Raw genomic sequence first — 72,089 nt, 5'->3', positions numbered from 1 at the left:
TGATAGAGCATATGTGTGAAGGCTTGATATAAACTTTATTTGTGAGAAATACAGTACTATATAGACTCATTGGGTTTAAGAAAGGGATACATGAAAATGTAAAGGAATAGTGGGGAGTTGAATGAGGAGAAGATGAACAGGGAGGAATTAGAGAGAATGGGATGAACTTGATTAAGACATATAATGTGTATGTGGGAAATTCTTAAACAAGGAAAAATAAATCTGTGAATTGTCAAGCATTAAACAATGAATTTAATTTCTTTACTATATAGATTTAGAATTATTCCTATTTTCTAAATCTTATGTCACTCTTAATAAAAATATGAGGGAATTTGTCCATCTATACATTTCTTTCATTTAAGCCATTAGCATTGGTAAGTTCATTAAATATGTTATGAATGTCTTCAAATTTCCTCAATTCATTTTATAGACTTCCTCATATTATTTATGTGTTCCCAGAGAGTAACAATTGTGAGCAGTAATACTCATGCTGACACTAGCCATCTGATCTGAGTAATAGGAACAACTGTATGGTTACCTATATCGGCAGAGAACAACGATACTTGGTTTAAGGGAAGGAGGAATTATTTATCAAGACCCTCTAAGGATACAGAATCTGAAAACCCAAGTCCAGGCTTTATTCTGAGTCTTCATCCTTTGATCCCTACTTTTCACTGAACATTTCAAAGTTCTGTCTCCAGCCCTGTGGACACACTTTCAGTTCAGCCAAGCCACTCACAAGAGTTCTTTCATGTTTCATGCAGATGTTGGGTTTCCCAACCCATGGCACTTTCTTTTCCTAGCTATCCTCTCCTTCAAGTTTTATTGGATGTTCCAAAGCTTATTTGCCAACAGCCTGAGCCAAAATCTCATGACTACCCGAGGACCAGCCCTACTGCCCTGAAGTAGAAAAGTTCTTCAAATGTGGCTTTTGCCTATGTGGTTCTGCATTTTCAAAAATCTGATCTTTCTGCCATCTGTTTGCTGTCGTTTGTTCTAGCAGTAATATAAAATTTAAATTCTAATATTCTAAATCTTCTAGCCTCATTTATTTGATGTTCAAATGAATTTTATCTCTTTACATATTTGAGTATCAGTTTGAGTGCTAGTTGCAAGACATAGGTCATATGAATTGTGAAAAAATGGAAAGTCTCATAAAATGATGATCTGTCCATATATTTATGGGGAATTTTATTTAATATTTTAAAACTACATATTTCAACTTTCAAAAGTTACATGACTGCCACTGTGGTACTTAAAATAGAGCTTCAAAATTCAAAATGCACATGTAAAGTACATTATTAGCAAAAACAAACAAGCATACAAAACAGCTGTGTGAATAAGTCAGAATTTGTTTACTTTTAAGTAAGATGGTTAAATATTTAACCTTAAAGAAAAATTTAATAAAAAGTTAAAAATTCTCAAGTGTTTTAGTAAGCTTTATCCTATAAATACATTATCTATTTACCACATGCAATGGCACTATCTTTTGTCTGAAACATACTTTCTTTGTTTTTATAAGTAAAAATTTATAATTTATATTTTCCACATAAGGATATGGAGGAAAGTTTTTTATTACTAATGTATTTTCATATCATGTCCCTACCTTCAGAAGAAGGAAACAAAGACTTCAGAAACATATGTAAAAAGATAAATCCAACAAGCCCATTGCTATATTGCTATATGTTATTATTTCAAAGAGACTGTTACCAAAGCCACAATTTTATTTTCAAGAATATAAGAATCTACTGAGTAATCTACTTGACCTACATTCCCAGACCTTTTCTGTATGCCTGCCCTAGAAATATTTTGTTCTTAGGTCTCAGCTATGGATTATAAAGGAAGGAATCACTCACTTGAGCATGCACATACTCTCCCAGCAGAGCCTATTTGCATGAATGCATACATATCAATTGTGAGTAGTACATGAGCTGACAAATGGGGATGAGAAAATTACTACTGAATTTGAGCAAGGAGGAAGACCACTTGGACCACAGTGAAGGCACAGAACAGTTCTTGGTGCAAGAATCACATAGGCTATGGTGAGGACATTGAGTAAAATTAGAAGTAGAAAAAGAACTCTGTATTTAAAGAAAGTAACAGGAGAATGTACTGCTTGATGGCTGCAAAAGGGCTTGTGGAGGGGAGTGGAAGAAGGTAGTATTACAAAACTGAACATGCACGGTAGATGTTGCTTATATAGCTTACAAATGAAAAAGAAAGGAAGGAGGAAAGAAGGAAGAAGACATAAATGGAAGGAACTCTTTACTCCCACATTTAGTGCATTAAAAGTTTCTATTTCTGAAAACTTTAAAATTTAGAATTAATTCTGTTGGAAAATGGTTTGGTGACTAAGCTACTCTCTTGGGTAACTGTGTGTGGGTTTCTGCATTGATTGCCATCTCTACCTGAGTCAGTTATGGAACATTAAGATATTTTTCACAGCAAAGAGCACACAGGATGCTGCACAATTGTACTCAAATTGATCAGAATCTCCAAGATGAATCATAGCATAAGTAAGCCACAGGCAGGAAAGGCTTTCCTGATAGCCAGTCTTTTCCGTATCTCAAGAGAATGTGAGTTGAATGAGTAAAATAATGAATGACTCAAAGGAAATCGAAGGCCAACACTTTGCGCATAAGATAAATCAAATTCTGTAGCCACAAACACACAAATGAGAAGATAAATAACTTATATTAAAAATCAATATGTGAAAGTTAATTAAAAATTGACTAAATAAACATATTAAGTATATATATATATATATATATATATATATATATTTATATATGATAATAAGCCATTGTTATTTGTCCTGTGAAAAGCATGAGCAACATATGGTTTCTGTTCTCAGAATTACTTAGAATGTAATTCCTGAGATTGTAGGACTTCTTGTCATGCAGGTAGAAGGTAACAGGTGTCTAGGAAGACAATGTCTGTGGAAACACAATCAAAGAGATAGAGAAGAAGGAGAGCTTTGGAGAAAAATTCCACTTGTACTGGGGCAGGGTCTGTGCAAAACACAGTATATGAATTATCTCATTTGATCTATTATTAATTTTATGCTATATGTATTATTTTTTGACATGTTTTAAAATTAAGGAACTGGGACACTAGGGGATTAACTATTAGACTCAAATCAGAATTAAAATACTCAAATATTTTCCTGAATCTATCCTTTTAGATACTGCACTGTACTTACTGTCTCCTAAGAAAAGATTGTATGAAAAATGCGTAACTACAACCACACCAAAATTGGGGGACAATGACATACTGGCCTTCTCCACAGCAACCAATATGGGAGAGGTCAATATTTATCCAGAAGATATTAATGTCTTGGACTCAGAGTGTATAATATATAACATTTGGCAAAATTTATGTTTTAGATAAAGTCTAAGTCCAGACTGCCAAGAGTTCAAGTCTCAAGGATGAAGGTTGCTGTCATCCTTGTTCAGCTAACATTTGGGTGGTCATTCTGGTGAAAATTTATGCGTGTAGCCTCTGATATTACTAGAAAACACAATATTATACCAACATCTCTGACCTTCTGGCTCTTACAGTCTTTCTGCCCCATCTTCACAGTGTTCGCTGAACCTTAGGTGTGGGTGTGTTTTGTAGATGTATCCACTGGGACTGAGTTCCACAACTCTGCATTTCAATTGGTTGTGGTTTTCTGTAGTGGTCTTTGTCTGATGCAAAGAGGAGTTTTCTTGATGAGGGATGAAAACTGCACTTACCTGTGTGTATAAGAACAAATGTTATAGATTGTTGTTAGAGACTACAGTAATTTAGTAAATCAGGGCTTGTAGATGCTTCACCAATAATCATGTCCCACTGGCATTAAGTAATTAGTGAGGTTTCCAGTACCAACTATGGTCTCTGTCTTGTTGACTGGGGTCTTAAGACAAATTAGAGAGCTGTTGGTTACCACTAAGGTATGTATGCAACAACTGCACCTACAGGGTTATTGTGCAATGCTGGCAATTGAAGTGTTTCATAGGTGTCACACCAACGAGCATGCCAAACTGGATGGAGAAAAACCCATGCGACCTCAACCCTACACAAAGAACTATAGGCAAATGAAGAAATCTGGGGCAGAAGAGGTGGTCTTTCCCAGGGAAGAGCACACAACTTTGTTGTACAGTGCCAAACAGTCAGCCTTGAAAATGTGTTTACAAATAGCATTATATAGACTTAATAAGATATACTTAGAAATATACATGTGTATACATACATGCGTGCATGCAATAACAGTAAGTAAAAAAAAAGGAAGTCATGAATTTGAAGAAGAGCAGGAGTGGTGGTATATGGGAGAGTTTGGAGGGAAGTAAAGAAAGCTAGAAATGTTGTAAATAAATTATAATCTCAAAAAGGAAAGAAAGAATGGAAGGAAGGGAGAAAAAAGGAAGAGAGAGGCAGGAAGGAAGAGAGAAAGAAAGAAAGAAAGAAAGAGAGAGAGAGAGAGAGAGAGAGAGAGAGAGAGAGAGAGAAAGAAAGAAAGAAAGAAAGAAAGAAAGAAAGAAAGACAGACATATAGATTGGTCCTGTTTTCATGTGCACTGAGATACCTTTCATGTGGAAATGACAGTAATGGGATTACTTTCTGTGATTATTTTAAGTTAACACATTGCCCATTTTCTAGCATCCTTGATTATTTTTTAATAATTACAGTATTTCAGAACATCTTAAGGAAACCAGTTTCAAACATATCCAAAATATGTTTCACAGGGACAGTGAAATAAATGTAATAAAGAGGTTTCCAAAGTATTGAAGTCCTGAGTCACCGGAACCATAGCAAATGAGGGGGATAGAGAGATGCGAATAATCAGAGGTTGGGGAGGACTGGAGTGAAACTGTTATGGACATTACAGGACCACTGCCCTCCTATTCTCGTAGCAACCGTGGTTAACTGCATCTGATCAAGTGGGTAAACATTACAATACATCACAAGGAGGGAGGAACCCCATGCGCATCTAAAGAACTATTGGGAGTTGATGACTGCTGGGGGTGAGAAAGTCAGTTTTTTTTAAGGGGATGGCCCTCAGGTAGGTGGAGGGCTCCTATCCATGAGCATGTGCATAGCACCAATTGCATGAGGTAGGTTTTAGCAAGAGGAAAAAGAGAAATTTGGAAACAATTTGAGGTAGAATTTTCCTGGAAGAGTTAGGAGAAATGGGAGGTAAATATGATCAAAACATATTGTATGCACATGTGAAATTCAGAAAGAATTAATAATAATAATAATAATAATAATAATAATAATAATAATATGAAGAAGAAAGAGGAAGAAGAAGAGGATGAGAATTAAGATGAGGGGGAGCAGGAGGAAGAGCAGGAGGAGGAGGAAGAGGAAGAAGGAGAAGGAGGAGAAGAGAAGGAGAAGGAGAAAAGGAGGAGGAGGAGGAGAAGGCGAAGACGAAGACGAAGACAAAGACGAAGAAGAAGAAGAAGAAGAAGAAGAAGAAGAAGAAGAAGAAGAAGAAGAAGAAGAAGAAGAAGAAGAAGAAGAAGCAGGAGGAGGAGGAAGGAGGGAGAAGGGAGAAGGAAAAGAAGAAGAAGAAGGAGGAGGAGGAGGAGGAGGAAGGAGGGAGAAGGAAAAGAAGAAGAAGAAGGAGAAGGGGAAGGAGAAGAAGAAGAAGGAGAAGAAGAAGAAGGAGGAGGAGGAGGAGGAGGAGGAGGAGGAAGGAGGGAGAAGGGAGAAGGAAAAGAAGAAGAAGGAGAAGGAGAAGGGGAAGGAGAAAAAAGAAGAAGAAAGAATCCTGATTCAGTAATTTATTTGTGATCTCTTGGACCTTACTCACGCTACAGTCATCTTTCTTACAAGGTGCTTTAAAAGACTGTTCCAATGTCATTCACAACAGCACAGTTCATCTTCTGCTCTTGCAAATGTACAATTGATATCCTTTCTCAGGGGTAAAAAAATGTGTTCCTCCTGCTAGGTAGGGGTGAATGACTACATCAATCATTAAGTACTTTCTTTATTTTCTACATGTGAATTTTTATAGTTCTGAGGAAATTTTATCAGCATCAGGTAATCTACAAGATGCTAGAGAAATAACTAAATGAACTTTGTAATCTTCAATATTGAGTATTTCCTAATCTGTGGGGAATAATAAAGTGTAATTGAAATGCCAAAATGCACTACAATTTAAGCACAAAAAGTTCTTTCCTATTGCCTGGATTGTAGCCTTTCCAAAAGGGATGCAGCAACCTGTACCTATCCTGACTTACAGATTACTACCAATGTTCCACTGGGAAGGTCTTTTCCCTATTATCTGTCTGAAAGGATTATTGATTCTAGAGGCTGATGAGGTTGCTCAGAGGTTAAGAGAGCTAGTTGCTCCCGCTGAAGATATGAGTTCAGTTCCCTGTACCCCCAACAAGCACCTCACTAGTGCCTGTAACTCCAGCTCCAGAGAGACAGAAATCTGGGACCCTTGAGTACTTGCACTCATGCATGCACACAGCATGATACACACATCTACAAATCATAAAAAATAAAAATAAATTTAAAAATAAATACTGATTCTAAACTATATAAGGAGGTGGGAGAACTCATCCAGGTCAAATGCTATCATGTCAGAGATGACCAGCCAGCTACCAAAAATACAATACTATTGAACATAACCTCTAAGCTAATGAAACTGAACTTGAATTCAGGCTCCTACCTCTGTATACTACATCCTATTTTTACTCTTAAAGTTTAGGTTGTATTTTCATTATCAGAACTTCCTTATGTCAAATATTGATTAGGTATATGGATTAAGAAATAACAGTGGAACCCATTTCTCAAAAAAGCCTTTATTTTAAAATCTCCAAGCATATTATAAGAAATCTATATATGCATATACCTTTCAATGGGCATAATAAGTTCTGATATTCATCTTTGTCTCTCTCTCTCACCCACTTCCTCCCCTCCCCCAGCCATACCTTCTTGTATCTGGTTCAGCTTCACTTTGGAAGCATTAGACACTTTGTGATGGATAGATAGATGGTTTGAACAATCTAAGTAATCTGGACTATCTGATTGTTTCCTATGGCTATAATTAGGCTAAATAGTCTTAGCAGAAAGACAACTTAAAGTAGTATTGTGTCCAATTCAGTGCATGGATAAAATAAGCACATGATGCCAACTTACCACTTTTTGGTGGCATTGAGTTAATCATAATGTGGTGTCTAAACAATAAAAGGATTTCATATTGTGAAATATCTGGATTCCTATCTAACTTGATGCATACTAACTACCACTTCAGATTATTGAATACACTTTAATTTTTATATTACATATTTTTTATTTTCTTTATTATTATTATATTTGTGTTTTAATTTTACACATCAGCCATGGGTTCCCCTGTCCTCCCCCCTCCTGTCCCCACCCCCACCTTCCACTCCTCCCCTCCCCTCCATTTCCATCTCCTCCAGGGCCAAGACTCCACTAGGGATTCATTTAAACCTGATGGATTCAGTACAGGCAGGTCCAGTCCCCTCATTCCAGGCTGAGCAGTGTCCCTGTGTAAGTCCCAGGTTCGAAACAGCCAGCTCATGCACTAAGGACAGGTCTCAGTCCCACAGTCTGGATGCCTCCCAAATAGTTCAAGCTATTCAATTGTCTCACTTTTCCAGAGGGCCTGATCCAGCTGGGGGCTCCACAGCCTTTGGTTCATAATTCATGTGCTTCCATTAGTTTGGCTATTTGTCCCTGTGCTTTTCCAATCTTGGTCTCAACAATTCATACTCTTACAGTCCCTCCTCTTTCTTGACAATTGGACGCATGGAGCTCCACCTGGGGACTGGCTGAGGATCTCTGCATCCACTTCCATCAGTTATAGGATGAGAGTTCCAGCACAACTGTTAGGGTGCTTGGCCATCTGATCAGGCTTTCTCTTGACCATTGCCAGCCATCTACAGAGGATATATCATTGTGGATTTCTGGGGACCTCTCCAGCACTCTGCCAATTCCTGTTCTCATGTGGTCTTCATTTATCATGGTTTGTTATTCCTTGTTCTCCCTTTCTATTCTTGATCCAGCTGGGATCTCCTGCTCCCCTAAGCTTTCTTTCCCTCAAATCTTGCCCTTCATTACTCCCACTGTCCTCCAGGTTGTTCATGTAGATCTCATCCATTTCTCTGTCATTGGGTGATCCCTGTGTCTTTCCTAGGGTTCCGTTTTCTAGGTAGCCTCCCTGGAGTTGTGTAGCAGTCTAGTCATCTTTGTTTTACATCTAGTATCCTCCTATGAGTGAGTACATACCATGTTTGTCCTTCTCAGCCTGGTTTACCTCACTCGGGATGATTTTTTCTAGATCCATGCATTTGCCTGCAAACCTCATGATGTCACTGTTTTTCTCTGCTGAGTAGTACTCCATTGTGCATATGTACCATACTTTCTTTATCCATTCTTCAGTTGAAGAGCATCTAGGTTGTTTCCAGGTTCTGGCGATTACAAACAATGCTTATATGAACATAGCTGAACAAATGCCCTTGTGATATGATTGAGCATTCCTTGGGTATATGCCCAAGAGTGGTCCAGCTGGGTCTTGGGGGAGATTGATTCCCAATTTTCTAAGGAAGCACCATATTGATTTCCAAAGTGGCTGTACAAGCTTGCATTCCCACCAGCAGTGGAGGAGAATTCCCCTTGCTTCTCATCCTCTCCAGCATAAACTGTCTTCTGTGTTTTTGATCTTAGCCATTCTGACAGGTGTAAGGTGGTATCTCAGAGTCGTTTTGATTTGCATTTCCCAGATAATTAGGGATGTTGAGCAATTACTTAAATGTCTTTCAGCCATTTGAACTTCATCTGTTGAGAATTCTCAACTTCATATAGAAAAAAAAAAAAAAACCCAGGATAGCCAAAAGAATCCTGTACAATAAAACAACCTGTGGAGGCATCATGATCCCCGACCTCAAGCTCTACTATAGAGCTACCGTAATAAAAACAGCTTGGTACTAGCATAAAAACCGACATGTGGACCAATGGAATCGAATTGAAGACCCTGACATTAATCCACACACCTATGAACATATAATTTTTGACAAAGAAGCCAAAAATGTACAATGGAAAAAAGAAAGCATCTTCAACAAATGGTAGTGTTGGTGAAGACCTTTTCCCATTCTGTAGGCTATCAGGGTAAATGCTGAAAGATCAGAGAAGTAAAGATGCTAGCCACTAGTGAGACTTCTTATCTCTAGGAATCCTCAGACTGAAAATAGTCAAAGCCCTGTCTCCACCTGGTCTTATCACTTCCTCCTTCTGTCCAGCAATATCACTTTCTGTTTCCTCCTCCCTTGCTGGGTTCAAAGGCATGAGATCCCAAGTATTGGGATTAAAGGTGTGTGCCACCACTGCCCAGACTCTACTGGACAGCTCTGCACTCTGGCACTCTAATCTCCAGGCAAGTTTTATTTGCTAGAGCACAAACAAAATATCACCATAATTGTTAAAATATTAAAATAATTCAACTTTAGAACTCGATACTCACTTTCAAGCTTCATCTGAATTCTCTGGGATACATTTTAAAGAAGTCTAAATTTTAGAATTCACTTTCTTTTTCTGCTTTCTGAGAAGACTATTTTGAAGCTTTAGTTCCTTGACATTACAATAGAAAGTGTCCAGGTAAGGTTTTGAGAACCATTATTGTTCTGTTAATCAAAAAAAGGAAACATCATTAAGCAACTAATGTTTTCAATCATGGCTACAGTGAAAACCATAGCACAGGAGGCTTTTCAACCCATTACTAATGTATTCTATTAATTTAACATCAGTATGTGCACAATGAAGTGAGTTGTCTTTTGTTAATGTTGTATAAATATTGAGCAATTAATTAATAGCAAGATATTAAACTGTGTGATTCCAATTAAGATAGACTATGAAGCCACAGGAAATGAGGACTTCATTTTAGAATACAAATGCAAGGACTTTGACACCTTCTGAAGTGTTCGTCGAGGGGAATTAATTATCTCTCAGTGTTATATTCTGACTAGGACTTAGTCTCACTGAATTATGTTTACTTGAATCTGATAACATGTTGCTTTAATAAAAGATAGCCCTGTACTATTACTGGTAGTCTCATTTCGGCATAATTTTGCCTTAAATAGATTTGTTTTCTGGTATCTAATTAGGTCTATCCAGTGCCATTTTAAAAATATGGGATTTATTCTAAAAAAAGAAAACATCAATGTTCATCTCACATCAAAATAATTCTCTTGCCAAGATGGTTTTCTTCACTGTAGGGTGACTAACAGTGGACATTCCCTGTGCTTCCCTGAATCTAGCTCTTCCACACTGACACAGTTTTTCTAGATTTCAGCGACTGACCAAAGACCACAGATTAAAAAAATGAACATTTTTCTCAGACCCACATATTTCATTTTCAATAAAAGCAGGAATTCTAAAGATTACTAAACTGTCAGTAAAATATAGTCAAATTTAAACTGTCACAAAAATCCAATATCATAACTGAAGTGTTTTGCTCCCCCTATGGTTTCTTAGTTAAATCAGAAAGAAATTAAAGAACTTCACTAACAGTCCAAAACGTTCATTCTTTTTTTCCCTTCTCCCTCATTCTCACTCTCCATTTCTCCTTTCCTTTTTCCTCTCCCTCTTTCCTGCCTTTCTTCCTTCTTTTATTTTTCTTGCCTGTTATCTATTTATTAATATCATCACATAGTAAATGTTAAAAGAGAACCATTCGCAGGAGCTGCATAACACTGCCCACTCATTGAAATGCATGCAAATATCTTCAGCTGATTGCTGCCATCCCTAGCAGGCAAGTCCAGTTGACATAAATTTTCTTGCCTATTAACTGTTATAGCAAATGTTTATTCCTAACAACTCTGTCAGCTCCTAACAAACTATTTCTAAATCATAATGTTCCTGTGTGGTGAAATGTGATAGTCGAATCTAAAACAGGTTTAGAGAAACTGAATCTCATAATTTGGAGAAGTTATTTAGTCCAATGTTTCTTAACCTGGAAGATAATCAAAGTTGTCTGGGAAACCCTTTTTCAAATAGAGATTATTCAACTACAGACCTACTGAATCAAAATCTCAGGAAATCTGTGTTTAATTTGTAGAATTTGTTCAGCCTTCTAAGTCAGTCAGGGATGACATAAGATCTAGCTTGATGCTTTACATGTTTTGTTTTGTTTTTTTCCAAATTGTACCTCACAGAGAAAATGATTGTGTTGCCATGGTATTCCCAAAGAAAGGGTCCTGCTTCCTGCTGTAGTTGTAACCCTTTGTTCCGTACTAGGCTTCAGTATGTGAAGTGGTTCCAGCTCTAACTAGTTAGCAAATGTAGAATGACAGCAGATACGTAGGGTAAAACAGCACGTGAACTTAGTATGAGGTAGGAAAAGATTTCTCATCACTTAACATCAGCTTAAGCAAAATCATCTAAACAATGAGATATGTGTGATATTTCAGTCTCTGCCTTCTATGTGGGAGGGAATCCCACAGCACTGTGAACTAGGGAGCTCATTTCTCTCAGAGACAAGATGCTACTAATACTCAATAAACTTCAAGATATTCTTCAGATTTCATCAAATCCAGAGTACAGTTGTGAAGATCTGAACACTACCTTAACACCCTAACACCCTTGTCTATGTTCATTGGCTGGAAAACCACTCACTAAAGTTACTCTGGGGCAATGTAGCAATCACAAATTAAGATGGCTACAGTCATGCCAAATTGAATTCATAAAGCACTATTCAGTGAGGCCATATATCATTATTTTTTTTTTTGTTTTGGGCCCTTAGCTATATTTTGTCGTGTTTTAGAGAATTTAACCCATTATGGTTTAAGGATTATTGGTATATGAAGACTTATTACTGACATTTTGTTTGTTGTTTTCTGGTTGCTTCACAGATCTTGGCTGCTCCCTTATGCCTCATTTTGTGATTATTTCAAATTGATAGCTACTTAATTCTGATGTCATCCAGAAACTCTATTTGCATGTTTTTTGCCCCTCTCATAATTTTATGGTTTTGATTTGCAATTTACATTTTATAGTATATACTCCTGAAAATTATTGTAGTGATCATTATTTTAATAATTTTGAGAGCTAACATTTATATTTAAATGTCCATGGTTTTTACACTACCATTGTAGTATTCTGAATTTGATTATTATCTTTCCCATGGTATCCATGCTTTCATGTTGATAATTATTTATAATTTCCTTTCAGTGTGAAGAGCTCACTTCTCTATTTTCTATAATAATTCACTCAGCCTCTGCTTATCTGAGAAATAACCCTCTCTTCATATCTGAAGGGAAATTGTGACAAATAAAGTGTTCTTATATGATTGTTTTATCCTTTGTGGTAGTTTGAATGTAACTGACACCGATAAGCTTATAGAGAATGGCACTATTGAGAGGTATGGCTTTGTTGGAGGAAGTGTGGCAATGTGGAGACAGGCTCGAGGTACAATATGCTCAAGCCATGCCCAGTATTACATACCACTTCCTGTTGCCTTTGCAAGATGTAGAACTCTCAGCAGTTACCTCTCCTGCATCATGTCTGCCATACATGCTGTCATGTCCTGCCATGATGATAATGGACTAAACCTCTGAACTGTAAGCCACCCAATTAATTAATTATAAGAATTGCCATGGTCATGATGTCTTGTCACAGCAACAGAAATCTTCACTAAGACATTCCCTCAGGACTTAGAATTTACAAAGCTGTCTTTTCCTGGTCTGTGAGAGTTCTGTAAGGGAGTCTACTCATAGTCTTCATGTGATTACCTTTTATGATTTATGGCACTGGTCTGCACAATGATTTTTGAAAATAACAACAAGAAACACAAAGAAAAATAGGTGAATAAGATTATATCAATTTGGAAAGTCTTTGTACATCAAGGGAAATAGCCAGCACAGTAGAGTAACAACCCCTGGGATTACTGAAAATGTTTTCAAAGAATACATTAGAAAAGGGTGAGGTTGAAGTGATAACTCATTGGTTAAGAGCACTGGCTACTCTTCCAGGGGTCCTGAGTTCAATTTTCAGCAACCACATAGTGGTTCACAACCATCTATAATGATATCTGGTGCCCTCTTCTGGCCTGCAGGCAAAACACTGTGTGCACAATAAATAAACAGAAATCTTTTAAAAACAGAATTTGAGTAAAGTAAATTTAAAAAAAGAAAAGGGCTAATGTCAAAAATGTGTAAGGAACTCACACAACTGAATAGTAAGGAAAAAAATAACTGATAAAAACTGAACATCGGATCTCAGTAGATACTTCTTAAATAATGCATACAATATGAAACTATTAAAAACATTCAGATTTATCAAAATCAGTGAAATTCAAATTATAACAACAATGAAATGCACTCCCACAGCTATTAGAATAGTGACTATCCTAAAGGAATAACTGTGGATGAGAGTATGAGTGGGAGAGAGTCATTGCATACTGTTTGTATGCATATAAACTAGTCCAGCCACTATGGAAAATAGTACGGGAGTTCTAAGAAAATTACAAAGAGAACTACCATATGGCCTGATAATCTCACCCCTAAAAATATCAAAAGGAAATGAAATCAGTATGTGAAAAATTTCTCTGCCCTCCTATTTAACTCAACATTGTTAAGAATATCACAATATAAAATCAACTACGTTTCCATCGACAGATAAATGAATAAACAAAGAAGGGGTACTATAGAGAAACATTGGGATATTATCCATTGTTAAAACTAAGAAAAATTCTTTCTTTTGATGCAACATGGCTAAGCTTGAAAGATAACTTGAGGGAGATAAACTATGCATAGATAGGCAAATATTATGATCTAACTTACATAGGAAAGCTAGAAAAGATAAGCTCATAGGAGAATAGAATGGGGTGTTACCAGAGGTTGTAGGCTTGGGGAGGCTGAAGAAATGTTGATTGTAGTATATAAAATTTTAGTTGTGTACAGCAATCAATTCAAGAGATTTATTATATTAACATGGAGACTGTAGTTGATAGCAATGTATTGTGACCTAAAAATTTCTCACAGAATAGATTTCAAGTTTTCTCATCAAAAATGATAATTCTGTTAGATGACATACTAATTAGCTTATGTTAGCTCTTCTCCAATGCAAACGCAAATAAAAATGTTCTACATGATAAATATAAACATCACCAATTAAAATGTAATAAAGGGGCCGGAAAGATGACTCAGAAGTTAAGAGTACTCAGCAGTCTTGCAGAGGAACTGGAACTGGGCTGTGTTATTACTCACATCTCACAACTGCCTGCAACTCCAGTTCTAGGAGCTCCTGTCCTCTTCTGGCTTCTGCAGATGCTGCATGCATATGATATGCATAAACAACATGCAGGCATGCACATTTATATGTGAATAAAGCAGTTTCATAAAGGTAGCCTTAAAAAGTTGGTTGGTATAACAGTTTTTAGTGTGTGAATTATTTAATATTAAATTCCAGAGAGATGCCTTGCTTGAAGCAGCAGTTTGCTGTCTCTGATTCACCTATATCCACCCTTCATATAATCTTGTCTTCATTTATTAGTATTATTTTCAGATTTCTCTTTCTTTTCATAGACCCTAAACACAGGCATTCCTTAGCTAGTCAGACTGTCATTTTCTTTCTTTTTTCTCTGTGTATTCTGTGGATGCATTCCTCTGTAATGGTTTTAATAAGCATTTCAGCATCCCATTTACTTCTGATATAGTCCTAACTCTTTTCAGAGTTGACAAGACCCTGAAAAGTGATATGAGCAGTGAGACCATGTTCCCTCTCTCATTACCTTCTGAATATAATCTATAATAAATGCTTGTTTCATCAGTTCTAAAGCATATAGTGTATCTTTCATCATTGGATACTTATAAGTTATTCTTCTGTATAGAATAAATTTCAACAGTGAGCCATAGAAGACTAGCCTTCTGTTAGAGTGCTGGTTACACTACACACTTGCTGATTTTCTGGCCTGCAGTTTCTAATGAAGGAGCTTCTTCCCAGGAGAGCTGCTTCACAGAGCTCCTTAGATTCATATCCTAATGCCTCTTAGATTTTCAGATATGTTGGATATCCTGGACACATAGAAGACTACTCACTGTAGCACATAGAAGGAATCCTGCACGCCTAGTACTTTCCATGGCACCCTATCACAGTTTTAACATCATGTGCAGTGCTGAATACATTGTTTCCTTTCTATGTTTCCTGCCATGTAACTCCATTACCAAAAGCAACTTAGGGAGGAGGGGGCTTATTTAAGCTTACTGTTGTAGTCCAGTATCCAGCGAAGTCAGGGAAGGAATTCATGGCAGGAACCTGGGGCCAGAAATTGAGACAGAATCCATGGAGCATAGCTGCTTACTGACTTGTGTCCCATGGTTTGCTCAGTCTGCTTTTTTAATGCCATCCAGGACTGCCTTCCAAGATGTGCCTGTACAGTGAGCAGGGACCTCCTACATCAGTCAGTTCCCACAGACTTGCTGATAGGCAATCCTATGGAGACATTTTATCAGTTGGGTTTTTTCATTTCCATAGAACCCTAGTGTGCATTAAGTTGACCTAAAAGCTTCTCAGAGTGCCTAAACTAATACAAAGAACTATAGGCAACTGAAGAAAGCTAAGAGGCAAAGGGAAGAGCACACCAATTGGTTGCCTATGGCCAAAATTCTCCCCTGAAAACATACAAACCAGTAGCATTGGATGAACTGAAAACACTGTATTTAGGAATATATATGTGTACACATACATATATGTATATATATACACATATATGTATACAATAACAATAATAACAATTAACGAAAGAAGAGGCCATGAATTTGAAGGAAAGCAGTGAAGGTTTGGAGGAAGGAAAGGGAACAGGAAAATGTAATTACATTATAATCTCAAAAATGAGATAGCAAAAAGAAAAAATCAACTTACCAACACATACATGGTTATGGAATGAGTGGTGACTAGAATTTCCTGGAGTTCAACTGCAATTTAAATAATGTATATACTTTCCTTTCCATGATTTTCATTTACTAATTTAAGATATCATTGTTTCTTTCTTTACCTACCCACTTCAAATTCGGCCAGCTGAATGTCTCCTTTACTTTCTCTGTGACCACAGAGCACATAGGCTGCACCTTCTCATTTCAAAATCCGTGATTCAAAGGCTAGCTTGCCTTCTCCCTCAGGATCTTCCTTCTTCATCCATATTCAGCATAGCTTGTCCAGGCTCTTCCTTCTAATTTATTTCATGCACTCCTACTAATATCTCAATAGCCCCATCAATTTTGTTAGTTAGGAAATAAAAGCTTGGATCAGTCTGAAGTTGAGAAAAAAGATCCTATGAATTTGTAGCTTTTCTTTTCAGTATTGATTTTTTTTTTAAGCTTAAAAGTTTATTTTCTAAAGATGTAAAGTTTTACCAGTTTATCGTGACTATTAGGTAAGCCTCTGTCAGTTTTCTCAGTAGTCTTTCAGATGAAAGAAATAGAAAAAAAAATAAAGCCCTTTCAAGTTCCATGTCTCTTTTTCATTGTTTTATTTTTTATTTTTATATTCCCCATCTTTCTAGAGCATCCATGGAAAATATTGTTTATCAAGACTGGATTACATGAAAATTCTAGAGAGAAATTTACTAACAAACTCTGTGTCTTAGATCTGCTTTTTAAGAATGAGGATGAAAACAAAGATGATGAAGAGGGTGATGATGACATTAATGAGATGACTATGATAGTGGGGATGGTGATGATGATGATGATGATTAGCACTGAATTGTTCCCTATGCAGTGTTGTGTAGTTTTGTAGTATTGGCTAAACAAATCACCACATATTAAAACAAAAAATAGATAATAAATGTTTTCATGCATTCCATGTGAAACACTGAAATTCTCTATAAAATGCAGAACTCCACTTCAAGCAAACTGTTCTCTTCTATGTGGCTGTGTAAATGATTCTTCATTTTGGCAGTCATTACTGAAAATTTAGACATTTGCTTTGCAGTTTATACAAGGAAGTAGAAGCATGAAACCTTCCCAAGTACCTTCTTCTGTTATTGTTGGCAGGGAAACAAATCCATCAAGATGCTTTGTTTACAACCGAGAGCTTTGAAAACAAAGGCAGGGACATCCACGTTCTGAGTAATCCCCAGGGTAACCAAGGAGAAATTGAATATACAGACATCCACACAGTTGCTAGGTGTATTTGGTGGAACAAGTATCATCCTCTTGTTTCCATGGCAATCTTAAATAGATGCAACTCCTCTGGACTCAGCACATCAGCTACACATACAGGTATGTTGGGCAGGCTGGTGAGTTTTGGCATGCACCAATAGCATGATTGTGCTTGTTTACAATAGCAGAGGGAGTGGTCAAATGATGTCTGTTCCTTGTGTCAACTCCCAAAGCTTCACTTCATTTTGACCTTGCTGATGTTTAATGGGAATTTAGACAGAGGAGTAACAAGGTTAAATTTCCTAGTGGAGAGACTAGCTCAATAATGTCTTCACTTACCAATGTAAGGAAGAGAAAGAAAGTCTTTGGGAGAAAATAAAAGCGTTATTTCAGCACTCATTTTATTAAGTAACCACAAACCAGTTGTTTACAATTATTTTGCCATCATTATTGCAGTATTTTAAAAGTATATGATAACATTATGGTATTATGCAGCTAATATTTCAGTTCGCCTTTACAACCACTCTTCAAATTAGGTTCCTAGGTCATTATTATTAGCTCATCTCACAGAGAATAGTCTAGAGTTATTAAATAATTCATTTCAAGTCATACAGCACTAAGAAAATCAAGAACTTAAACCCAAGTATGCTTTTACTATTTCAGGTGGAGATGTGTTTTTCCACTTGATTCAGGAGAAGGCAAGTCTTGAAATGAAATTATTGTTTCTTTAAACATAATCAAGAGAGATAGAGAATGCACACTAATACTCAAGCTTATTGAAGATTTTAGAAATAATGAGCTGAAAGCCTATGTTAACTCATATCAAATGGTCACTTTCTTCTAATCATCAGAGTGTCTATAAGATGACAAAAGAAAGGTGAAAACAGTAAATGGATATACATTTTAAAAGCAGAATTAACTCAGTACAGAATCCACCAGGTTTAAATGAATCCCCAGGGGACTCTTGGCCCTGGAGGAGATGGGAATGGAGGGGAGAGGCAGGGGGGAAGGTGGGGGCAGGAGGGGGGAGGACAGGGGAACCCATGGCTGATGTGTAAAATTAAAACACAAATATAATAAAAAAGCCATATAAAGATGGATATTACAAAAAAAGCAGAATTAACTCTTAAATTTGAAATTACAAAAACATTACTCAATAAGAAAAGTATGTGTTAGAGCTATACCATCTTTTTTTTTATTTGTCATATTAGTAAGAAAAATCTTAAAATATGGATTGGAAAAGTAAATGAATAAAATTATTCATATATTGTTTGGAATTGTACATTCTGTGGGAGATAGCATGGTGATGATTATACAAATTACTAATACTCTCTCATTTTGTCCTGATAATTTTCCCCTGAAACTGTCACACTGACTTACCCATTTGATATGGAGTATACACACAAGGTTTTCACTGTAGTAACAGAAGCATTTAATGCCCATTGCTGTGAAGTGCTCTGTGGGTATTGGGGGTTGAACTTGATAAAGTCTTTGATAGAGCAACCAGTACTCCTAACCATTGAGACACCCCTCTAGCTCCATTTCATTGGTTTTAATATATGCTATAGTTCGGGTGTACAGCTACCTGTAGCTTCAATTCCACATGGCAGCTCACAGCCTTCTGCCCCTCCAGTTCTGGTGAGATCTAATGAGTTCTCACACAGTAGGTGCATGCTTCATGCACAGACATACATGCAGGAAAAACACCCACACATATAAAACAAAAATGAAAATAAACTGTAAAATTAAACAGAATAAGAACCACACTAAATAGCTGGTATCAGTACAATCTCTGAGAAGCTCATCAAAGCTAAGAATTTCTTAATAATAAGACACTATGATTTTCTGTTACATTGAAATTTCATTTTCACCTTTATGAATTCCTGTGATATGTTTTATTTTGAGTAAGTCGGAAATGCAGGTGACACAGTGATGAGAGACGAGATATCAAGAAGCATTTTTGATTCCTGGTGATTCAACTAGACATAGAAGTGGATTCAAGGACTGAAAACATACTCTGATTATTGTAGTGATACTATTTCCTCTGGGCAGAAAATGACCATCAGCCATCTTGGAGTAGAGATTGCTGTGGTGATCTACAGAATACCTCGAACTTGTCATCATAGTAATCTACAGTAATTGTAATGAGACTATTAATATTTCCATCCAACACATTTTCACTTATAATTCCAGCCACCAATCTTTCTTTCCACTCAGCTATACCTGGTCTTGAAGGTTCCAGAGTACACAAGGAATACAATGCTGACTGGGAGTTGGGACTTTAGTTACAGTGTTGAGGAGGGATTTTTTTTTTATGAATACAGCTGCTTTTGAGTCACCCATATTCCTGCATGCAGTCCCTCACTCATAACTTGTAGATTCACCATGCTGAAAAAATAAACAAACAAACAAATAAGTAAGTAAATAAAATGTTTGTTTCTACAATTTGGTTGTAGCTTTGGTGGCTTTCTCTACAATTTCTGTAGTTGTAGCCTTGGTACTGGGTGTGGTAATAGAAGAGATGGTAGACTTTTTTGTTGTTTTTGTTTTTTGTTTTTGTTTTTTTGAACTGAGGATAGAACCCAGGGCCTTGCACTTGGTAGACAAGCGCTCTACCACTGAGCTAAATCCCCAACCTGAAATGGTAGACTTTTAATAAGTGGGATCTCCTCAAGTTTCAGGGACACATGCCCTGAAAGATAAGCAGGACTCTAGCCTTGCCATCTTTCTGCTTTCTGGTACATTCTTTGCCACACACATTTTTTTGCCAAAGTGCCTGTGAGTCCTTGTTGGAACTGAAATGGTGGGGCCTCCTGATTGTAAGCATTTAGTTTCCAAATCTTCTCTTCATAAAACTAACCGGCTCTTATAGTTTCCCTATAAAAACACAAAATAGAGTAACCAGTAACAGAGGGATCAGAATGGGCATTTCAATAATGAACACAGAAAGACCATACACCTGGTACATTTTAATCCTTAATAAATCTCTACTTCATACATGGGCTGGGAATGCAGAACTGGGTATTGATGACATCATTCTGTTGTCTCCTCATGGGCCACATACTTTTCGGCTGTCTTGTATTTATTTTCCTGGTAAGATTTATCCTTTCTACCTTGAAAACTACGTCCATAGTTCTGAAGAAAAATGTGTCATCAACTTATATGGTGTTCCACCTGCTAATTGGTTGATAAGACTTTGAGTTCCTTAGGACATTGAGAAATCACTCTAAATCTCAAAACACTCCACCTTTGTTATTTTCCTGCATGGTTATTCTTCCTATTTGTTATTGGGTAGTAGAGTTTTTCTGTGAGAGGAATATGTCCATTCTATTTACATGTACTAAATGCTGATTGATTGTACATCCACGTATTCCTCAAGCATTTAAGACTGGGGTGACAAAATGATAACATAGGAGCTCTTTTCTCAGTGAGCTAACTGTTCAGCTGACACAATGATGGTGTAGCACATGCTTGAATAGTAAAAGGAGTCTAATTCAACTTAGCAGGTGGAATATGAACTACTAACAGCTCCAGGAGAAAATGAAAATTGCACAAGGATTGTGACTGAAAATGAAAAAGGACACGAGTTGCCTTTCTAAAGTTCTTTTGTGTAAATCACTGAACACCAAGGTGAAGGGCAGGAAAATGTACTTGATACTGAAAGTTCACTGGGGATGTGACTTAATCATTTTATCTGCTTAGTTATATTTGGTCTTCAAGAACATCAACATGTAGCAAAATGAAGACTTTGTTTCTCTTTGGTTGGAGTATAATACAGCATTTGTTGTTTTTGTGTCTGTTTTTTTTTAAATGAAGACAAAGATGAATAAGTTCTCTCACCAAAGCTACATCATCAATTTTACATAGAAATGTAATTACTGAAGATGGATTCTAGCCAGGCCACCTGAATTAATAACCAGCCTGAATCCCCTGATGCTGGGAGAGCTGGGAACAGGACTGTCTGCTGACCGCAAATGGCCATGACCTTTGTTATCTTCTGTGTTCAAAAATACCACAGGAGGAAGTCAGCTAGAATGGTATGACATCGAAATGAAGTAACCTATTATAGACAGTTGATGAGAACACTGTCATGTTTCTTAATTTGTACTGTTTACATAGGCCATGAATAAAAATCTCAATTTAATATTTCCAAAATTAATACACATTTTTGTCTTTTTGTTAAATTATTGTAAATAATAATCATTTTATCTCTGAAGAACATCAATCTCTTCATTGTTTGTTTGACTTTTTTGACTGCTAGAATGAAAACAGAAATACCTAAATTCTCACTCTGAAATCTTATATGGCATTTATTTATTCTAAGCTGAAAAAATGCATTCTCTTAAAGAACATTCAGCTAATGACTTAGTTATTATTCATAACTTGGAGTGCTGTAAAATATTCACCAGAGAAGACATAGGTTTATGCAAACAGAAAGTCTTTATTAGCTGGCTGCAATGGCATTGGGTGTTTAGGACCCCAGTACAGATAGCCCTGAACCTTTCTCAGGGTGGGCTTTTGAAGCACAAAAACATAGCTTGTGTTGACACACCTCAGAAGCAGAACGACATAAGCTAAAAAGCCAGGTTATTACTTTTATTGACTTTCCCACAATTATGGGCCCTGATGGATTAGGTCTTTGTCCTCCTTTTGGCAGATATTGCTGCCTACATGCTGGGTGTCAAGGCCTAAATGATACTTGCATCATGGTGTCAGTTGTGCTAAGATCTAGGGCCCATTGCGGTCTAGGGGCCCTGTTACAAAGTTATATTTGTTATGGCTAAAGCCAAAACATCCAAGATAAATACCATGCAGAACTTAATTGTAAATTCTACATTGAGTCCCACAATAAAAACTTAATTTTTTTGTTGTTGTTGTTTTGTTTTTTTGAGACAGGGTTTCTCTGTGTAGTTTTGCACCTTTCCTGGAACTCACTTGGTAGCCCAGGCTGGCCTCGAACTCACAGAGATCCACCTGGCTTTGCCTCCCAAATGCTGGGATTAAAGGCATGCACCACCACCACCCAGCATAAATAAAAGTTTCGAGTAATTAATAGAGTAATTCTTATTTATTTGCAAGAACTGGGAGAAGTTGATTGTAGGGAAACAGAAATAAGGTACTTAATGGTATTAGCACTTACCTGGTTTCTTTATTTCCACTCTCCTATTTAGTTTTGGCATTTTTTCTGAGGTCTCTTTGTGACTAAAAATCAGGTCACAGTTAGGAATAATGCCCCAACTTCATTTGGTAGCATCTCAGTAAAGCCTTGCTAACCCAGATTAGATCATAGACAGCCAAATACTTAGTCAGAAAGAGATGGGGTGGGGCTGTAATTCCTGGAGAAAAATAATTTCCAGACAAAAGAGACTACAAAATTCCTCATGGGATAAAATCACCAAGAGCTCTGTGTATCTACACTGTAGCATTGCATCCATCCAAACACTAGCAGTTCTCAGAATAGTTTCATCTCTCCACAGTTACAGAAGTATGCCTGCTTAAGGATGGGCTTGTTGGCAGCAAAAACTCTCTTAACCTTCATCTATTAAGGAACAGGAACTTCCTTGCAAAGCATAGCACTGCCTGTTTGCTTGAATATCAAAACATTTAATATTGTAAATTTATTTTCAAATTTTCCATTACATTAGGAAAACAATCCAAAACAAATGAAGAGCAGAGAATAAAATTGCCACAGGACAGGTTAGTTTATAAAATAAAACTCATTAAAATATAAAATAATCTTTTGCAAAGACCATTACTACAAAAAAGTCTTGGAATCACATAGACTGATGTTTTATTTCCTTAAAAATATCAACATTCCCTCATTTGTAATTGAACTAGAATTTACTGAAAAGTTTATTAGTAGAATGCGACTATGTTAGGGAAGAGCTGACATTCTTTTTTTTGTGTGTTCGAGACAGGGTTTCTCTGTGTAGCTTTGCATCTTTCCTGGAACTCACTCTGTAGCTCAGGCTGACATTCTTTTTTTTTTTTTTTTCTTTTTTGAGACAGGGTTTCTCTGTAGCTTTGGAGCCTGTGTGGACTAGCTCTGTAGCCCAGGCTGGCCTCAAACTCACAGAGATCCACCTGTCAGGCTGACATTCTTAAATATTTCAAAGTAACTTCTGTCTGTGAGGTGATACAGCAAGTCAGACTCTTACAAAGAAACTGGATTTTTAAAAGCATATATTTTTAAAAGAAGGCCATAAAGTGACATGTGCAAATGGGGCTGAAAAGAGAAGGAAGCACACAGACAGAAGGACTCTTGCAAAGGAAGAACATCAACATTGAGCCCATGGTTGTTATTATCATTACAATCTTCTTACATTAACTTTGAAGGAGTGATACATTAAAATAGAAGTCAAAACTGAAAGCTTAAGTATTTCACTTAAACCATTCTTGCCATCCCAGTGGCTCATTTCATTGTCTTCCCTTCTTAAAACAAAAAACAAAAACAAAAACTGTCTTCATACTAAGTCACACATGTACGTAGATTGCATCATCGTTCATTTATTAAGATTATTATTACCAAAGTATGAACTTTATTTATTCTTTCAACAGATACTTAATGGAGATAGCAGCACTCTGGCAAGTAAAAATGTTTCTGCTTATAAATGAATCAGTCTTCTCAATTAAACAATAACTGATTATTCTATAGAAGATAAAGTATTAAGCAAACAAATACAATTTAATAAATAAGTAAATAAATATAAATTGAGATGGTTAATAGTCATTTGAAGACAATACAATGCAGAGGAAGGGTGAAGTGAATGGACAAGGACAGGGCATGTAAATAATAAGTCTTAGTGAAGAATGCCTCACCTACCATGTGCAGTATATAGCCTTGAACATGCCAAACTAGATTTAGAAGCAGAATTGTACATTTAAGTGGAGAAATAGGCCACAAGCATTGTAAATTCATGTGTAACATTTTAGTGCAATGGCTCTCAACCTGTGCCTTACAACTTTTTTGGGGGTCAAATGACCCCTTCACAGGGGTCACCTATGACCATCCTGCATATCAGATTTTTTACATTACAATTCATAACAGTAGCAAAATTACAGTTATGAAATAGAAACAAAAATAATTTAATGGTTGAGGGTCACCACAACATGAGGAACTATATTAAAGTTTAACAGAATTAGGATGGTTGAATACCACTATTCCAGTGAGTTCTTTGACCTGGCTGGATTATCATAGTGTCAGAATTACACTATGGCTGTGAAAGGCTGTGAAACTTGAAAGTTAATTATTTCACAAGCATTCTTTGTTCAAAATGAATTAATAATGTCTGCAATTTACAGACACTTGATTTGCAATTTACAACTCACCCAGGATTCCCCTGAATGTTACTCTAGCAATGTTGCTTTCATTCAAATCACAGAACATACAATGCCAAATCTAACCACAGAACTTTACCCAGCTGTATTTTCTATCTAGACTTTTTTTTCTCTTGTGTATCTGCTATTTCTGTCTCTCTGGTTGAATGTCACTAATGCATGCATATTTAATATTTCTGACTATTTGCTTTCCCTTGGGAAGTCATCTTTGACTCTAAGGATTATGGAGTACTGTTCATCCATTCTGCTTTGTTTGTCCCTGTATTGCAAAGTAGAATCAAAGGACATAGGCTAGGTTTTCCTGGCAACAACATGAAGTTTCTAATACTGCCTATTTATTGATTACTTAAACTGCCAGTACCTTGAATCTCTATTTGACTTTTACATTCTAGGTACTAAAAGGCACAAGTTTGGTATAATCAACAGTCAAGTTTTCAAAAAACCTTTGGGCTACTTAGTGAAAGTGACTAAGAGTTATAAATAGAACAAGAATTTTAAAAAATTAGTAACTTCTTATACCACAGTTAACCAGTGAACAAGACATGTTGTACCTCCAATATATTTTCATTTGCCTGAGGAAAATTTAGTAAGATATCAAATTCCTAGAGCAGGTGGTATTTAGATTCAAATACATGATTCCCTTTTTGCTAAAATGAGTCTACATAAGTATATCTGGACGACTAGACCCAAATAGTTATACTTTATATTTTACTTTTTGTCTGTGAAGATAAATCATGCCTTTTTCTGCCAAAGATATGTCAGTCAACTTTAATCTTCTCAGAAGCTGGAATAGGTTGTAGACATGCTGCATGATTATGGGATTCAATATGCAGAACTGATTCCCAGAACTCCAGATAGTTTCAATTTCAAGACTCCCAGCTCCAGACCCTTTACTCCTTCTCAGGGCTTCAGCTATAGTTTTGGATCTAATCCCTTCTGAGACCATGGGACTTGAAGGAACTATATTCATACAGACTTTATTTCCCCCAAAGTCAAGTATACCAATTACTCCAAAGTAATTTTAAATACAAAATTAATGTGTTTTCTAATAGTACTTTCTAAAAACTCATATTTGCCATAGATGGAAGTTCTAGAAATTCTTCTATGAACAAAATTCTTGCCAAGGACTATTTTTCAGAGACATCTTAAAGTAAAGAGGAAAATGTGCCTCCTTATGAGATGCAAGAAAAATAAACAGATGAAAAACATGTTAACTAAATTGGCCAAGAAATTCCTGATTCTACAAGAGTATTTTTAATCAAGTGTGGTGTTTTTCCTTTGACAGATACATATATTCTTATCTCACAAAGGGTTTACATATATTTATTTGCATTCTAGATACCTGTTGATGACAATCATAACTCAATGATTTATAATGACAAGTTTAAATTCCTCATTAATCTCTAATTGAGATATCAGAAGGGGCTTATATTTGCACCATGTGGCATCAAGCTTGGGTGGACTGATATGAGACTAGAATATATATCTCCACAATGATTTATTCACAGGCTACTTGATTCACAGACATCATCCAAAGCTATCAAATGAGGCCTTGGTTCATCTCCTTGTGCACTTTCTTTGGGCTTCCTCTCATTACAGAGTTTGAATTCCAAGAACAAGGATCTTAAGAGAGCAAGTCAAAAGTACTTGACTCCTTCATAACCCAGCACCAAATATTGCATAAGTCAATTGTGTTATATTCTATTGGATAATAATGAGGTCCCATATGACTCCAAGTGCTAATGGTATATCCAATCATTCAATGTAATAATACCAACATACAATTGTAAGAAGAGTACCTGGGATTGCACAGAACATTTTACAGTCTTCGAATCTTCATTCCGCTTCCATGCATTCTATAGCCATTCATTTCTCAAGATGCAGATTCACTCCATCAGAAAATCAGCTAAAAGTGTGTTTTCATCACATGAATCTGGCCTGCTGACAATTGAGAGTGCTTTCATGTAGTTCCTACATACATTGTCCTTAAGCCAAAGAACACAACCTACAAAAAAGAGATATTTGCCTATCACACATTCACCATCATATGATGTAAAAATAGTCAAAAAACTTTTAGTGTTATATTTGTTGTTACTAGGGTAAAACTGAAAGTTAGAAGGTGGTCCCAACATATCAAAAGTCTAGCTATAAGTACACTGTTACCTTCTTGACCATGACTCCATCATACCAAGTCATATGGTGGAGTTTGCTCTTCAAGCCCCTTTTCCCTGTCCCCTGGATCCTGTACCTGTCTTCTCATTCACTCTTTTCATCCTAAAACAGCTAATTTTTATAGGTTACTTTCTCACAATATTTCTTTCTCCAAGATCTCTGGAATTCAAGTATTCACTTTTTTCACGTTGTATTACATTATGCTAAACAGAATAATCTTCTTAATAGCATGTTTTCTATTTATTCGCATTTCACTTTATAAGGAAATCACATACACACAACTTTTTCATTCCTTGAGTTCCCAGTGAACTTATTGCCTAACAGCACTCCAGAATTGTTTAAAGTTTCATTGTTAAATATAGAGAATCTGAGTCATAACTGAGCTCCTTAAAGGGGCTCTTACAGGCTTGCAAGTTTCAATGAGGTATATCCTAGAAACATCTGATGTTTTGACAAAGGAGCTCAAAGTTCAAACTCAGATTTAACCTATGTTCTGAATCTATTGAAAATAAATTATTACACCATGATTGAGGATAATAATAAGCAGCTTTATCTTTGAACTCTGAAACATCAGGTCTCTCTGTAGTTAACAATCTATTACTCACTGTCCTGTTATATTTCAATCCTAAGTATCAACAAGCTGCAAACCAGCACTCTCAATATCTTTCTGGGAATTTCCATCAGCTACATCACTGAGTTGAATGGAAATGTTTTCTTCTTCCCGTCCTTACTGCAGAAAGCAAACCAGACAAATCTCCACTTCCACATATTGTCACCCTTTCCCATCAGTACTAAGAACTTTTCTCCTGTTTTCCATTCTGTTAAGGCTTTCTTCTTCTTCTTCTTCTTCTTCTTCTTCTTCTTCTTCTTCTTCTTCTTCTTCTTCTTCTTCTTCTTCTTCTTCTTCTTCTTCTTCTTCTTCTTCTTCTTCTCCTTCTCCTCCTCCTCCTCCTCCTCCTCCTCCTCCTCCTCCTCCTCCTCCTCCTCTTCCTCCTCCTCCTCCTCCTCTTCCTCCTCCTCCTCCTCCTCTTCCTCCTCCTCCTTCTTTTCTTGGTTTTTTGAGACAGGGTTTCTCTATAGATTTGCACCTTTTCCTGGAACTCACTTGGTAGCCCAGGCTGGCCTCCAACTCACTGCCTTCCCAGTGCTGGGATTAAAGGCGTGCGCCACTACCGCCTGGCCTTGTTAAGGCTTTCTTAACAGTATATTCATAATCTGGCCTCCCAAGCCATCTAACTGTAGTGCCGAAACTACCAATTGAGTTTCTCCATGGAAAAATAACTCTTCTCTTTACACAATATGCTTTTGGGAACAAAGCCACTACATACAGCCTACACTAGAAACATGAGTATTTGTCCTCTACCTCCATAAGGGTACATTGTCTATATACTTTTGGAATGTTTATTCATATCTGAGTTCTCTCTTCTATATTTTTTTAAACATGTTTATATTAATATGTATTTGTGAGTATTTATCTCATAGATTGGGTTGTAATTCAATGGTATCTTCTAATTATTGTTCACTTGTTCTTGATCATCCCAGTTTTCACTATTACTAGCTCTTTCATTTGGAATTTGTGTCTCTTTGCATGATTATTTTGTATAGTTCCTGCTCCAGGTTTATAATTAGCTTTATTTTAAAAGAGCCTTTGGTTGCTGCATTTAGTAAATGGTGCTAGAACTTAAGACTTATTAGTAGGTGTTAAGAGAGTGTGATTTCTTCTAAATTCACCCAGCTGAAATCGGCAGGAATTGTGTTTATGATGAGTGAATATGCAAACATCTGTTATATTTCTATGTTACCGTCAGTATCATCAGTTGTGTGTTTCCAATTCTGTTTGCCAAATGAATCATTTTACCCTTCTTGTTTTTCATTTTTGCAGATTTAATGTTTTCTTATAAGGAAAAAAAATCTGCCTTTTCAAACCTGATTTACATTCAATTGACTAAAATTTCCATGAATCAAAAACCCTCAGAAAAACTTCACTCTACACTTGGAAAGAGTAAAATAAATACATACTATGTCTGTGATGTGATGGATAAGTCAACCAAGTCTGAATGGTATGAATCTGGAGGATTTTTGCAGCTCTCCTGGGTCCCAGGTTGTACTTCCACATTAACTACCCTGTACTCTCCATGCAAAGTTGGATCAAATCTTGCCTTGTTTTCTTTTATTTGACAAGGACGACTGCAAAGACAGTCTTTACAAGAAGAGTGACTGATTTATGGCAGTGAAGAGAGTTTTGTGTGCTATACATTTCACTTAACAGTATTTCTCTAATCTTCCAAAGGTCGAATCTTTGGAGGCTTTTTCCATTGCCCAAATACAGAAAAAATAGAACGAAGCAGTTACAGTTTGTCACTTGAAACAGAAAGCCCAAATTTTCCTAGAAGAGTATTTATTTGGTTATAGCTCATGATTCTATTTATTCTTTCATAAGAGAATTTTTCATAAAACAAATGATCAATTTTTCACTGGCATACTCACATCATTGCTTTGGGCTGATTATTTCTTTGAAGAATTTACTCCTTCACTAGAAAATGGGCTGCATAAAGAATATTAAAGTTGTTAATATTTTAGTGATTATTATTTTAACATTTTTAAGTCCCTTCCAAATGTGTTATGAAAAAAGACATCAATATTTATGGCCTGTGTCCTTGGTAGTAGATGTTTAGGTTTATTTACTAGTGTTTGGTCAATCAAAAATTGCCAATTTTGTTCATTTTGACAATCTGAGTGATATTTATAATGAGAAATTGACTCATTGGCTGCCTGTGTATTGTAATTATGTATTTTTTAGATCTTCAACAAGATGACAATTATTAAAATAAATAAATTAATTAAAACTTAATGTTCTATACATATTTTGCTAAAATTAAATGATTAAAAATTAAAAATTGAGAGACCAACTCAATTTTTATTGTCAGTTTTAAAATTTACATGCAAAGAAATTTGTTCTGGGCTTAATATCCATATTGAAAAAGTTTTAAATTAGAAAAATAAATTGCAGAAAATAAAACTTTTTAAACACATTTAGTGGAATATATATACATATGCATGTATATTATGCTGATACTTAACATGTCATAGCTGTTCTCAACCTGTGGATCACAACCTCTTTGGCAAATCTGTATCTCCAAAATATTTACATTACAATTAATAATAGTAGCAAAATTGCAATTATAAAGTAGCTACAAAAATAATTTTATGGTTGGGGGCCACCACAACATAAGGAATTGTATTAAAGGGTGGCAGTATTAGGAAGGTTGAGACCTGTCATATATAATATATTTCATAAATATTTAAATGTATATTTGTATATCTCATGTCATCTGTGATTTCTGACCTAGAGGGGATAACTAAAGTATTAAAGAAAAAATAATGAACTTTAGCAACCTAGGAAAATAAATTTATTTTCTCAACCTAAGGAAAGAGGTCTATGAAAAATTTATAGCTAAATGTCATTTAATGAAGAAAAATTTGCTTATCCAGAAACATTAGGAACAACACAAGAATTTCCTTTCAACTATTTTTATTATTTTTTCATTACACATTCATAGGCAATATGTACACGTAGTATCCACAAACTTATGAAGTTTTAAAAAATTATTTTATTAAGAAGTGTTAAAAGAGCTATAAAACAGTGCAAATAAGATAAGATCAACTAATTTGGTACACTAGTGAAATTATTTTTAAGCATTTAATTACTATTTTATGCACATTGGTGCTTTTGCCTGAATGTGTGTGTGTTTACACACACACACACACACACACACACACACACACACACACACACACATACATGTGCTTGCAGTGCCTGGGGAGGCCATAAGGGAGTATGAGAGCCCCTGGAACTGGGGTTATAGATCACTATTAGCTACCATGAGGGTGCTAGGAATCCAACCTGGGTTGTCTGAAAGAGCAGTCAGTGATCTTAAATTCCAAGCTATAATTCTAGCACTGAATATTAAAATTATAAAGAAATCATTTTTTCCCTTTTTTAAAATATTTTATTCATTTTACATACCAAGCACAGATCCCTCTCTTATCCCTCCTCTCACTCCCCTCACCCCTCATCCCCTCCTCCAACAGGGTAAGTTCTCCCATGAGGGGACAGCTGAGCTTGGTACATTTAGTTGAGGCAGGACCAAGTCTCTCCCTGCTGCATCAAGGGTGAGCAAGAAATAACTCAGCTGTTAAAGGCTAGGCTCACAACCAAAAATATAAGAAATTAAGTTCTTGAAGAAAGATCATTATAATGAAATGAAACAGATTTTTTTAGAGCTTGGTGTTTATGTATTCTTTACACATATACACATATTTACTACAAATAAAAATATGATGAAAGAAATTATAGGATGTCAAATTAGATAGAAGGATACATAAACTTTATAAGTAAAGGTTTTTTTAATGCCAATTCACTTTATTATTTCTGTAGATTTACTATAATGACAACTAAGATTTGGGGCCAATATTCTTTTCTAAAGACATGAACCCATTGATCTTAAATACATAAAAAAAAATGTAAAATAGTCCCTCAAAACATCTTTTTAAAAGCAAGTGAAGTAATTTCTACTACCTGATTTTTATATTTACTTTTAAATTAATAATTAAGACAGTGCAATGTTGACATACAGATCTTTGAAAACACTTCGTTGAAAATCTCCTCAGATGATTTTTTTGGGCTAATCCTCTCTCTGCTTTTCTGGAGCTGCAAATACAGCTTTGATAGTGAAGAGAAGGTATGTGACAGTAACCAGGACTCTGTAACTTGGAACAGCAGTTCCCTCTGTCTCCCTAGCAGGTCAGGTGCTGACATTGCTGATGAACTCCTTTAGCATTCTTAGTACTTTTGGTTGGCCTCCTTGGAGACCTGTCTCACTTGAGCTCAGAAATGAGCCAAGAATTTGGTGGAATTTGTGTATGCAAAATGTGCAGCTTTCTCTTGCCAGCCTCACTTTAGTTGATTTTTCTGCTCCATTTCCAAAAAGTCTGGCAGGAAGCCTTGAGCTCTGACCTCTCAACACTTAGTCAAATAAGGATGCTTCTTTTTGCTCAACAGAGTTCTCTGTAGAGATCGTGATGAATGCCTTCAGATCAGAGCTGGTTTCACATGGACCATAGGTCCCAAACCATATTCTCTTGAGTCAAAGGACAGATTTTATGTGTTTTTGGTGCTGTATATTGTCTTTAAGACATTATTGAGTTAACATTTTTTTCATGACAGTGTTATTAATATTATCTATTGCTAAGTACACTAGTATTCTCGGGACTACTAATTAATTGTTTTAAGAATAAGCTGTTTACTGGTGATAATAGGCCTACATTAAGAAGTTGAAATTTCAACTGCATTACATCTTGTATATATGGAAGAGAGGTATGAGTAGTGAATCAAAAACTTTCCCAAAGGTGGAAAGGACTACAGAGTGTTAATGCAAAAGAGATCCTTGGGCAAAGCCTGAGTAGTATACCTTGGCATGGGTCACTTACTGAAATGAGTACAGAACACTTTGTTTCTGTATTGCTCACCATTATGGATCCTCTACATTTCTATCATTTCATATTTTAGTATGATGATTGACAATAGAATACTTTCTAAAATTCTCTAGGAAAGACTTCAATAATGAGCTCTGCAAAGAATTGCATGAACCACCCAAATATGGGAAGAGCTATAATTTCCAGTAAGGAAAAGATCTCCTTTGCTAATTCCTTGTGGCTAACAATGTGTTTCTAATAGACAGAAGCAAATATCAAAACTAAAATCTCTCACCATGATAATCAGAAAGCTTCCTAAAGTATTATTTGTTGGAAGATTGCCATTTTCTATGTGTTGTGAGACTCCTGTATTTATATTTGTGACTTTCACTGCAATTTATAGTTTTCATTATGAAGAAACTCTTATGTTCTCTTCAGGTACAATAGCAATATATAGAGTGATTCTTGAGAGATCTTCAAAAAATATGGATGTAGCTACTGTATAGTAACCCTAAGAGAAATAAAACATTGAGTTGGTGGACCTCACAGTTTATAGAAGATAAAAGGCAAGTATCTTCGCTAAAGGTGTTATTCTTCATATTTCATTTAAGAAATATGAGACTTCTCTTCTTTGCACAAAAATACAGTGGTGGAGGTAAGTTAAGGCTTCATATAATTGCACTTTGATACCATTAATATGAAAAGACGATAATCTATATCAAAGACCAATATCTCTTAGGGATATAATGATAATGTACTGAGCCCTTTCTGAAACTCACAGTCATAGATACACACACACACACACACACACACACACACACACACACACACACCATTAGTATTTTTAAATTAGAAAGCAACAAATAAGCATACCAAGAGCTGTCTCTTATGTTCCATGATATTTAAAATGTCCACTGAGATTTACTTTATACCACAAACTAGTGAAGAGATTTTTCATGAGAGTAATAAAAAATTTTTGGGAACAAAGAAAGCAAAGTCATATGGAGAAACCTTAACTGGTGCTTACAGACCTAGCAATATCAGCTTCCCTGAGAAAGGTTATAGGCCCTGAAATCAACTGTGTTAAGTTTGACCAACCAAATGTGTTTTCTATTTATTTTTTTACACGTTAGTTAACAGAGAGAACAAATTGTTGAGGCTTTATATGTGGGTTTCAGACTATTTACAATCCACTTGTCTGTCTGTCTGTCTATCTATCTATCTATCTATCTATCTATATCTATCTATCTATCTATCTATATCATATTTACCCATCCATCTATCCATCAACCTACCCACCTATCCACCTATCTATCTATATTATTTCATACTGATAATGTTTTTCATTTGGAGGTATTTCTTTCTCAGATTTAATGTTCTGCAATTTTAGAGGCTAATCACAAAATAGAAAATGTGTTATTGTTGAGACACATAATTTTGGGGTTTCTCATTTCCTTCTTTGTGTTCTGTGAACTAGTATGGTATACAGGTTAGATGAAATACAACCTGTGTACATTTCTCATATCCATTTTTTTTTTTTTACATTTTAGAGGCATATGAACTAGAAGAGCACAACAGATTCTCATTCATACATTGATTATCTGAGCCCACCTAGTGGGCAGACTGAGCTCTGTGATCATTTTGACTTTCTACTTCTCATATCCCTGCCCAACACTAAAGAGAAACTGTTCCCAGTGTTAACTTTGTGTTCTTCTCAAGTTCAATGACCAGTGACTGTCCAATATGCTGAGCTCCTCCATTAAAATTGAACTTAGTATTTTCCCTCAATATTGTAATTGTAGAAATTAGTGCTTTGTGAAGATCTAATAAGTCAACTATTATGCTAGGTAAAACTCCAGAGGATTTTGTTTGTTTATAACTTAGAATAACCAAGTGAAATGAATAATATCAAAACTTTACAAAGAAGTGAACTGATTTTAAGTAACTCATGTGAAGTCCTAAAACTAATATCTGCATAGTAGAACTCAAAGTCAGACTTTTGTCTGTCCTGTAGAATGGTACTTCCTCCTGGAAACATGTAGAAGAAAACAAACACTGGAAAGGAAACAGTCAAACCCACAGAAAATCATGAACTATTTATGCTAGCTAGTTGATTATTAACTTTACATAAGTGAGAAACATCAGAAAAGAGAGATCCTCAACTAAGAAAATGCCTGCACAAGATTAGCCTGTATTCATGTCTGTGGTGTATTTTCTTAATGTGGGAAGGTCAGCTGTACTGTGGATGGAACCACCCTCAGGTAGGTCATCCAGAGTTGTGTAAGGAAGCAGGCTGAGCAAACCATGAGGGGTAAGCTAGTAAGTAGCACTCTTTCATGCCTGCTGTTTGAGCTCTGCCCTTCAAGTTTCTGCTTGATGAACTGTGGTGAACTGTTACCTGGAAGTGCAAGATGAAATAAACCTTTTGGTCATAGTGTTTATCATAGCAACACTAAGACACTGTTAACAATTCTGTTTCACCTATTGTAATTCTAACATAGAACCTTTAACTGATAATAATGTTTGAGTTAAAAAATTAATTCTCTCTTGCACCTAAGCTCAGGGAACTTTGCTGAAGAGGAGGTGGAAAGATTGTAAAAGCCAAAAGATCAGAGAATTTGTATGACTTTGTCTCCTAGTAATGTCAGAAGTGACAGCTGTAATATCTTCCATGACTGCCTAAACATGATCTGAACAAAGACAATAGACATGTCAAAGTGGGTGGGGGAAAGCCCACAAAGCCTCAACCCTACACAAAGAACTGCAGGCAACTAAAAAGGCTGAGAGTGGGAGAAACGGTCTTCTCCAGGGAAGAGCACACCAATTGGCTATTCAATATCAGTTGGTCAACCCTGAGATCATACATATGAGCAACATTATACTGATTTAGAATATTCATAAACATATATGTATATACATATACAAATATGCATGCTACAATAGTTAATGAAAAAGAACAAGGAGGTTATATGGGAGGATTTGCAGGTAGGAAAGAAAAGAAAAAAACGATGTAATTACATTATAATCTCAAAAACAAAAGAAATTATGAAAAAGTAGCAATGTAATGTGATATTATGCATAAGTCATTAATTTAAAACATATCAACAGTAAAAAATTAAAATTAATAAACTAATTTAAAATATTTTAATTAAATTGCTTCAAAAATATACTTAATTTTCTGGTTTACCTTATTATCCAAACAGCATTAAAAGCTACATTTTGTTTGTTGGAGCAAGGAAGTAAATGGGAACTCAGATACTTGAAAAACATGTTTGCTAGGTTAAAAAACAGATTTTGCTTTTTCAAATATTGGAGGGAAAATAAAGAGAATAACAAGATGGTATTTTGTGACATATGAGGATTATGTAAAGTCTGTATCCTAACATCCATAAACCAAACTTTATGCAACAGTTTTTTTTTTCATTGTCTGGTTTGTTTTGTCCTAGGCATGATGGCAGAAATGAATAGTTGTATCCAAAAAATTAATTCAAGGAAAAATAGCAATCCCAGTAATAGAGCAGAGTAACATCTCTAGAAATCTACCTCAGTTGGAATTAAAAGAACAAACCTAAAAAAAAAAAAAAAAAAAAAAAAAAAAAAAAAAAAAAGCACTACACTTCAGGATTGCAGTGAAGGAAAGAACAATACTTTTGAGAAATCTAACAAAGGGTGTTTCCCCCTGAAAAAGCTTACTACCTTGTATATGTCCACAAAAACTCCTTTCCCTGGAGGTTTCCATGTTTTGAAAGAAAGGATTTCCCTGGAATGGCATGGATGTGAAGGGAAGAAGTGCAAAACAGATCACTCCTTCTTCCTGGCAGAGAATCAAAAAAACATAAATTTAATGGCTATTTCATCTCACAAGATGCATATTTTTAAAACCTTATACATTTAAAGGTGGAGAGAGGGTAAGCTCCTGCTGCGGCTGTTCAAATGTATAAGCCAGGAGATTTTTTTTTTTTAATTTTAAAACTATGTTATTGTTCTCTGAACTTGAAAAGAAAACTGTGAAACTTGATATTTGAGACGACTAAAAATAATAAGCTTCCTGTTGCCAAATGACATAAAGGTCATGTTTGTGACGCAAATCTTAAAATCACTTGCAATTCAGACTTCACAAATGGAAGAGTCAGGGTAATCAGCAGTACACTTTTATTCATGTGAAAATGTAGACTGATGTGCTGGGTAGTCCTCCTTAGCCTCCTACTCAGTTAAGTATTGTGGGCTTTAATATACAAACTGTTGGAGCTTGGGCTGAAGGTATGTCTTATGATATTTTTTAATATATTTAAACACTTTTATCAAAAGTAAAATTAAAATTTGATCTAAATGTTATATATAAGGGTAAAGTTATCCTTTATATATGAAGCCATTGTTTTTCAAAAAAAAAAAAAAAATTCCCAGTAGACACTTCCCTTCATGGTAAAGCTGGACAAGGCAACATCTTACTGTAACTTGATATTCTGTGTTTGATTTTCATGAGAGGCCAGCCCTTTTCTGAAGAAAAACAACAATGGAGGAGGAGGTGTGGATACTTGGGTGCAGAGGGGAGATGGGAGGGAGGGAGGGACTCAGAGGAGAGGATGAAGAGAAAGCTGTGGTTTGGATGTAAAAAAAAAAAAACCAAAAAAAAAAAATTCCCTGTAGAAGCTATTAATACATTTGTTTACCAATGTAAAGAATTATAAAGTATTTCCAAAATTTAAATAGTATTTAGGATGAATGCACACACACACACACACACACACACACACACACACACACACACACAAAATGGGTTAATTTAAGTTATAAGAACTAGTTGGAAACAAGCCTAAGCTATAGATCAAGTTCTCATAATTAATAAGAAGTCTCAATGTCATTATTTGAGAGCTGGCAGTACAGAGAAAGACTTGTTACACACACATACTCACACACCTACACACAGACTATGGTGTGGTAAGATATGCATGCCAGATTATGCATTTTGGAGTGGAGTTGGGTCTATCCTTCTTCCTTATGTTGTTTCCTGGAATCAAACAATGGTCATAAGGATTTTGTCATAAGCAGCTTTACCCACTGAATCATCTCGCTGGACCTGACTTCTTTTTTCTTGTTAGAATACAGACCTTCATTTTTAGGCAGCATCCCATAATTCAAATCAATTCATTCCTCTGTTTAATTCTTTCTGGGCCAGAGTTAAGAAATAGTCTGTGTTAGGACTTGACAGTTTTCAAATTATGGTACTTGGTTCTTTCTTGTTCTCTGTCGCGTACACTGTGTTGAACTAAGTTATGTGATGTGAAACTTCCTACCACTCCTAGAAGGTTATAAGAAGTCAGACTTTTTTCTTATCAAGAGATTGGCTCAGAGACTCCTCCATCAGAGTTTGTTCCAGGAAGGGCCCTGCTATCAGAAGAGGTGTATCTTGTCTCCCACTTGTGGCCATGAATTATCTCTATCATGGTGGTTATCTTTTTGTCTCCCTAGCTCGCTCTCTTTCATTCTAACTCTAAATCTCCTCTCAGTGTTTAAAAGAGACCCCCCATTTCATTTAAGCCACTATTATTGTTTCTTCTCAAGTGTATTTTGACATTTTCTAGCTAATACTTTTGGATATTTTTTGAGCTACTCTTCATTACTGCTTTCTAGATTAATTCTCTTGGCATATGAGTCATATCCTGATTTCTTTTTAACAACAATTTATGTGCCACTTTTATGGTCCAGAATGTGGTTTACCTTAATGAATGTGAGCTTGAGAAGGACTAACATTCTGCAGTTATTTAACAGAATATTTTGCAGGGCCTCTTAGGTAAGTTAGCTAATTATATTTGTTAAGTTGAGGGAGTCCTCACATTTCATTGCACATTATGATTAGTTACTAATACTGGGCTTGGGTAGTTTTCTTTCAATTCTAATAATATTACCCTCACATAGGCTAACTATTCAAAATAATATCAAATTATTAAAATTCATAAAATAAAAAATATGGTGCAATCCAGTGTCTCATAAATATCACATAACTATTTTTCACTTTAATTGAAACTAAGGCTTTAATTCATATTTTCATATTTTAAAAACCACAGTGGGAAATACGACTTTTAAAATTTGTCTTGAAGATAAGCAAGTTGAGAGTTTAATTCATGTTTTCTCCATTGTATTTACATCTTTAGATACATTGATAATTCAGAAATTTCTTTGTTATAAATGATGTCTTCTATACATAAAAGAAGCATAACAGTGGGTCTTTTAATTATGAATTCTGAGTATTATGTCAGCTGTTTTCAGATAAATAGCTTCCAGAAGAAAATGCATAGGTTTACATGCTGTGAACAGCCAGACTCAGAATATTGTGTTGAGATATAATTGTGGAATGTAAAATGGCTTCCTTAGGAGAAAGAGGTTAATTAAGATATTCACAATTAAAACATAAATGTCAACTTGACATTTTCTTTTTTATTCCTTTATCTTTGTTTGGATAACAATTCTTTACCAAGCTCTGTCTTCTTGTCACCCCCCAAGTGATGGTTCATCAGTCCGATTGCAAATGGGGCCTATGACCTGTTCAATGTCTTGGAACCGTGACCTTCAAATACCATTAATCTTAAAAAAACAAGATAGCTGAAAAATAGACTATCACTAAGAAACAGATTTTGACAAAAGAGCATGTTTTCTAGTTTGTGTATTAAAATAAATTTCCTTCACATTAAAATATGAGTTCCAGTGTTCAAAGTTGAATAATTTATACTAGAACAAAATAACAGTTTCTCAGTAAAATAATGAGGAATTGAATGTGGTCACACTCACAAAACAAAATGTAAGTCTAAGCTAAATGATTGAGATGTTAGTACCATGCTTTCTATCTTGTAATGAAAAGGCATAGTTTTATAGCCAGAAGATGAGCCCTTTCCTGCCATATTGGTCTGTCTTAGTTTAGGTTTCTGTTGCTGTGAAGACACACCATGACCACAGCAACTCTTATAAAGGAAAAAAGTAGCAGCTAACATTTTAGAGGTTCAATCCATTATCATCTTGGGAGTGGGGGGAGGATGGTAGTGTATAGGCAGATGCGGTGCTGGCTACATCTTGATGAGAAGGCAACAGGAAGTAGACTGAGACAATCAATGGTATCCTGAGCATAGGAAACCTCAAAGCCTGCCCCCTCAATGACACACTTCTTCCAAAAAGACCATATCCACTCCAACAAAGCCATGTCTCCTAATAGTACCACTCTTTATGAGATTATGGGGGCCAATTACATTCAAATCAAGAAATGGTTGTATTTTCATTTTAATTTCTTTTATGCAAAGCAAAAGTTTCCATTTTTTTGTATGAAGCTGAAAGAACAAAATGATCTCAAGCATATCTCATATTAGAAAAGCAATTCCATTATATGTATATATTTAATATTAAACCAATTTTCCCAATAATTACAATTTTGAAAGTATTCCATAGAGCAGAAAGAAGCATGATAATGTTTATAAAAGCAATATATTACACTAAAATTTGCAGCAATTTGAAATTAATTTTAATGGAAAAAAGAACTTTGAAATTATGTATTTGTTTGCAATTTTTTGGTATTGTATTTTGATGGTCTAAGTATTATATAGTAGATTAGTTTGATAGTTGAATGATTCCATGGCCACATATAATGAATTTTACCCTAACATACAGGATTACAATTACATAGATTTTTATTATTCTCTTTGCCTAGACTTATTTATGCTAGTGATTCTAATTTTAGCAACCTTGTCAAATGCCTTTTCTGCATCTAGTGAGATGATCATGTGGTTTTTTTCTTTGAGTTTGTTTATATGAAGCCTACTTGATCACGGTAGATAATTGTTTTGATGTGTTCTTAGAGTCTGTTAGCCAGTATTTATTTATTTGTTTGTTTATTTATTTATTTATTTATTTATTTCTTATTATGTGTTTTAAATTTATATATCAGCCATGGGTTCCCCTGTCCTCCCCTTTCCTGCTCCCACCCCCACCTTCTCCCCAGCCTGTCCCCTCCATTCCCATGTCCTCCAGGACCAAGACACCACTGGGGACTCATTTAAACCTGGTGGATTCAGTACAGGCAGGTCCAGTCCCCTCCTTCCAGGCTGAGCATGTGTCCCTGTGTAAGCGCAAGGTTCCAAACAGCCAGCTCATGTACCAAGGACAGGTCCTTGTCCCACAGCCTGGGTGCCTCACAAACAGATCAAGCTATTCAATTGTCTCACTTATCCAGAGGGCCTGATCCAGCTGGGGGCTCCACAGCCATTGGTTCATATTTCATGTGTTTCCATTCCATTGGATATTTGTCCCTGTACTTTTTTCAATCGTGGATTCAACAATTCATGCTCTTGTAGTCCCTCCTCCTTCTCGAAAGTTGGACTCCTGGAGCTCCACCAGGGGCCTGGCTGAGGATCTCTGTATCCACTTCCATCAGTTATTGGATGAGAGTTCCAAGTCAACTGCTAGGGTGCTTAGTCATCTGATCACCAGACTAGGTCAGATCAGGCCCTCCCTCGACCATTGCCAGCAGTCTACAGAGGATGTATCATTGTAGATTTCTGGGGACCTCTCGAGCACTCTGCCTATTCCTGTTCTCATGTGGTCTTCATTTATCATGGTCTGTTATTCCTCATTCTCCCTTTCTGTTCTTGATCCAGCTGGGATCTCCTGCTCCCCTAAGCTTTCTTTCCCTCAAATCTTGTCCTTCATTACTCCCACTGTCATCTAGGTTGTTCATGTAGATCTCATCCATTTCTCTGTCATTGGGTGATCCCTGTGTCTTTCCTAGGGTCCCATTTTCTAGGTAGCCTCCTTGGAGTTGTGTAGCAGTCCAGTCATCTTTGTTTTACATCTGGTATCCTCCTATGAGTGAGTACATACCTTCTTTGTCCTTCTGAGTCTGGGTTACCTCACTCAGAATGATTTTTTCTAGATCCATCCATTTGCCTGCAAACCTCATGATGGCATTGTTTTTCTCTGCTGAGTAGTACTCCATTGTGTATATGTACACTATTTTCTTTATCCATTCTTTAGTTGAAGAGCATCTAGGTTGTTTCCAGGTTCTGGCTATTACAAACAATGCTGATATGAACATAGCTGAGCAAATGCCTTTGTGGTATGATTGAGCATTCCTTGGGTATATGCCCAAGAGTGCTACAGCTGGGTCTTGGGGAGATGGATTCCCAATTTTCTAAGGAAGAGCCATATTGATTTCCAAAGTAGCTGTAAAAGCTTGCATTCCCACCAGCAGTGGAGGATAGTTCCCCTTGATCCACATCCTCTCCAGCATAAGCTGTCCTCTGTGTTTTTGAACTTAGCCACTCTGACAGGTATAAGGTGGAATCTCAGAGTCATTTTGATTTGCATTTCCAGGATAACTAGGGATGTTGATCAATTCCTTAAACGTCTTTCAGCCATTTGAGCTTCCTCTGTGGAGAATTCTCTGTTTAGTTCTATAGCCCGTTTCTTAATTGGACTGTTGGGCATTTTGTTGTCTAATTTCTTGAGTTATTTATATAATCTAGATATCAGCCTTCTTTCAGATGTGGGGTTGGTGAAGACATTTTCCCATTCTGTAGGCTGTCGCTTTGTCTTGTTGACCATGTCCTTTGCTCTACAAAAGCTTCTCAGGTTCAACAGGTCCCATTGATTGATTGTTTCTCTCAGTGTCTGTGCTACTGGTGTTATATTTAGAAAGTGATCTCCATTGCCAATGCGTTCAAGAGTACTTCCTACTTTCTCTTCTATCAGGTTCAGAGTAACTGGATTTATGTTGAGGTCTTTGATCCACTTGGACTTAAGTTTTGTGCATGGTGACAGATATGGTTCTATTTGCAGCCTTCTACACATTGACATCCAGTTATGCCAGCACCATTTGTTGAAGATGCTTTCTTTTCTCCATTGTACATTTTTGGCTTCTTTGTCAAAAATTATATGTTCAGAGGTGTGCGGATTAATGTCAGGGTCTTCAATTCAATTCCATTGGTCCACATGTCAGTTTTTATGCCAGTACCAAGCTGTTTTTATTATGGTAGCTCTATAGTAGAGCTTGAGGTTGGGGATCGTGATGCCTCCAGAGGTTGTTTTATTGTACAGGATTCTTTTGGCTATCCTGGTTTTTTTGTCTTTCCATATGAAATTGAGTATTATTCTTTCCACATCTGTGAAGAATTGTGTTTGAAATTTTATGGGGATTGAGTTGAATCTGTAGATTGCTTTTGGTAAGATTGCCATTTTTACTATGTTAATCCTGCCTATCCATGAGCATGGGAGATCTTTCCATTTTCTGACATCTTCTTCAATTTCTTTTTTCAGGGACTTAAAGTTCTTGTCATATAGGTCCTTCACATGCTTAGTTAGAGTAACCCCATGGCATTTTATATCATTTGTGGCTATTGTAAAGGGTGATGTATCTCTGATTTCCTTCTCAGTTTGTTTGTCTATTGTATATAGGAGGGCTACTGATTTTTTTGAGTTGATCTTGTATCCTGCTATGTTGCTGAAGGTTTTTATTAGCTGTATCAGTTCATTGGTTGAATTTCTGGGGTCACTAATGTATACTATCATGTCATCTGCAAATAGGGAGAGCTCAACTTCTTCCTTTCCAATTTGTATCCCCTTAATTTCTTTGTGTTGTCTTATAGCTCTGGCTAGAACTTCAAGAACTATATTGAATTAGTATGGGGAGAGGGGACAGCCTTTCCTTGTTCCTGATTTTAGTGGTATTGCTTTGAGTTTCTCTCCATTTAATTTGATGTTGGCTGTTGGCTTGCTGTAGATTGCCTTTACTATGTTTAGGTATGTTCCTTGTATTCCTGATTGCTCCAAGACCTTTATCATGAAGGGGTGTGGGATTTTGTCAAATGCCTTTTCTGCATCTTGTGAGATGATCATGTGTTTTTTTTTTTTCTTTGAGTTTGTTTATATGATGTATTACATTGGCGGACTTTTGTATATTGAACCACCCTTGCATCCCTGGGATGAAGCCTACTTGTTCATGGTGGATAACTGTTTTGATGTGTTCTTGGAGTCTGTTCGCCAGAATTTTATTGAGTATTTTTGCATCAATGTTCATGAGGGAGATCAGTCTGTAGTTCTCTTTCTTAGTTGCATCTTCATTTGGTTTAGGAATCAGGGTAATTGTAGCCTCATAGAAAGAGTTTGGTAATATTCCTTCTGCTTCTATTGTGTAGAACTTTAAATTTAAAGAGTATTGGTATTAAGTCTTCTTTGAAGATCTGGTAGAATTCTGCAGTGAAACCATCTGGTCCTGGGCTTTTTTTAGTTGGGAGATTTTAATGACTGATTCTATTTCCTTAGGGGTTATTGGACTATTTAAACGGTATATCTGGTCTTGATTTAACTTAGGTATGTGGTACCTATCCAGAAAATTATCCATTTCTTTTAGATTTTCCAGTTTTGTGGAGTAGAGGTTTTTGAAGTATGACCTGATGATTCTCTGGATTTCCTCATTGTCTGTTGTTATGTCCCCCTTTTCATTTCTGATTTGTAAATTTGGATGCTCTCTCTCTGTCTTTTGGTTAGTTTGGATAAGGGCTTGTCTATCTTATTGATCTTCTCAAAGAAACAACTCTTTGTTTCATTAATCCTTTGTATTGTTCTCTTTGTTTCTATTTTATTGATTTCAGCTCTCAATTTGATAATTCCCTGGTGTCTGTTCCTTCTGGGAGACTTTGCTTCTTCCTGTTCAAGGGCTTTCAGGTGTGCTGTCAAGTCACTAGAATGAGATTTCTCCAGCTTCTTTATATGGGCATTCAGTGCTATGAATTTCCCTCTTAGCACTGCTTTCATAGTATCCCATAAGTTTGGGTATGTGGTGTAATCATTTTCATTGATCTCTAAGAAATCTTTAATTTCTTTCTTTATTCCTTCCTTAACCCATTGGTGATTCAGTTGATCATTATTCAGTTTCCATGAGATTGTAGGATTGCTGTAGTTTTTTCTGTTGTTAAAATCTAACTTTAAGCAATGGTGGTCTGATAGAACATATAGAGGTTATTCCAATTGTTTTGTATCTGTTGAGATTTGCTTTGTGGCCAATTATGTGGTTGATTTTAGAGAAGTTTCCATGGGGTGCTGAGAAAAAGGTATATTCTTGAATGTTCTGTAGATATCGATTACGTCCATTTGAGCCATAACATCAGTTAAGTCCATTATGTCTCTGTTAAGTTTCATTTTGTCCAATCTGTTCAGAGGTGAAAGTGGGGTGTTGAAGTCTCCCACTATTAATGTGTGGGTTTTATGTGTGATTTAAGCTTTAGTAATGTTTCTTTTACATATGTGGGTGCCCTTGTGTTTGGGGCATAAATATTCAGAATTGAGACTTCATCTTGGTGGATCTTTCCTGTGATGTAATATCCTTCATCATCTCTTTTGATTGATTTTAGTTTGAAGTCTATTTTGCTGGATATTAGGATGGCTACACCAGCTTGCTTCTTAAGACCATTTGATTGGAAAGTCTTTTCCCAGCCTTTTATTCTTAGGAGGTATCTGTCTTTGAATTTGAGGTGTGTTTCTTGTATGCAGCAGAAAGATGGGTCCTGTTTTTGTATCCATTCTGTTAGTCTGTGTCTTTTTATAGGTGAATTAAGTCCATTGATATTAAGGAATATTAATGACCAGTGATTGTTCTTGTTGTTATTTTTATTTTTTTGGTGGTAGTGTTTGTGTACTTCTCTTCTTTGGGGTTTACTGCTGTGGTGTTATCTATTGCCTGTGTTTTCATGGGTGTATCTGCCTACCTGAGGTTGGAATTTTCCTTCTAGTGCTTTCTGTAGGGCTGGGTTTGTGGATAAGTATTGTTTAAATCTGGTTTTGTCTTAGAAGCTCTTGTTCATTCCATCTATGATAATTGAAAGTTTTGCTGGGTATATTAGTCTAGGCTGGCATCCATGGTCTCTTAGTATCTGCATTATATCTGTCCAGGTCCTTCTGGCTTTCAAAGTCTACATTAATAAATTGGGTGTTATTCTAATGGGTTTGCCTTTATAAGTCACTTGGCCTTTTTTCTTTGCTGCCCTTAATATTCTTTCTTTATTCTGAATGTTTAGTTGTTTAATTATTATGTGTCAAGGGGCCTTTTTTGGGGGGTCTAATCTGTTTGGTGTTCTATAGGCTTCTTGTATCTTCATAGGCACTTCTTTCTTTAAGTTGGGAAAGTTTTCTTCTATGACCTTGTTAAATATATTTTTCTGTGCCTTTGAGTTGGTATTCTTCTCCTTCCTCTATCCCTATTATTCATAGGTTTGGTCTTTTCATGGTGTCCCAAATTTCTTGGACAATTTGGGTCATGACTTTGTTGTTTTAGTGTTTTCTTTGACTGATGAATCTATTTCTTCTACCGTATCTTCAACACTAGAGATCCTCTTCCATCTCTTGCATTTTGTTGGTTATACTTGCCTCTGAAGTTCCTGTTTGTTTACTCAGATTTTCTATTTCCAGCATTCCTTCTGCTAGTGTCTTCTTCATTTTTTCTATTTCCTTCTTCAGGTCACGGACTTTTTAATTGTATGTTCTCTCCCCCTTCTTTTTCCTCCTCCTCCTCCTCCTCCTCCTCCTCCTCCTCCTCCTCCTCCTCCTTTCTCTCTCTCTCTCTCTCTCTCTCTCTCTCTCTCTTTCTCTCTCTCTCTCTCTCTGTCTCTCTCCCCCTCTCTCTCTTTCTAAAAATTGGTAATCCACTGAATCCAATTAGTACTGCCTACATGGGTATGAATGTGAGGCCATCCACTGGAACATGAATAACCTACCAGTGGCCACCCCACAAAAAATAGTTATCCATCCCCCTAGAATCCATCAACTTCCATAATCTCCTCAGTTATGGTTGGGGATGCAGTAGACACTTAACTACCTGTCCTGGAATTTTTAACTGGCTTGATCCCAGTCACATCTTCCATAGGTAACTATAGGTGTTGCTAGTTCACATGTGCGTTAGCCAAGTCATGTCCTGTTGACATTTTTCAGCACTCCTCCCCCAGTCTCCTGTTCTTAGATTACTTTTCCCCAATCATCTTTAATATTCTCTGAGGCTTGTGGAGGAGGAGTCAATATAGATGTCTTACCTGTGTCTGAGCAAACAAAGTAACCTATTCTAGGCACCGTGAACAGTTATGAATCTCCTAAGTAGCCACTACCCACTTCAAACTGGTCAAGGTTGAAAGCAACATAATTGTAGGGGTCTGAACAAAAATGTTTAGAAGAAAGTTTGACAACATGTCTATTCAGCAAAACAATAACAGTAGGTTCCCATCTACTGCCTATGATCTCCCTTGCCTTAGAAGTTTTATGCTAACAGACAGAAGTTTCTTCCTGTAGAAAAGACTCAAATGCAATCAGAAAGTTCTTGGTTGCTGCTGCTATTGCACCATTGAGTATATCTTGTCTGGAAGGATGGAGCATGCAGGAGCCAATGCCAAGTCATCAAGAGCATTGATGACTTTTTCCCAAGCACCATGCATGAAACACTCTGTATTATGAAATCTATACTAGATTATCATGAAGAGAAATATACTAGATTTACATTAAGAGAAAAGGGCTTCAAACACAGTTCGTGCTTGATTTCTCTATGTCCTACATTGAACATGTACTATATCTTCAACAAGTGTCTTAGCTTGTAGTTATGGTGGACAACCAAAAACAGTGATAATAGCCACTTCATAAGGTTTCTTCATACAACCTGAGTTTGGGTTAGATCTCCCCTATCCCAGCCTCTATTCAACCCCTACCTACATATCTTCTTAAATCTTTAATCATCAGTATTGCCCCATATTTGGTATCACATATGTTTTACTTTCTAAACCCTCTTTTCATGTTTTTACTTGGGTTTAAAGGTAAATTTCTGTTAGTTTTCATTTCAGTCATATTTCACCTGCTTCATCTTGTTTTTGTACCTTCCTACACTATTCATTGCTTGAATCCTTCTGTCCTCAGCATTTCCATAATCAACTTTCATTTTACTTATACTCCCCTTTCTTACTATAACCCTCATCCCAGTGTCCAAGGTCAAGTTTCCTGGCCTCTGCATGTATACCATATTAAACACAGAAATCAGAAGTCTGAAGCTAAGACCAACAAATGTTAACCATGTCAAGAGAACATGCAGTGTTTATCTTTCTGTGCCTTGGTGATCCCACTCAGTATAATTTCTTTTCTGTTATTTATTAGACTACAGATTTCATAATTGTACATTTCTTTATAGTTGAATGACATCCTATATTTTCCTCATACATTTATCATTGGTCAGCTGATAGATATCTAGGTGGATTCTATTTCATATCCATTATGAATATAGCAACAGTGAATATGATGTTCAAGTATCTCTGTAGTAAGACATACAATCTCTCGGGTATATGACCAGGAGTAGTAAACCTGGGTCACATGGCAGTTTTTCTTTCTTTTTTTTCTGTATTTTCCAGGCTGAGTTTCAAGGTATTGTATTCATTTCTTCTCTCACCAACAGAGTATATCATGGCTAGCATTTGCTGTCATTTTTCTTCCTGAATATGGCAGCTCTGACAAGAATGACATGGAGTCACTTTAAAGTCATGTAAGACATCCCATACACACAGATTATAACAAGTAATTCCTTAAAAATGTCTACGCTACCAAAATTAATCTAGAGATTCAATACAAAATAATAAAAATATCAGGGTCTTTCTTCATAGACACATGAAAAACAATCTCAAAATTCATAGAGGAACAAAAGACAATTGATAACAAAGCAATCAGGGACAAAACAAATACTGCTAGAGGTATCACCATATTTGATTTCCCTGGAGTTGAAATAATACAAATGAATGTTATTGGCACAAAATGGGACTAGATCAATGTAATAAAATTAGATATAAAATTTATTTATATTTAAAGTTATAAAAAAACTGTTGTATTTGTATATGGCAAATTCAGAGAAAGTGTTCTGTTATCTATCCTGTACTAGTGAGTCCAAAGTTTTATACATAAACCACTTTCTATCCTAACTTGTATTACCATTCTAAAAAAAAAATCTCTTTAGAAGTTAAAACATCTTCATAAACAAACAACTTAAGCTTTTATGTTTCTCAGTCTTATAAACTTCTCATCTCTTATTTAAGTTTATTTTCTGAATTTTGTAACAAAGAAAATTGTGAACTATCTCATCTTCAACTCCATCAGAGAACAGAGGAGGAGATAATATTATATGAGTAAACATGAAGTCAAGAGCAAACAATTTCCAAATGGTGGATATGACAGAAACAGTTGGCTGTCTGGAAAGTAACCCAAGTTTCCCCTGCAACATTGGAGCATCAATATTCAGCCTATAGGCCTAGAATATCTGACAGACTTTTCTGTGAAGCAGGAATTTTGAAGGACTGTCCTACCTTGTCTTGGCAAAGTTTGGCAGTCACCTTCTTTTGTGTCCTGCTTGTCCAATATGAACAATATATTGTCAGCAGTCAAGGCAAGAGCAGTTTCTCACCCAAATGGCTAGCTTTGCTCCATTGAAAGCAAACTCCACATGGAGGTTTTTCAATGCCTATCATCATTTTATGAAGTAAATTGGTGATGCAAGGAGCAGAAGTATATCACTGTCATGACAAGCCTTGTGTTATTAAAATATTTAAATGCCATGTTCTGTAGATCTTTGAAGTGTTTAAAGACCATTTATTTTAAATATATCTGTTTGACCTTAAACACACCTAACATGACTAAGTTTGATTGCTACAGATGACTAACTACCAACCTATATTTCTTAATTATCTTAAATAGTTTGTAATAACTTTCAAAGACTAGAATTTTATATTACATGGTTAAATGAGCTTCACAGGTATAATACTTTAAAGAAAAATGGAAACATAAAAAATTTGTATCAACATATAAAAATTCATACCAATGTAATATACTTTAGACTAATAGTTATTTTATTAGTTTAAAAGGAGATTTAGTAGTCTACCCTTTATTCTATCCTTTCTATTCTGTATCTGCCTCTTTTTCCCTTCAGAATGAGATCCTTGAATCTAATTCCTTTTGTTTAGTTCCTTCCCTGACCATGATCAACAACAGTTTGCAATCAAACCTCCCCAAACAATTTCAAACATCCATAATCCAATGAAAACCCAAAAATCACCTACCCCACCTCTTGAGAAAGTGGACATCATGTTCTCTTGACTGCTTCCTGTTTTGGGGGGGCTCATTGGCTCTTTGGGGTACCCTGAGAAATTTGAGAGAATGTTCAAGTCCTGGGAGAGCTAGCTATAACATTTGTTGCCCAGTCCTTGTGTAATGGGAAAGTACAGGGCTTATCTGAAGTCCTGGCAAGAGTAGTCTGTGAGGTAGAACTCTCTCAGCTAACAGCTTTGAAGTTGTTTTGGATGCGGAATTTTGAGAAAACTGCAATAGAGGCATTCTGAAAAGCTGGATCACCTGAGCTACTTGTCTTTATTGATATCTGGTCCTTTCTTAACTGAAAACAGATAAACTTTTAAAGGATATATATATATATATATATGTGTGTGTGTGTGTGTGTGTGTGTGTGTGTGTGTGTGTGTGTGTGTATCTTCATTAACACAAGTATGGAATGTGCAGTATGCACAAGTAAATTAAAGATAATTTTTTTTGTTCTATGTTTGAGCAGATAAAAAGCATCTGCTAATTGTATAAGTCTATTTGGACTGTATAACCAAACATCTATCCATGCCATATGAAAGGATGACATGTAATAATGAGTCATGAGGACTCTGTAGCCAATAAGATTTATCATGTCTTATCTAGTCTTAGAGTTGTTCCCATATAGAGGGACCAGAGTATGCATCACCTGTCCTGTAGTCTTTCTTGATTTCATTTTTTTATGTCTGTAGCCAAGATTTTCAGGAAGTCAAACCCAAACAAATCTGGGCTTCATTTATTTTAAAGGAATCCTCAGTTTTTTGTTTCTTCTGGAAACAAAAGCATAACATCTCTCCAAACCCAATACATTTTTCTGACTTCTGTTTTAAAGTTAAAACATTCCTAAAATATATTGGCTGGTTTAATTCAGCAGTCCCTTATATAATCTAATATCTCTGAGCAATTGCTTTTTTCTTTTATCAACATTTAAAAAAAAATCAAAGTTAACAACACACTGTATAAGGTCCAAACTCCTTGTGTTACAGTCTTTCCCATCCTTATGTGGCTTATCCTTCTATTACTTTACTCCTTTTTAAAATACTTTGCTATTATTTTTAAACTATTTATTTTTCTATAACTGTCTATATTCATTTTCTTTCTTCAGCACCTAAGCATATTTTTAAGCATACTATATTTGTTTAGAAGTTTTCTGGGTCTGGACCTGACTTTTTGAGCATCTGCTACCTTCTCTGACTGTGTGAGCCAAACCTTAATCTGCTAAGTGTCTAGGCCCTCTGGTGCATGGCTGTGTTTTAGCACATGGCCTAGTGGATGGCTCCTCTTCCTTTGGATCAGTAAGAGTGGAGCCTCAGACCTGTTGGCCCAGGCATAAAGCCAGTCTATTTGTTTAGCTTTGATAGGTGTTTCCGCCTGTGTCTGCTGCTCATAAACTCCATTCAAGTGTTTCATAGCAAGGCCTCCTAAACTATCCCCACCTGCATATGCTGAAAGGTCTGAACCTACTGGGAACTATTTTTTTTCAGCTTTTTCTTCAGGCCTTGTGTGGACTTACATGTGGCACATTGGGCACCAAATGTAATAAGTCTTTCTCTTTCCAGCCAGCTCCCAAATAATGATGTGGAGACTTACTAATTATGAAAGCTCAGCCTACAGTTTAGGCTTGTTTCCAACTATTTCTTATAACTTAAGTTAACTCACCTATATTAATCTTCATTCTGCCCATGGCGCATGGCTGTTACCTCTCTTCCTGAATATCCTGCTTCTTTTGTGTCTCCTGGCATCTCCACCTTTCTCTTCCCAGAGTCTTCTCTATTCCCAGAAGTCCCACTTTCCTGCCTAGCTATTGACTATTCAGCTTTTTATTACACCAATCACAGCAATACATCTTCACACAGTATATAAATATCCGTGTGTGTGTTTGTGTGTGTGTGTGTGTGTGTGTGTGTGTGTGTGTGTGTGTGTGTGAACATGTACATATGATGTGGTTTTTGAGAATTAGTCCTCCCCTTCCCTCCTGAGGAACCATGTAGCTGGAAGTTTCCTGTGTCCCGCCCAGCTCCCTCAGTCCTGCAGCCATTCAGACCCAAATAGACACACAAAGGCTTATATTATTTACAAATTATATGGCCTAATGGCTCAGGATTCTCAACATCTAGCTCATATCTTAAATTAACCCATTTCTATAAATCTATACTTTGCCACGTGGCTTGTGGATTACTAGGACTTTATATCTTGCTTCTCTTGGTGGTGGCTAGCAGTGTCTCCTCTGCTCTGTCTTTCTCCTTCCTCTTTCTCTAGTTAGAATGTCCTGCCTAACCTTATTCTGCCTCACCATTGTCCAAACAGCTTTATTTATCAACCAATCAGAGCAACAAATATTCACAACATACAGAATGACATCACCCATCAGAACCAGGGGATCAAACTCAATTCAGTGTGCTAGGTGGTTAGTGCCTTTACCTGAGAATCCCTCCTTCCCATCTCAAAGCAATACACTTTTAAAAATCCCATAGCTTAATGAAGAAATACCAAAGGTTAGTTTAAAATTTTAATTAAATGGAAATAAAAATATAACATTTTTACATGAAATTAAAAAAAATTACATGACTGTAAATTTCACATTATCTGAGAGTTAACCAAGTCACTGAAAAATGCAAATTATCAAAGCTCATAGAAGTAGAGATAGGTAAGTGAAAAGTTACATTAAGGAAGTATATGGTTCCTGCAGGTTTTTGTATGGGGTTTAGGCCTCCTGGACTTCCCTCTGCCCATGTCAGTATGTCTACTGATATTGTCCTTGTTCAGCTCATGTTAAGGCAGTGATATTGATGAGAATTTATGGGTGTAGCTTCTAACATTCTTAGGAGACTATAAAGAGCTATCGGCGCTTAAGAATGCCAAGAGCTGGAGAAATAGTCTTCTGGAGGGAAATGTACCAATTGGTTGCCCAATACCAAATGGTCAGCCCTAAATATACTACAATAATATGAACAGGTTATATATCTATTATATATAGATATAGATATAGATAGATAGTTGTGGCATATATGTATATAACAACAATTAATGAAAAATATGTCATAAATTTGAAAAAAAAAGCAAGGAGAGGGAGAGGAATATGGGAGGATTTGGGAGGAAAGAAAGGTGCAGACGAATTTCTAAATAGTCTTATTAAAGAAGAAACACAGAGCCAAATACCGGGGTGAAAGCCATACAGATCAGAGTGATAGCCACCAACTAACCTTAGTTCACCATGTTGCTGTAGCTTCCACAGAGAGGACCAAAACCAGCTTCTTCCTGTCTAATCTGTGCCTTTATTGCCTTGCTATTCTGTCTTCTCATTGGCTCTTAGCCTAGCCACCTCACTTCCTCACTGCCTGTCTATACAGACCTCCAGGTCTCTATTGTTGGTACTGGGATTAATGCCATGGATTACGATGCTTGTCTGTGTCCTTGAATGCACAGAGACTCTGCCTGCCATGTGATTGGATTAAGGACATGTGCTACCACCACCTGACTTCTGTTTATGGCTGGCTATGACCTCTGATCTCCATGAAAACTTTATTTATTAACATACAAATAAAATATCACCACAGAAAGGGCACAGTGAAATTACATAATTATATTATATACTGAAAAATAAAAGAAATAAAAATAAAAGTTTGACATATCTGTTGGGATTGGACTCCACAACTCTGCATTTGAATTGGTTGTTTTGTGTAATGGTCTCCATTGTTGCAAGGAGAAGTTTCCTTAATAAAGGATGAGGATTACATTTACTTATAGATTTCAGTACAAATATTTAGAATTTAGCTGAGGATTAGCTCATTTTTTTTATTTTTATTTTTTTTTAGAATGACAGTCATTGGTTTTACTCCAAGATCCATGACTCTACTAGTCCAGGTTGCCTGGCTAGGTTTCCAGTTCCTGGCATGATCTCTATCTTGTTGGGTAGGTCTTAAGTCCAATTAGAAAGCTATTGGTTACCTCCAAGGCATGTGGGCTACTACTGCAGCCTTAGGGTTATTCTGCCATGCTGGACTTCGTTCTGAGTCATTGGAATCATAGATTGGAAAAACTGTTGGTTGCTTCTGTCCTTTAGAAGCTTGAATGATGGCATCTAGAATGATGCCAACTATTAAAGAGAATACTCAGGGAGAAAGCTTTAAGGTCAGTTCCAGTTCAGGGGCCTGTGTTTGAAGGGTATGGTGTCTTTATCAACAGGGACTTACATTTCTGGGGGACAACCATGGGCAATAGAAATAGCCTATATTGTTTTTTGTTTGTTTGTTTGTTTTCAAGGCAGGGCTTCTCTGTGTAGCTTTGCGCCTTTCCTGGAACTCTCTTTGTAGACCAGGCTGGCCTCAAACTCACAGAGATCCGCCTGCCTCTGCCTCCTAAGTGCCGGGATTAAAGTCATGTGCCACCACCGCCTCGCTTTGTTTTAAGAGTCTATCGGACAACCCTACAACTTCTGCACCCAAAGCTCAAGGATCATTGTTGAAGAAAGAGCTAGAAAAACAATGTTTGCTGGGAGATTTTTGTCTCCAAGGAATGTTAGACACTATAGCCAAAAAGTCTCACCAATATATATGCCTAAACATGAATTGAACGTGAATGATGACAGTAGACATGATAAAGCAGATGAGAGAAAGCCCATGAAACTTCAATCCCACAAAAAGAGCTACAGGCAACTATAAGGAATGATAAAAGTGGGAGAAATAGTCTTTGATAGGAAGTACACACTCATTGTTCATTCATTACCAAATGGTAAATTCTCCAAAATATACAAGTAGCATTGTACAGACTAAGCAGTATTTATTTACTTAAAAAATATGTATGTATGTATGTATGTATGTGTGTATACAACTGTTGCAGAATAACCTTTGTGAAGATGTGTCTTTGCTGAGGCACCTATGATTGGTTTAATAAAGAGCTAAAAGGCCAATACCTAGGCAGGAGGTATAGATAGGATTTCTAGTCACTAGAGGACTCAGATAAGAAGAAATTCAGAGAAACCAGACAGACATGGAGAGGAAACAGAAAGTGCAAGATGAAAGAGAGTAAAAGTCACATGGTAGAATGTATGTTAATAAAAATACAGGTTAATTTAAGTTATACGAGCTAGTAGCACAAGCTTAAGCTAATGCAAAGCTTTAATAATTAATAATAATTCTCCATATCATTATTTGGGAGCAGGTGGTACAAAGAAAGACTTGCTGCATACAACAACAATTAATGAAAAAAAAACAGGCTGGAAATTTGAAAGAGTATTTTATTATTGATCTGATTGTGTTTTGAAACAGGTTTCTCTGTTTCTTGGTTGATATTATTATCTTGACATAACACATGTTCTCTGAATTTCTCAGATAGATGGTAGGAGAAAAAATTCAGATCCAACAAGTATAAAAATTTTTTCTGATCGATTTTTGGCCAGGTATGAAATCTCTAACTCAAAATGAATATTATTTAGCATTCAGAGGACTATTTTCTGAATTTCTTCTGTTAGTACTGAGCAATGTAATGCTGTTCCAATGCCTGGTTGCTACAGAATTGTTGTTGCTGTCATTGTTCAGTTTTTCTGCCCAAACATCATGATTTCATAATAGTCTCCAAATATACTGTCAGTTTTTCTTTTGGTAGTAAGCTATGTGGAGTTCTGTACCCCAAGTTCATTACCATTTGTTTATATCCACACTACAATTTGAATGTTTATAGAACCCCAAAGGCACATATGCTAGTGTCTTGGTTCCAGACTGGCAATCCTGAGAAGTGGTGGAAGCTCTAAGAGCTGAGCACTTGGGAAGACTTCAGGCTATCCGAGATGGACTGTGGAAGGGCATTGCAGAGCCTAGCTTCCTTTTCACTCTCCACTAGGCAACAATGAGGTCATCAGATTTCCTGTGTTACTCATCCTGCCATGCTGTTGTCCTTTACCACACAACACTCCTGCCACTACGAAACACAGCCCCTGACCATGGATGAGAACCTCAGAAACTGAGATCAAGAATACCCTCCTCCCCCTAAAACTGACCTTGTTTATTTGTTATAGTGATGGAAAGCTGACCAACACTCCCTTCTGTAATCACCTGAAATTCTGTTTGTTCTGTGGGGAAACTCTCAAACACCACCACTCTATTGCCACCAATTTTTTTTTAATTGAGGTAATCTATCTTTAATTACTTACTCCCTTCTATGTTTTGATCTTATAGAGTAACCACATTTTATTCTTTAAGCAGAACTTAAGCAGGGAGATATGTGTGTATGCCAACCTATCCATTCTAATTGCAATTTTGTGCAACTAACTTTAAACTCAATTTAGTAACATATTTCCTATAAGATGGTCAATTCACTTATTTTGCAAACTTCTGTTGGTCCAATAGTGTTAGTGTTTTAGAAAAAATCTAATTTTATTTTGATCAAAATATTAGCTCCAAATACGGGCCTTGAGTATAGCATGTTGGAGGAAAACCATTAATTCTGTAAGACAGTCAATGAACTATTGAATAAAAGAATTGTTAAAACTAAATGCAACTTTTTAAATTTACTGTGAGCTAAAGGATTATTTTCAGAAGAAATGTTTCTAAATTCATGGTCACTGACTTCACAATATTTGGAAATATGTACACTCAATACACAGCTATTTTTAGTAACTCTCATCTAGCAAAAATAATGACAAGAATTACAGGCTTCATGCAGCTAAATTACGTAGGGAAGCTTGTTATGGAGAAAACACCAGACCATTATTAACTTGATGCTTTTTCCTCTTGCTTTTGATGTCAACCCTTATAGTTATCTTTCTTATTTTCTCTTCCCTCAGGCTCTTGTTTGTAATTTCTTCTTCTCCACTAAAATATATAAACCAAAGGAAAATCAAATTATAAAAACTAAGGCAAAGCATTTATTTAAAATATTGAAGTCTGTTACTATACTACTAAGGGCCTCATGGCTTTAATGTAGTGTAAATTTAATAATAGGCAAATAAAAAAATTTTATTTAAAATATTTATGTCTGTCTTCTTGTTACTTCTGGGTTTCATGTCAGGTTTAATTTTTTTCAGTAGGTTTTTATTTATTGTGTGTTTGTCTGGATATTATAGCTCTCTATAGATCCTCATTAAAGTTGACTTATTAAATGTATCTTTTCCTGATAAAGTCAAATTATCAGATGCATCTTTGCCTTTAATTAAAAAAAAGAAATATTTAAATTTCTTAAATAATTTGTGAAGCACACAGTACTACACAATATTTACTGAAAAGATCTATCTGGTGTTGGGCTCCTGCCTCAGCTTCAATTCACATATATGGTAGAAGTACAAGGCAACCAACCTTTGAAACCTCAGTTCCCTAATACTGAAAACAAAGACAGTAACAAAGCCTCCCACATTGAGTTTTAGTTAAGATAATTAAATAGCCCAGGCAGTGCTGCTTTCCACATGATGACAACCCATTATCACTGTTATTTTAAAAAAAGATCTTCAAACTTTAGTTTATGCATATGAATATTTTGATTGTATGATCATTTGTGTACCACATACATTCAGTACCTTGGAAAGCTGGAAGGTGACAGATCTTCTGAAACTGGAGTTACAGATGATTGTGAGCGATCGTGCAGGTTCTGGTAATCAAACCCTAGTTCTTTCAAAGAGCCGCAGGTTCTTTTAAACCTGGGCTGTGGCTTCAACCGTCCACAACTGATATTGTCATTGCACTGTTTCTGTGTCAATGACCCAGTTGAACAGTCCAGCCAAAACACTACTCTAAGTATCTACTACAAAAACACATGATTAGTCCTTTGATAGAGGGTGACATTAAATGAAGGCAGTTCCACAGAGTTCAACTGGAATTTGAGTTCTGTTTTTGATGCTTTCTTGTTACTTTTGGCAAGTTAGTTAGGCATGGAAGACCTTTCTTTCCTCAATTATAAAATGACCCTTCAAGCAGTACCTTCTTCATTTGGCCAAAAGAATATCTGAATGAGAAAATGGCCACAAAGTGACTAATACAACCCATTTCACCAAACTTTTCATAGTCCTTCCAGAATCACATTGCAATGTATTCAAAAAACTAAAGGCGAATTTTTAATGAATGTATGTTGTACATTTTAACATTATTTGAAGAAAAAAAAACCCTAGATATATGTAGAAATTAAGTTTGTAAATATTTTGTGACCAGTTCATTTTTATGTCTTTTCTGATCTCTAAATTGCATATTTTGAGACCTGTTCATTTTTATTATTCTGTATTACATTTGTTTATTTAGTTTATGTATGTGTGTGGGCATGTGTGCCACAATGTGCATGTCAGAGGTCAACTGACTGGAGTCAATTTTCTCCTTCCATCCAGGGATGGAACTCAGTCACTAGGTTTAATATCAAGGACCTCTACCCAATGAGCCATCTCTACTATCCCCAAAGTCATTTATATTAGAAAAAGATTTTGAATAAAACTTTGGGATTCTGTTTTTTGGTACCAACTCAAGAGGTATTCCTTGGGCTTCTGATGAGGAAAGGGCTTCGCAACTTTTAATTGGATTTAGTGTCATCCTATCGCTCGCTCTCTCTCTCTCTCTCTCTCTCTCTCTCTCTTTTTAATAGGAACTGAGAGAAAATCTATGTGCTCCTTCTTGCCTAGTTCTTATATCTGAATTAGTCATAAAAGACAAAGGATGCAGTTGGCAGAAGCCTTCACTTATCTTTATGAATCATAACAATCCAAATGTTGCTATTTAATTTCAGAGGAAAAGCAAATGTCGCTTTTAGTAAAATAAATGATGTAAAATTATTACATTATCTGTTGCTCCACAAATAAACATGCCTGACATTTAGGCACACTTTCCCTAGTGATAGTACTTCAATAAACAGTTCTGTGGATTTAGTTCTGAGAAACTTAATCAGATTAATTATACCTCAGTTTAAAAGCTAGATTGTTGGGCTATATTCGATCATGCTGTGAACTGTGAGTTTGTATTTTCATTAATTAAATAAAATTAACCTTGGGTCAGGAGGCTGAGTTAGCAATTAGTTGACAGAAAGTAATCATCGAGCATCTGGAAGAGGTAAAGAGATGGACAGGAAGTAGACAGCTGAGGTGATGCACACGAGTAATATTTGCTGAAGGAGGCAGAGGCAGTAGGATCTCAAGTTTTGTTGTTGAAATTTCCTTTGGGCCACCCACCAGCTCCCAAATAAAGACCTAAGACTTCTTATTAATTATGAATGTTTGGACTTTGCTTCAGCTTGTTCCTCCAGCTCTTATAACTTAATTTAACCTGTTTCTATTCATCTATGTTTCGCCTTGGGGCCTTTTACCTTTCTTTCATTCTGTATGTCCTACTTTCCTGATTACTCAGTGTCTGGCTGGCTGGCCCCTGGCATCTCCCTGGTGTCTCTTCTTTCTTCCCCTGAGCCTAATTTCCTCCTCACTTACTCTCCCTGCCCGACAGTCTTGCCTATAACTCCTCCCTTGCTATTGGCCATTCAGCTTCTTATGAGATCAATCAGGTGCCTTAGCTAGGCAAGGTAAAATAGCAACACATTTTTATGTAGTTAAACAAATGCAACACATCTTTACATGGTTAAATATTCTGCAATGCCCAATAATTGGTCAAATTATTTTCTGCATTTTCAATAGTATGTCATTTCACCACACATAAGCAGAAGCCAGATGGGAACAATTCAACCCATTGTCTATGGCAACATTCAATAGCATCTACAACAAAAAGGATATATTTTTGAAAACACAGGCTGCTATCCCTTTCCTTGACTGTATCATTACATGATTCAGCTGTGGTGATTCTTTTCAAATAACCCAGAACTTAACCATTATTTAAGAAATTAACAATTGTAATGTTTACTGGAAGATTTTTATTGTTCTAAATTCTGGTCTTTTCCTATGTAGGTAACTAATTTCTATTGGTTACTGTCTTATTTAGGGTTTACTATTGCTGTGAAGAAACACCATGACCATGAACTCTTATGAAAGAAACATTTACTTGTGGTGGCTCACTTACAGTTCAGAGGTTCAGTCCATCATGGCTGGGAGCACGGCAGCATGAAAGCAGGCATGGTGTTGGAGAAATAGCCAAGTGCCCTAGATCTTGCAGGCAACAGGAAGTCAGTTGACTGACTGCCACACTTAGTGCAGCTTGAGAAAAAGACCTCAAAGCCCAACCCCACAGAAGGTGTGCCCCAGATTAAAGGTGTGTCCTTCAGCCTCAAGGTCTAGATTAAAGGTATGTGTCATCCAGCCTCCTCCAAGACAACACTTCCTCCCACAAGGCCTCACCTCCTAATAGTGTCACTCCCTATGAGCTTATGGGGGCCAAATATATTCAAACTACCATAGTTACTAAAAAGGAACATAAAGATATGAACTTCCTGGGAAATAAAGCAGCCATGAATTTGTGAGCAACCATACAACAGGAAAGACAGAGAACTATAGGGAAATGAATAAGCATTATGTGAATTTTTAGGACAAGACCAGGTAGATGGTTCACTGGGTAAAGGTGCTCGATGCCAAGCCTGAAAACTTGAGTTCCATCCTGGAAAGCCACGTACTGGAGGGAGAAGACCCATTCTGGAGAGGTGTCCTATAACCTCCAGATTCTATGATACAGATTCACACACACACACACACACACACACACACACACACACACACACACAATATATGTGTGAAATAATAAACAAAAGTAAATTCTCAAGACAGAACAAAAGATAGTTTCCCATATTGCCCCTTCTAGCAGGTTCAGTGTTTTTTGACATGTTTATTGATTTCTCAAGAGAACAAACATAAATTATAAAACTGTATTTATAATTTATCAGAACCTGTTTGTTTTTTTTAAAAATCTGTGTGTAGGGCCCTATGTGTATTATATGTGTGAATATAGGAACACTTGTGCCATACATGTATGGAAGGTAGTCTTCTCCTTCCACCATGATTGCTGTTGTGTGTGGCAGGCTGCTTGTCCTATGGCTTCTGAGGGCTCCAGTCTGCTGGGGACAACAGCTGTCACTTCTGGCTTTCTTTGGGATTTTTTTTTTTGGGGGGGGGGGATTTAAACAAGGTCTTCATGCTTGTGAATTACTTTACCCATAGGAGCTATAAAAGGTTTAAATATTCAATTAATTGTCATCTGAAAGACAACAGTGACATAATTTTAAATACCACCAACTGGACTCTCCTGTTTCCAGAGGAGGAAAAAAACAAAAAACAAAAAACAAAACAAAAAAACAAAACAAAAAAAAAAACAAAAAGAAAAAACCAGTGGCTTCACTTCAAGATGGGGAAGTTGACCTGTCAGTTACTAGCTGAGCTCAGAATAGAATACCTGCTCAAACTGTTGCATTCTCCACATCACTTAAGGACACTCTGCACCAAAACACTTCCATCCTTCTGAGCCTTTTAAGCAAACTTTCAAGATCTCTTACATTTCTCAACCTATTTCTCTGCTCACTGAAAAAAATCTAGACAACCAATGTTGAAAATGGTCAATATAGGTTGTCTTCCAATGAGAGTGAGCAAAAGCCAAGAAAGTCTACTGCTGGAGGACTGGAAAGTGGAAGAAATACTAAAGATTCTGCTTATACTTAATTTTATTATAAAATAGGAAAGACTTAAAGCTCCCCCAGTAGTGTCTAGATATATGCCAGTTGACAGTTCCTCTTACTTTGCTTGAAAGTAAATTTAACTCGTATTCCCTAGAAATATTGCTAAGTAGTACTCATTTTCCCTTTCTAATTTTACCCAGTAGGATAATAAATTGAATGGCCCACATGAAATATGTATATATTTTCAGATAAAACATACCCTGATGTGGCAATAGGGATTTGACAATTCAAAAGGGACCATTAGATCACCCGTCCTACTCAGTCATTTCAGTGTGGTCTAACATTATTATTGGCTAAACATCACAGAGATGATGACCTCATGAAAAATGATACTGCCAAACAAGGCTGCAGGTTGATGTTCATAATCATCATGTCATCATGATAAACAAACAGAAATGGCATAATTCTTCAGCACTGAGCCTTGAAGAATACCAAACCAATTACAGAAAACCCTAAGAAAAACTGCAAATATGGTTTTAAATCCATTATCATTGATTTCAAAACTTGCTCTAGGAATCTCTATTAACTAATGAAGCTGTAAACCATCCTAATTACTAGGTATTTAAAACCATGAAATCAATAACAGCCTATACTTAAACCAATTATTTCATAAAAATATTAAATATAAGCAATCTCATTACTCTTTTAAATATCAATGACTCTTACTTTGTTACAGACAATTTGTCCTCAGAATATTTGAACACTCAGTATTTATTTATTTATTTATTTATTTATTTATTTATTTATTTATTTATTTGGCATTTAAAATGACTTTACAGATGGTAGATATGACTACCATCCTTCATGAAACTGATTAACTCATAGATCTGGGTATAGTCCATGACAGGGCAAGTACTGAGCATCCATGAAGCCCTAAGTTCATACTGCATAACCAAAACCAAAACAAAAAAATTGATTCTTCATCATTTTAAATAATTTTCTCAAAAATCACACAGCTATTTTTTGGAGGTCAGTGGTACAATTAATTTTTTTAAATATTAGAGTATAATATTAATATAAAAGCATGCTATGCCTCTAAGACTCATACTGATTCCTTGCATATTATCCATAGCTTCAAATCAGTAACCCACTATAATCTTAGTATTCAATACAATAATTTATTTCTAAAAACATTAATGTATCCAAGTTTAGTTATTGAAGAACTTTTTAATGCAAAAGTTTGGAAATTACCTAAATAGCTGTCATTTGTAGATTAGCCAAATAAATTACAGAACACACACAAAATAGTGACAGGTTTACAATCAAAGCTACACAAAAGAATTTGGATGTTATTTTCATGTGGATATATTAATATTTGTGTCATGCCTGATGTAAAGCCAAGTATAAAACACTGTGTGTCACAGGTTGGATTATTTTTAATTGGTGGGAAAAAACATTATATATATTTTCGTGGATGTTCACAGAGACATAGAAGTTTAAAAAAATTGAAAAATAGCAATGGGTAATTTTACCTTAAACAAGGCTTAAGAGCAGTGTAGTACAGCTGCATGGATTAGAGGGGGAGATTTTCACTCTGTAGTTTGGAATGATTATGTGGTCTTAATGTGCCCAAAGTTAAATTAACTCAAATTTTAACATGCAGTGAAACACTTTCTAACAACAACTACCAGATGAAGAATTTTTTTTAAGTCAGAAATTTATTTATCATGGTTAAAACATAATAGTGACAGATAAGCGGTATAAAAAAGCCTTCTCACTAGAGTGGTTTAAATGTCAGAACCACTAAAAGGAAGCAAGGAAGAATGGAAAGTGTTAGGTAGTGGGGCAATGGATATATTTGCCTGGCTCTCACCAGGGTTCACATGAGCAAAGTGAAATGCCCTGTCCCCTATTTCCAATGATAATTATGTGAACACAGGAAGCTCATTGTTTTCTGGAGAGCCTTATCACATGCATCATGGGACAAGGTTACAACTCCAGGTGTTGTTACCTTCTGTATGGAGAAGATCTCAGCATTTTACTTCAGACTGTTACATTTTCTCCTTTGGAACAATGATGGTTCTGTAAGACTATAAATGAACACCTTGCCAACTGCTTCCATCTGTACATGAATTTTAAGGATAATGGCTCCTCATTAACAGCACACAGAATCACTATCTTGTTTTACATCTCCCAAACTTTCAATTTAAGGAAAATGCTTTTCTTTTGCCTTTGGGTCTGTCAACTTGCCCACTCTGGTGCTCATGTTCTATTATTGATCAACAAAACCCTCTTGTCATAAATATTTTTATTTTGATATTCATGACATCTCCTACTTTAATTTCTTTCAAGAAGTCTATCATCTTAGTGAGGTATAATGACTCTATTTTTAGACATTTCAATTCTATGTGATGTAAGTGTTGGGCTCATACATCCCATGAACTGAAGTTGAATGGATAGTATAAAAAAAGTAGTTGTATGTTTTTGGTCTAAGGTTGCCATTTCACATTAATCTACATAACTACTGTCATGTGAAATACTGTCACGACCGCCTCGACCAGCAAGGAAGACGCAACACCGAGCTCTTCTTTCAGCAGTTTACTCAGGAACCTTGAACAATCTTCTGACCCTGGGGAAAGCCCGCCCACGACCTAAATAGTCCCTGGGTGGCCAACCCCAGCCTGCCACGTGGGCACTGCAGATAGGTCCAGGTTCACGGAAGCAAGCCATATCCTAGGACTAAGCCAAATATGGAGTTGTTTACTCCCGAGAGCACTCACCATTGGGAAGGTGGGGGCGGAAGCCGGCACCATCTTATGGGTGCGGCTGTGCGCAGCTCTCTACAAAATACAACACAGACTAGCATAAACTTCAAAAGAATTTTTCAAATGTTATGTAAAAAACTAAGAAAAGATAGTTTTGTAAAAGATAAATTGAATATAACCAACTATCAATCATGAAATAGGTCTTTGACGGTCCAAAGACCAGAAGCTAACAAGAAACTTAGGTTCCATTGTGTACACAGAAAGGACTTCCTGTACCCATCCCATTAGCCTCTTCTATGGATTGCTCCCCATGATATTTATGTACAATGGTTTTTGTTCCTCTGGTTAGTATATTTTTTCAGAGGACCAAAGATTTATGCTCCTTATGCCAAATCAATGATGCACAGTAGTCTCTAAGGTATTATCAAAGATGTGCAATGCTTGTTCTTTCTAACCCAGCATTATCTGATTGCATACTTTTTTAAAATTATGAAAATAATAGCAAATATACTGAAAGTAATGGGTGGATTTCATTGATAAAAGAACATAATAGTGACATATCAAGCTCTACCCATTTAAGATCATTGGTATTGCAATAACAATGACTACTTCAAAAATACTTGTATTTGTTAGACACTGGAACTCAGTATGACCATGGTGACATTTAATATTAATGTGGAGTAGAATGAATTTCAAATGAGTTTTTAAATTGAAGATATGGTCTATTGTTTCTGGCACATTAGATTTTATCTTGTCAGTGCTCATTAGAGGGAAAGCTTATCTCAGCTCTGAAAATAATCACAGAGGTCACAAAATTTGCTATTATGTTTTTGAAAGGCTCCATCATGAATTCAAGTAGTCAGTCTCCCAATTATTTCAGTACAAGAGAGGCATTGCTATTGTAAAAACATATTACTGTATAGTGCATTGCTATTCTGGACAAACCATTTATGGGGAACATTTAGGAAGATTCTCTTTTAAAGTTCATTTTAAAACAGAAATATTGTACTAGAGTTGAATAAAAAGTTGAGAATATTTCTTAGATTTTTTTTCCCTCTTCACGTGTTTAAGGCCCTGTAGTTCAAGATATTATTGGCTAAAAACTAAGACATTCAATTCTACTGCTAATGAAAATTTCAAAATATATTTAAAATATTTTTCCCATCCATTTATGGTGATATTTCATTTGTACTAAAATGTGATTTTATTTGTATGTTAATAAATAAAGTTGCCTGGGGGTCAGAGCTAATAGCAAGCCATAGCAGTGGCTGGGTGGTGGTGGTGCACACCTTTAATCCCAGCACTTGGGAGGCAGATCTAGGCAGATATCTATGTGTTCAAGGATATAGCCAGCATGGAGATACATGCCTTTAATCTCAATACCAACTTTAGAAGACCTGGAGGTCTGTATAGACAGGCAGTGATGATATTTTCACAAGGTGATTATGGACCAACAGAATTCTAAATAACTATGACTATTTCACAGAAAAATCTGGGTTATATATTTTATTTAGTAATAAAAATATTTATGCTCAAATGTTTACTATATAGATGTATGTGTTAACATAAGACATATACATTTGTATAATTAAAATTTTTTTGGTTTATAATTAGAAAGATATCATATAGGGAATAAAATAATGTGGCTTTTAAAGGTTTTCTCTGACATACTGTCAAAGTTGTTTTAATAGGAATCAACAGGCTTGTCTACCCCTAGGTGAGAACTAAATCAAGCATGAATGGAAGAACAGTTATCTGCTGGTCTCTTCTTAACTAACACTGATGGACTAATGATAGGACACCTGCTTTCTCTACAGGAAATTGTGTTAGCAGAGCATTTGGTCTAAGTTTACTCTAAGTTTATATCACTTCCCAACCCTGGGTGGAGATTCCTGACTGCATCAATATAGCTCCAACATTTCCCAGGTTCCTACTCTGATGTAGGATTAGAATCAGTGAAGAATACAGTATTTAAGGTTCTGTGTGGATAAGAGATGGAACAAATGTGGTAACTCTGGAATTTTATTGAGAAATCATTTTGTCTCAGGTATGTTTTTTTTTTTATTTATTAAAATTTTGTCCGTTTTACATACCAACCCAGTTCTCCCTCCCTCCTCCCCTTCTCCCGACTCCTCAACTCCCTCCCACTCTACCCCCCTGCACTCCTTAGAGTGGGTAAGGCCTCACATGGTAGTCACCAAAGTCTGGCATACCAAGTTGATGGAGAGCCTAGCCCCTCCCCATTGTATTAAGGCTGAGCAATTTATCCCACCACAGGGAGTGGGCTCCAAAAAGCCAGTTCATGCACCTGGTGATAAGTCCTGGCCCCACTTCCAGGGACCCAACAAACAGATCAAGCCACACAACTGTCACCCACATTCAGCGGGCCTAGTTCAGTCCTATGCAGGTTCCTGAGCTGTCAGTACAGAGTCAGTGAGTTCTAACTAGCACTGGTCAGCTGTCTCTGTGGGTTTCCCCATCATGATCTTGACCCCCTCTTCTTTATTTTGAATGCCGAATGCCATTTATTGAAGGAGGGAGGAGGTCTTAAATACAGGCTTACATCACAATGGTAGAACCCCGATGGGCAGAAGTTTGCTTCTGATGTTTTGTTTTGTTTTGTTTGTTTGTTTATTTTTTGTTTGTAGCTGAGGATCAAACCCTGGGCTTTGCACTTGCTAGGCAAGGGCTCTACCACTGAGCTAAATTCCCAACCCCGCTTCTGATGTTTTACATTCTTGCATCTAAGCTGTTAATGCCCAATATGCTCACCAACCTAAGAGGTGTTCTACCTCTGTGGCCTGGACAAGTGTCTCTATGACAGGTAAGGTGACCTGCTGATGGACGTCCCATGCAACCTAAGTCAGAAGCTCATTTTTTAGTAAAAGGGGGGGGGGACCTGTAGACTCCTGGCCCCCATTTTGGGTAACTGTTGCCTTGCTTGCTGACTTTGACCTTGATATCCTCCCTATGCTAATTCCCTGGGAGATTCCACCCTCCTGAATGCTTAAGGGATGTTCCATCTGTGTATCCAGCATACTGGGGTTCTTTTCTAAAGAAAGAATGGAATGGATAAGTTGCAACTCAGATTTCATGGGTCTTCTACTCATCTTCCCAGACTCATTTTTGTTTTTGTTTTTTGTTTTTTTGAGACAGGGTTTCTCTGTATAGCTTTGTGCCTTTCCTGGAACTCACAGAGATCTGCCTGCCTCTGCCTCCCAAGTGCTGGGATTAAAGGTGTACACCACTACTGCCCGGCTTAGATTCACTTTTTTTTTGTGATTCTTCATTACTCAGTGCAGAATTTCTCTGGATTTTGCAACTTTGTTCCATACATTCATATGTATCCATGTTTTCTCTATAAATTCTATGAACGTTCATAAATTTATTCTATGCTTAACAAATCACACATACACATACTCTCCCCCCTCTCTCATTGCTTAGTTTTGTGACTCTAAATGATTATTTGTACTTATTTACACTCACTCTTACTGCTTTTATGGCTAGCTTTCAATTACAAGGACAGAGCTGAGTAGTTGCAAAGCATCAAATACACACACACACACACACACACACACACACACACATGCACATTTTAGTGTGAAAAGAAAATACAATAACTATAAACACTGATTCAGTAGAAATGCTTTTCTCCTCCCTCTTCCAACAGTATTATACAAAAGAAGGAGAAAGCTACTAGCTGAGGGGACAAGGGATGTTATACTACAAAGGTGATGTTATCTTCTGAGGCTGGGAGCAGAAGTACACACTGGACTTTCCAAACGTCAGAAAATAATTTCTTACAACAATAAGGAGCTTGAGGGAATGTTCAATGTAACAAGTTTGTAAGTAACACACTTGTATTTTTATTTTATTAGAGCATAACTGCCATCTACTTAGTAGTAGAGAAAGAAAGTGGAGAGCAGAGATTTTAAAGTACCAAAATGTTCATTAAGGAACAATGTATAAAGTTATTTACAATAGGTTTAGATAGATGGTTCAGCCATTAAGCATATTTGGTAATCTTCAAAGGGACAGTAACAACATGAGACAGGTCACACCCTCTTGAAATTTGAACTCCAAGAAATCCTATGTCTTCATCTGACTTCCATGGACACATGAGCACATGTGGCATACCCACATACAGACATGTAAATAAAAAATAAATCATGAAGTGATTTTATGTAAAGTGCTTTTCATAAATGTAAGATCAAATGCCTGAGTAGAGGTTTTATAGAACTTAAGCATGAGAGCTATTTATGAAGAATAATCTAGCCACAGTATACTAAGAATGAAAGGAATATGTTAGGAAGAACAAGATTTTAGGAAGAGTCATGAAGGAAATAAATAAAAATCGTGGGGTTAAAAATCTGTGGTAAACAGGAGTAGTAGAGAGATTATACCATGAAACAAACAGTTTAAAATCTTCACCCCCTGAGGGGAAAAATGGCATGGTTGTCCATACTTGGAAATGTTATAGTGGCACATCCAGGAATTAAATACCTTTGTTAGAAATTATATTTAATAATATGTGGAGAATAATTTAAGCTTCACATCAATGTGTTTCTAACCCACTGTCTGGTTACTATTATTCCAAAACCTTGATATCATTGATCAGACTGCGAACCTTTTCCTTGGGAAAACTAGTAAAAATCTATATGAATGTGCCCTTTTGCAAAGAACATTTTGAAATTATCATATTTCCTATACAAAAATAAAATAAAATGATGTAATTCTTGAAGTGATAACAAGTGGTAAACGGCAGATCATGTCTGGTATAGACTTCCAGGAAATAATCAGAGCTCTAGGTCATGGACATACTGCAGTCCAAACAAAGCTGTTACTGTCTGATTTTGTAACAACGTATTTATTTGTATGTGGTTACAGTTATCCTTACTACCAATGCCTGCCTTCAACTGCAAGGTCAGAAAAATTAGTTATGAAACCCGAAATACTTAGCATCTGGCCTGTTCTTATTTGAATCTGAAATGTCCCCCAAAACCTTGAGTGTTGAAGTCATGGTTCCCAAGGTAGCAATGCTCAGAGCTGGACCTTTGGAAGAGTGATAGAATATAAGAGTTTTGAACTAATCAGTACATTAATCTTCTGATAGTTTTTTATCGCATGGTTACTGGGAGAAGATGGAGACATGGGAGGCAGGACATGATTGAAGACGTCTAGTTTTCATGGACTTACCTTGTTCATGGAGGCTTCTTCTCATTCTCTCTTTGCTTTCCCACTACAATGAGGTTTGCTCTATCACTAGATGTTCTGCCTCATAAGAAGCGTAGAAAATATGTGTAATTTAGTGTAGTGGATAGCCATCCCAGCATTGGCCTGGAAGTTCCAACCCCCATTGAGGCTTCGGGAATGGTCACGCCCACAAGGCAGGGCGCAGGAGGAAGCAGAAGACCAAGGATCGGGAAGAGGTCTCTCGCACTTGGTTCCCGGACTCTGGATGCTGGAGGTAGACCGAGCAGAGTTCTCCAGAGAACACGGCCTGACTGCACTATACCCTTGCCAGACCCTGTAACCTACCCCCTCATTTGTAAGTACCCCACAAAATAAACCTCCCTTTTAACTACGTGGAGTGGCCTTAATAATTTCACCAATAATTTAGTTAGTGTAGAATACAAGAAATAGCTCTTTCTTTCAGATAGTTCTGTCACAAATGGGGATGTACATTCTTCCTACCACAGTCATATGCACATTCATCACAACAAATGGAGGCAGGAGCCAGACCACCACCTGGATTCAAGCACATATTCTCCTTCATAACTGTGTTGTGGTTGGTCTGAGTTACTTCTTTTACATAAATTTTCTTATTTGCAAAAATTATTTTAAATCCTACCTCATAAGAATTCGATGAATGTTTCTCTTTCTGGTTCTTACAAACATTAAATACCATAACAATGTTTTAGGTTCTTAATTCCATGCTATATCCATAAAACAGAATATTGACTTTGGATGATCAAGAAGCAGAAAAAAAGATTCATTTCAGGGAGTTTCAAAGACAAGCATTTGAAGGTTTTACTTGGATGTGGATATAAGCTATTGTAAAATGTGCTTCTCTGCTTACTCCAGTATGCTCCATTTGCCGAAGCCACATGCATATCATGCTTACTGCATGTTATTATTATTATTAAACAAGTGGTGGCCAAAGTATTTCAATAAATACGCCTATATGTATCTATATCCATACATTGAAAGAATTAGTTGAGAAAGTTTTACACCTTTTATGTTGATAACGTTATATTAGTAAATGTATTCTTTTTTTAGGTTTTTTTTTTTTTTTTTTTTAGTTTTTCAAGACAGAGTTCCTCTGTAGCTTTGGAGCCTGTCCTGGACTAGCTCTGTAGACCAGGCTGGCCTCGAACTCACAGAGATAAACCTGCCTCTGCCTTTGGAGTGCTGGGATTACAGGTGTGCACCACCACCACCCACCCAATAAATGTATTCTTATATTATTCTTAAATAGTGATGAGAGAAGAATAATCCTGAAAAGAAAAGTATTCTATTCTAAAGGTTTCATCTTACTAGGAAGTATAGGAAAACAGTCTGAGCCATTGACACTTTGCAAGCATGAAATTTGTATTTTTTTATACACTTTTTTTTTCTGAATGCTAAGGAACAGGAAGTAAGTAAATTCCACAATCAACAATAGAAAAAAGTTGATTAATGTAGTAAATGATAATATTAAGGTGAATAAGCATGAAAAAGAAAGTTACCTGAAATTTAACACATGAACTTCATGTCAAATGCAAATGCCATTGGAAGATGGAAACAGAAAAGTTGGCAAGAAAAATCAGTTGCTTGTACAATTTACAGAAACATTCATGTGATTTGAACCTGGGATTGGGAAGATAGCTCAGGGTTCTTCAGAGTTGACCTCTTTCTCAAGTGAGTCAATAAGCCTACCTTTAATCCCTCCATTGCTATTGTGATAGAAGGAAAAAAAAAGTAAATGGCCAGAAACTCTCTTCAATAGAATAACATTTACATTTCAAATAGAGGAAGAATATTAAAAGGAAACATGATGTCATGGACGGCAGACAGACCCTGGTATTGGGGTGGGGAGCAGGTTGACAGCAACATGTCGTAGGGCTACGAGGAAGAGAAAAAATAGCAAAAAAGAAATTCATGTTAAATACGCTGATTAAAACACAGAGGACAGACTATTCTTGAAGAATATGGTTCTAGATATGCCCTGAAGGATTAGTTAGCATATCAAATTATATAGTCACATATATTTTTGTAGGATGGCTTTTTATTTTTCTCAGTATATATCAATTATTTAACTAAATCAAAGTGAGCTCATGGTTTGCAGCCTAGAACTTCTTAGAATGAAATCCATGTGGATTTCCTCAAATATTAAAAAGAGATTTTCACATAAAATCTATATTTTATTACTTTGCTGTAAGAAAAATATTGTGTTGCCTGACCAAGTAGGAACTTGCTGTTCTCTCTGTGCTAACATTCTTCCAGAGTGTGTGTGTAGGGAGCTTCTCCTTAGTTTTGCTTTATAGTTGATAGAAATTATATGGCAATCACCAAATCTCAAGTACTCATTGTATTTAAGGTGAAAACAGAGTTTCCAATTTTACTTTGCAAATCTACTGTGCTTGTTTCAAGTGTTTGAATGGTATTCAGTATTTATAAAGAAGTCTTCATTTTTGAGGTAGCATCTGCAGTTCACTAATTACTGCCTTTCTCTCAAAGGACTTTTTTGTGTCACAAATGATCATATTAGCAAGTGAGTCAAGACTGTGATATTTCCACTAATAAGATTTTTGTAAATCAAATGTCATTGTAATAAAAAAGTCCAGAATGTTACTGAGAGATATTATTATGAGATATTATTCTATCTCAGATAGTTTCCTAATTACAGTGTTCATATGATAGAAATGCCTCTTAATTTCTTCCTTAAAATGGATTAATTATGTAAGTTTGTAAATACCTCATCCCTCAATAAGAGTTTGTTCCTAGGAAGAATTCACTGGCTATCATTCAAGACCAGAATAAAGGTGAAGATGGCTGAGGGGGGACATGGGCATATATGTGTAGGCTTAGCTCATCAATAAATTACCAAAAGGAGTATTTCCTTTCTGTCACCTGGGAGCCACAAATGAAACCCTGCTCTGCTAACTTCTGGTTCGTGGTCAGGCTCAGACCCATTGGGGACCAGGAGGGTCAGGCACAATGAGTCATTCAGGCCTGAGCACAAGGAAGGAAGTGCTCAGATGGCCAAGTGCTATGTGGAGTTCCATTCACATCACCACACATTTCCCTGAAACTTACTTAGGAAAACATTCTAATGCTGTTTTTAGTGTGTTCTATTTGTCATTTTGAATCACAACACATTAGCTTCTTTGAACTCCTGGGCACTAAAAATATTTAAGTTACATAAGCATTTTGAGTGAAAGACTAAATGGAGCTTTTAACTCAACAAACTCAAAAGCATCTCCTCATTGCCCTAATGAATAGTGAAGCTCTTGTAAGCCACTGTGGAAAGCTGTGCAGCCAGCCAACCCATGTTGGACAGTGCAGAGGGGCAGGAGAACCAAGATAAACAGC

The sequence above is a fragment of the Onychomys torridus genome, chromosome 7 (assembly GCF_903995425.1).
Source record: "Onychomys torridus chromosome 7, mOncTor1.1, whole genome shotgun sequence".
Lineage (NCBI taxonomy): Eukaryota > Metazoa > Chordata > Mammalia > Rodentia > Cricetidae > Onychomys > Onychomys torridus.
This window is presented reverse-complemented; position numbering follows the sequence as displayed.